General features: G+C 39.8%; 3 protein-coding genes and 2 long non-coding RNA genes across 5 annotated transcripts; 2 read left to right on the top strand and 3 right to left on the bottom strand.

The window, feature by feature from the left end:
- Positions 1-2,699: 2,699 nt before the first annotated feature.
- LOC119772539 (cytochrome c1, heme protein, mitochondrial) lies at positions 2,700-11,957 on the bottom strand. Its single transcript, XM_038268998.1, has 7 exons — positions 11,812-11,957; positions 7,032-7,222; positions 4,670-4,796; positions 4,360-4,517; positions 4,123-4,283; positions 3,939-4,039; positions 2,700-3,280 (listed from the first exon to the last, which is right to left on the bottom strand). Exons 1-7 carry the CDS (start codon positions 11,890-11,892, stop codon positions 3,176-3,178), a joined length of 924 nt encoding a protein of 307 aa, XP_038124926.1. The 5' UTR covers positions 11,893-11,957; the 3' UTR covers positions 2,700-3,175.
- Positions 11,958-27,876: 15,919 nt separating this feature from the next.
- On the bottom strand, positions 27,877-29,586 carry LOC119772535 (nuclear factor 7, ovary-like). Its single transcript, XM_038268995.1, has 2 exons — positions 29,436-29,586; positions 27,877-29,341 (listed from the first exon to the last, which is right to left on the bottom strand). Exon 2 carries the CDS (start codon positions 29,329-29,331, stop codon positions 28,159-28,161), a length of 1,173 nt encoding a protein of 390 aa, XP_038124923.1. The 5' UTR covers positions 29,332-29,341; positions 29,436-29,586; the 3' UTR covers positions 27,877-28,158.
- Positions 29,587-33,307: 3,721 nt separating this feature from the next.
- On the bottom strand, positions 33,308-34,978 carry LOC119772540 (nuclear factor 7, ovary-like). Its single transcript, XM_038268999.1, has 2 exons — positions 34,708-34,978; positions 33,308-34,615 (listed from the first exon to the last, which is right to left on the bottom strand). Exon 2 carries the CDS (start codon positions 34,604-34,606, stop codon positions 33,407-33,409), a length of 1,200 nt encoding a protein of 399 aa, XP_038124927.1. The 5' UTR covers positions 34,607-34,615; positions 34,708-34,978; the 3' UTR covers positions 33,308-33,406.
- On the top strand, positions 34,124-40,473 carry LOC119772541. The gene is made up of 3 exons (XR_005279270.1): positions 34,124-34,255; positions 34,361-34,572; positions 40,101-40,473. It is a non-coding gene; the product is annotated as an uncharacterized LOC119772541 (long non-coding RNA).
- A 26,385-nt stretch (positions 40,474-66,858) lies between these two features.
- On the top strand, positions 66,859-70,589 carry LOC119772538. The gene is made up of 10 exons (XR_005279269.1): positions 66,859-67,046; positions 67,698-67,903; positions 67,981-68,368; positions 68,433-68,539; positions 68,620-68,788; positions 68,861-69,355; positions 69,443-69,834; positions 69,910-70,015; positions 70,078-70,344; positions 70,476-70,589. It is a non-coding gene; the product is annotated as an uncharacterized LOC119772538 (long non-coding RNA).
- Positions 70,590-72,089: the final 1,500 nt, after the last annotated feature.

The following is a 72,089-nucleotide window of genomic DNA, read 5'->3' as shown; positions in this document are numbered from 1 at the left end:
GATATGCATATTATACATAAAACTAACGCTTCAGAAAACTATGGTAGATAAAAAGTGCCAAAATTAAATAAATAAATACAGCATTAAATAAATAATTAAATGTGTCAATAATTAATTAAATGTGGAATTAAATATATAAATGTGTCATTAATTTAATGAAATACATCTTCATTTTATTACAAAATATATATATAATTATTTCAGTGTGCATTTAATTATTTCATGGTCCTGTGTCGCAGTGCATCGAAACCATTAAAAGAATCTGTCAAACTCACCCATCAAAGTTAGGGGGCGGGGTTAACGCGAATCGAGTCTCTGTAATCGATTTGCTTCGCCTTAATGTGCAGGGTGACCAATCAGGTGTTAGATAACCGCCCCCTAACTTTGATGGGTGAGTTTGACAGATTCTTTTAATGGTTTCGATGCACTGCGACACAGGACCATGAAATAATTAAATGCACACTGAAATAATTAGTATATATATTTTTTTAATAAAATGAAGACGCATTTTATTAAATTAATGACACATTTATATATTTAATTCCTTAATGAATTACACATTTAATTAATTGTTTATCACTGTATTTATTTATTTATTTAATTGTGGCACTTTATATTAGTGACGTGGTTTTAATTAATGAATGACACATTTATTTAATCCCACATTTAATTAATTATTGACAAATTTAATTATTTATTTAATGCTGTATTTATTTATTTAATTTTGGCACTTTTTAACCTCCATAGAAACAAACACCATGTATGCAGTCAAACATGGTGATGGTAGAGTCATGGTCAGGGCCTGCTTTTGTTATTTTGTGAATAATTTCATTTTAAATATCCTTTAGCTTTTTATAACAAAAACCTAACATTTGATTTGTAAGAAAATTTGAATCCAACATAAGATCAATAAAAATAATAGAACTTATACAGAAACATCAGGATTCTGAAAAGGATGTTTATTTCCACTGGTTTGGGCTCCTTATGCATGGAACACTGCATCAAGGCAGCGCAGTGTGAAAGAAATCAACCGCTCCCACTGCCCTTAGGTCAATTTATACATCAATCTCATTCTTTAAATGTAAGCGAAAAAATTAAAATAAATAATTAGGGTTGGACTTGCTGTTATCCTCTTGAATCAAATTAAAACAACATTTTTTTTTCAGGTTTCAGTATGACATCACAATTTCTGGAAACAACTAGTGCAACAGGTTTTGTGTTTTCTTTTCAGTATCTGGTTAAAATGTAGGTCATGGAAAAGGCTGGTTGTGCAACAGTTGTTACAGAGGCTTAAAGATATTAAAATAGACTGGAGTTTATTTTTGCAGACGTGCAAAGTTATGGGGAATCTTATGGTACATTTCTGCTCCTGCAGTGACGGCAGGAAGAGGTTAAACCCGTAGAGCCAGGCTGGATGCTTGCTTCCTCACTCATCAATTATGTAAATACACTGCTCAAAAAAATTAAAGGAACTCTTTGAAAACACGTCAGATCTCAATTGGGGTAAAAAAAATCCTGCTGTTTATTCATCCTGATATGGACTGGGTGATGTGTTAGGAACAAAGGATGCCACATCATTTGATGAAAATGATCAACCTACAGAGGGCTGAATTCAAAGTCACCCCAACAAATAAAGTGAAAAAATGATGCTGCAGGCTAGTCAATTTTGCTGAAATTTTACTGCAGCCACATAAAATGGTATTCAGTCATCTGTACGGCCCCCACGTTCATTTTAAAATTCTTTTATTTACTTTTAAAGCCTTGAATGGCCTTGCCCCAATTTACCTCTCTGAGCTGCTGCACCCCTACACTCCCAGCCGATCTCTCAGGTCAGCTGATCAGCTGCTCCTGACAGTGCTTAAAGCAAGGCTTAAGCTCAGGGGATCGAGCGTTTTCTGTTGCAGCTCCAAAACTTTGGAATAGATTGCCGCTGCACATTAGACAGGCCACCTCTCCGTCTCATTTTAAAACTCTTCTTAAAACCCACCTCTTTTCTTTGGCTTTTGACACCATGTAGAGTGTTGATTTTATGTATACACATGCATATTTTTATCCTGTGAGGGCAGTGCTTTTATTTTATTTATTTTATCGTTTTTGTGCAGCACTTTGGAAACCTTGTGTTTACTTAAGTTGTGCTATATAAATAAAGTGGATTGGATATTTGCAGCTGTCTGGCTTGAAGTAATCTTGAGTGCATCTTTCCTGCTTATTTGACTGTGAAAGTCACGTCGGTCACTATAAAGTGAATTGATCTCGTTCCCTAGACATCGATTTTGCAAAGATGTAAAGGAATCGATTAAATCGATTTTTTTTTACCAGCCCTAGTCAGAAAAGATGAGGGGAAAAAATGTGAGTTGCCTCCACCTATAAAAACACCAAAGCAGCTGAAACTGATTAACAACCCTTCTGCTACTGACCTGACCAAATCAATATCTGAGAAGTTCAATTAATTTGATGCTTTACTCTGATTACAAAGTGTTCCTTTCATTTTTTTTTAAGTAGTGTACTAACAGAGGACCCAGATTATGACCCAAGAGCAAAACAAGTCTGTTTAATAAAATAAGGAAAATCTAAAGTAACTCCAAAGCAATGATGCAGTTTAGGAAACAGACACGCTGGAAAGTGGTTCCCATACTCTATCCAATGGTAAACATCACGATTGCTGCTTCTGCAGAACAAAAACCACCAAACAGCAGAAATTCCTTTAGAACAATTTATTTTATACAGTAAAACCAGTTTAGGTTACACTTGCTGAGGAGTACAGCAAAATATAAATTTACACAGACCCAGAATCGCTGCAGAGTTAAGAGGCCGACCCAAACATGAGCCTCAGCATGGAGCATCATTCATCCAGAGATTGCTAATCATCAACCTTATCAGTCTACTGTGACAAAGCAACAAGATGCAAAGATCTCACAGATCGATCAAATGAATGGAGAGGGGTGCGTTCAAGAACGCCACAGATGTCAAACCTCCACCAGGATGCGTTTTACCACAGCTGGTTCTACCTTCCTGTTTTTTTTATATAACTAAAATCAACATTATACATAAACCTTCAGCTCTCCACCCCTCATAACAGTTGTGTTAATACGATGATCCTGGGTCGCTCGCTGTGGAGTTATTGAACGCACCCCTCTCTTCTTCAGGCCTAGGTTGGGGAAATGTTTGTTTTCCTTTACTTGGGAGGCCTGTAGGCGATCTTCCTGCTCTTCAGCACCGACCATCTGTGTCGCTTCATGTAGTAGAGCAGAGGGACGAGGATGGCGGCTCCCATCAGCAGCTAGTCGGAAAAAAAGAGCAAAACGGTCAACAAAGGGCATGAAAAGCAGTTTCCTATGTGTGTTTCATTTGTTTGAGTCCATCCGTCTAACGATGAATAAAAACTGATCTTAAAAGAAGTGAAAATTTATTGAAAAAATCTGCATCTGCTCTTAATTTGAGCAGGAAAAAAAGAAAAGAATGAGAAAAAGGTCATTATATTTTATGCTCTTGAAATTTAATTATTATTTTTATCATTTTAGACATAAGTCATGTCTTTCCATTCAATAATTTTTTCCTTACCTGCTCAAAACTAGAGAAAACACACTTAATTTCAGAAAACATCTTAAGTTACTCTGTTGTTTTTTAAACAATACTTATGGATATAAAGACTCAGACACATTAGAGCCACATAATGAACAGGGAGGATAAACAAAAAACTGATCTAAAAATAAGTACCAATTCCTTAAAATGAGAGAATTCGCTATTAATTTGAGAAGGTAAAAAAAAAGATAGTTTTCATATTTGAAACATAATGTTATTTTACTGCTAAACTGTCTTACTTGCTTAAATTGAGAGAAAAATTCACTCCAAGAAGAATATATTTCTTATATTAAACCTTCTGCAGAGTAATTTCTCTGAACAGTTTTTTATTTTGCTGCTTTAAAAGCGACGCGTACCTTCAGTCCCATCCGTTTACGTTGGTCGTGCTCCGGCTCGGCGGCCCACCTCAGGAAGGTGCAAACATCTTTAGCCACCTGACTCATGGTGGCCGGAGTTCCTATTAGCACAGATAGAAACTGTCAGCATTAAAGACGGGGTAGGATTTCTCCTCTTCTGCAGCGCACCTTCCGTTATCCTTACCGTCTTCATACTCCAGGACCTCGTTGTAAATGGGCGGAGCCATGCCGATAGCCTGACCGGGGAAGTAGGGGTTGTAATAGAGTCCTTCTCTCACTGAGACTCCAGCAGGGGGGTCGCAGTAACCCGTCAACAGGCTGAAGATGTAGTCCTCACCTCCATGTCTGCGGGGCAGGGGGGGCAGAGGTGAGCATCAGGGAGGATTTCAACACGGCGTCCTGTGTGTGTTTCAGGACGTACCTGGCGTTGACGATGTAGCTGAGGTCAGGCGGTAGAGCGCCGTTGTTGGCGACGCGGGCGGCTTCAGGGTTGGGGTACGGCTTTGGGAAGTAGTCTGAAAGCTTTCCTGGTCTGGTGAACATCTCGCCGTTCTCATCAGGACCGTCGACTACCTCAACCTAAACACCCGACAGAAGGAGGTCAGTCTAATCAGCTCCTGCAGCGATGGCAGGAACTGTCAGGTGGTGCCATCTAGTGGCAGAACTTAGTATCAACAGTTGGACGGTATTAATGCAGGTTGCTAGAAGGTGATGTGATCCAGCAGCCTCACCTCCTCAGCGATGGCCTTAACCTCGTCCTCCGTGTGCGAAACGCCAACCAGGTTTCTAAAGGCCAGGTACTCCATACTGTGGCAGGCGGAACACACCTGCTTATACACCTGGTAACCACGGCGAATACTGCAATGCAAGAATGAAAGAAGAGACCAGTGTTCAAATGTGACCATCAAGCATAAACAACATTTAGCAGCTTTCTGTTCCAAAAAAATCCCAAAAATTTCCAACAAAAGCCGTGGCTGGTAATGCACTGCCGACGCAACTTATTTATTGTAAAAGCAAAGGCATAATAATTACTGAAAATGCCTTGCGACTTAAAACAAAAGATGTTAATTTAATGTTTGAAGCTCTAAAAAAGTGGTAAAAAAAATCCTTTTACAAAACCTCCCTAACACAGCAGACATGTGTGTGTTCGTAATTACTCTAATTAATGGGAAGGTCTAACAAATAACACAATCTAAAGCAGGGGTCACCAACGCAATGCCCTCAAGGACCACATGGGGGGCCCTCAGTCTTCTAAATAAATAACAACCCACCAGTGGGCCGAGTTTGAAATTTTATTTTATTCTGTTGCTCTTCTTTTTAATCATTTATAGATATTTCAAAATGACAATGTCTAAATAAACTTAGAAATGAACAGAAACAATAAAAATATGTTGATAATGAACAAAGTTTAGGCTAACGCTAACTAACCCTTGCAGCTCATGGGTCAGTAATGGTCGCCCTTCCTACGTCTCGGTACCCTTGAAGCGGCCCTCAGCCTTAAAAAGGTTGGTGACCCTTAAACTAAACAATTCCAACGATAAAATTAAATCACAAATTTCGGTTCTCAATTTACTTAAATATATTCTATCCACCAAAAGAAGAAAAAGAAATTACAAAAAGTTTGAATAAATAGTCACAAAACCATGAGTGAACCATGGCAGCCTCTAACCCGGCATACATATAGTCAATGGGCAAGACCTCAGGGTTGCGTTTATTCCTTTATTATTATTATTTTTTTTTTTTACAAAAAATAGACTTTAAAGTACCTCAACGGGCACGTATCCCTTTAGTCATGTACAAAAAAACAAAACAGTTTAAGGTAAGATTACCATATGCTTAAAAAACCCCCCACCAAAAAGTAATTCAAATGTTTTTTTTTTGTACAAAACTAAAGGGATAAACGGGCGTTGACTCTGGGTATGCTCGTCTGACAGAACACCCGGTTAACGGTTACCCTCACTGTTGTTCTTTGATTTATATTTGGGAGCAGTTTTCTCAGGAGTTTTTATCGTCTCACAGGTTCCGATTAATGCTTTTCAGTAAGACAGAAATTAAATATTGAAGGTGTCTTGTGATCTTATCTGGCATCTGACAGTGACCGTTATTAAAACAAATCTGAGTCGATCAAAAATGGAATCCTAGGCCGTTTCTCACTGTGTGTTTGTGCGTTCTCGTGTCCTCGGGAAACGTCATCAGCCTCAGCCCTAGCACTGTTCCAATTCACAAGAACAAGCAGACAGAACAGACAAAGTCCCCGGATGTAGTTCTGGCCCCTCCCCATTTACCCAGCATGCATCAGAACAGACTTGTACGTTCTCCAATGTGACAGCTGTCCCAGCATGCACTGCAGCAGCAGCTTCCAGGTTAGCGCTCACAGAGTATTAAGACGAATGATCTCTATTCTGTTGTTGTTGTTCAATAAAAGTACATTTTTAGATCATTTGAGGCGAGAATATTATACTTTAAGCTTCACTATATGGTCCATTTACTGATTTAGTGCATAATTTTAAAAAAAGTTCCAAAGCTGAGAGGATTGCTGCATCCAGTGGACCTCCGAGGCTAACTGCAGCCAGGGCTAACGTTAGCCTGGTTTGATTTGGTAAAAATTATTCTTTAAGGTACTTTTGTCAATCCGTTTCTTGTTTGATTAATCAACAAAATAATCAACAGATTAATCGATTTGCAAAATAATCAATAGCTGCAGCCCTAAATAAATGTTTATTTTTCCTAAAGCTGCTGCCGTTTGTTGACGAGGAATGTTGATGGAAATGAGTCCATTTGGGACTTCAAATCTGTGTCCTAATTTACCAATTTCACTTAAATGCGTTTCACCATTTACTGGACCATAAAAAAGTCCTATTTTGTAGACAACAAATTTTATTCCAGTTACTTTTTATTGGAACTTATTATATTCCAAGGCTTGCAGGTGGAGTGGTTCAGTGTTTGTACTGGGGTCCATTTGGTTAATGCCTCCTTTGGTTCATTGAGCGTTCAGTTCTGTTCTATAGAAGTAATCTTTAGGGGATAAACATTTACAGTTTCCAAGATTCATCTGAGGTTCATTCCTGGTGTAGGTGACGCCGCTCAACCCACCTGGCATGGTCCAGAGAGGACAGAGGCCCCGAGTGGCTCCAGGGGTAGTTGGGAGGATGCAGCTCCAACTCAGAGGCTTTCACAGACTGATGGAGCATCAGAGCGAGCCCGGCGCCGCCAGCTGTGACCACGCCCAGGGTGGTTAGTGCTACTTTTTTCTTCCCCGTCAGGCTGGAGATCGACATGTTGGCCTACAGCAGGGAAAAAAACAAAAAACAAGGGGGGGGATTTATATTTAAACACTTTAATTTAAAACTAATAACCAAATTCAAACTATTCAGTCCATTAGCTGCTATTTTATGGAGGGAGTTTTTGCAATAATGTTGCAAAGAACATATTGAAGAAAAAAAAACAGAACTGTTAATTTATAGTCATATGTTTATATTACTGTTTTTATACGTTTATTTTTATTTATTATTATTATTATATTTGAACTATTTTTCAGGGCTGAACTTTAAAATAAGATGAAATTGTCCAGAGCTTTTTGTTTTACTTGTTTAAACAAAATGACAAATAAAATCTGTCTAAGTCTTTAAATAGGGAGGAAAAAAATATATATAGTTTTGCAAATGTAAGTAACAATAAAAATGCAATCCAAAAATGTTTTATTCGTAAAGCGTTTCAATATTTTTTCTTTTTAATTTAATGTTTTCAAAATATCAGTTTTTTTATATTTTCTCTCCCCCCCCCCCCCCCCCCCCCCCCCCATTTCTACATTTTAGATTCAATAAGAAAAACTAGTTATGTCAAAAAAATGTTTTTTTTCCAAATAGATCTTTTTTAGATTTTCATGAAACGCAATCTTTCCGAATTGTGTTTTAAAGATCCTATTATTTTTACTTCAGGCATAATACAAACAAAAAATGTAAACATATAAAATATGTACATCAAAAATAAATAAATTCTTAAAAATTAAATAAAAAAATTATATAAATTTGAATAAATTGAAAAAAGGACAAATGCCTTTGAAACAAAAAAAATGAATTCTAAAACTTTTATTAAAACATTGTTCAAAGTTTCAATTATGTTTTTTTTCTCCAAATTTTCATTTACAAGATGTTTTCTTTTCCCGCGAAAATAAGGGAACAAAATCCCCTACAAACCATTTTTTAATCTTCAAATGTTAACACAGTTAGAAGAACTGCTTCCATTCGATTTACACCTAATTTGTAACTGAAGATATTTGCAGGGTTTATACAGGAATGACTAACTATTATTTAATGCTCTTAGAAATATTTTTAATGCCATCAACAAGCACCCATGTATGGAAGCAAATCGTTACCATCTTTAAAAGGAAAAAGCATTTTCAGAAATACTTTTTCATTTTATATATGGTAACGATTTGCTTCCAGACCCATGACAAAAATTCCAGAACGGCCAACCAGCATGTAAGGAGGAGCTGAAACACCAGAGCTGTTTCCGATAGACGGATACGGTACAGAGCAGGAGCGTTACGGCTGCTTTCCTCTAAACTCTTAAAAGGTTTTACTTCCAGTAAGGATTTGTTTTCCAATTCAGTCTTCAAACTCTGTCACCACGATACGAAGACAATGAGGCTGTAGAGGATGAAATGCCATAAAGCTGGGAAAATAACATGACTAAGATCATTTTGGTTGTTTTCTAAAAGGATCATCTGTACGCAGGTATAAACAGGAACGTTAAGCAGACCTGACTGCAGAAGTGATTCACATTTTTTGGTAAAAAAAATCTGATTACTAGGGGTGTCCTTATTAATTTATTTTTGATAAGATACAGATGTAGCAAGTTAGAGAATTGGCCGATACACATATAGACCCAATTTATTAATTATATATTACATATGGTGGAATGCTAAAAAGTGATTTAACAAATAATATGGCTAAAACAGAGAAGAAAAGTCAACGACAAAAAGGTATGAAAAACCTGACCTATGTAAAGTAACCAAAGATGCACAGAAACTTTGAACAGAAACAGAAAATATTGGAGATTTTAGATGCTGGCTTTTTTCTTTTTTTTTTTTTTTTTTTAAATCAAACTGATTTTAATATATGATCGGGACATCCTGATTGAATTATTGATTTGATCCCCTGGGAGGGCTGGATGGGGGCGCCCCTCCAATGCACCGTAGGGGGAAACCCTGCTCTCCATGAACGGTGCATTCACTGCTGCTCTTTACTTTGTTATTATTTCTCTATTTTCTTTCTGTATAGAAGCTACTTTTGTCTGGTTACCATATCGCCTGGAAAACGTCATCAGCTATTGCTGCCAACTTTAATACAGCTGGAACAATTAATAATAATAATAATTTAATGAAGTTCTATTTTGTTTACATCAGCATATTGTAAAAACCGATTTAGCTTTTCATGTTATATAAAGATCCCCTAATTACGAGAGAAAACTCAGGTTTTAAGAAAATACTGCTTGTAATTAATCATTAGTTGATCAATAATAAATCACCTTTTTTAATCATTTAATCATATGTTCTCCCTCTATAAGAGAGAAAGTTCCTGTTATTTTATTTTTTTCTCTCTGTTTTACAACCAACCAGTCATTCTGTTTTCTGATTCCTTTCAGCTGTTGCTCCATATTTCTCCATGAAGATGTAAAGCTGCATATTCAGCTAGGAGTCCTTGGATAAGTTTTACTAACAGATATTACAATCTGCTTTTCATTTCATGAGTTAGAAACATGTAGCTGATTTATCCGTCTGTCTAATGGAGGTCACTGAAACTTTTAGTGATGAATAGAATAAATAATCCACTAGAAGCAAAGAAAGGAACTAATGTTTATTTTTTGTCGTCATGTCTCAGTCTAACCAGCAGCAACCTTGAGGGGGAGACGAAAGTTAAAGTCTGGGAATAAAGGCTGCAAACGAAGAGTCTGATCTGTTTCTAAAAAACAAACTAAAGCTGGAGTGACATAAAACAAAACAGTATTAGATTGATCTAAATATGGATTTCTGGAGACGAGTAGAATCTGCTTGTTGTGCAAAGTAATAAAGATGATAAGCAGCTATTTTAATATACAGACCAGAAAAAAAACTAACAAGGGGTTGAGGTCAGACATTTATTTTGAATAACATGAAAAATAATGAATAAAACAGACTAAACTAGCTGATATATTTCTATAGAACTGAGGTAAAGGTGGAAAACAGGATCTAGTTTTAAGCTGTTGCTTAACAAGAGCGATCCAAAGTTACTTATGAAACTGTCCTTCGCTGCCGTTTCTATATCCAGACAGAAAGACGTCACATGGTCACATCCCTGCACCTCACAACACAACACCCCCACCAGCCTCCATCTGCAACCTGTTTTACATTTTAGAAATCACATCTGCTGTATTAGGTTTATAACCTCACAAAGGAATTAATACATCTGAAGAAGTTGTCACTTTTTCTGTCATATCTGTAAAAACCAAGTAAAAAAAAAAATAATAATAAAATTAAGAAACCGCATTCAGGGACATTTAAAAGGCGGAAAAAAGGGAATTTAAATGTTTAATTTAAAAGTGGCATTTTTACGAGTACAAACACAATGCAAGATTATAAAACATGTTGCTACATAAAGCTCATGCAAATGCATCATTAATTTGGGGTTTTAGTGATGGAATGAGACAATGGCCTCCTGATGGATGTTTTCAAAGTAAAAATTAACGATACAAAAAATGTGCTTTTTTTCTAGTTAATTTGCATGTTCATAATCTCCTAAATATAAATTATTGCGACGCAAATTTGTGTTTTAGTCTAGTAAATTTTCTACCCTTTCCTTCTAGATTTGCATGTTTATAATCTCGTAAACTCTCGTTTTTTTTCTTTTATTTCGTACATTTAATACTCGTTTCCTTCTAAATTTGCATTTGTAATGTTTGTAATCTCCTAAATATGCATTTTATTCTTGCAAATTTGTATTTCAGTCTGGTAAATTTTCTACCTTTTCCTTCTACATTTGCTTATTTTTATTTTCGTAAACTTACATGTTTTTTCTTTTAAATTTGTCTATTTATTCTCGTACATTTAATACTTGTTTCCTTCTAAATTTACATGCTTCTAATCTCGTAATCTGTGTGTTTTTGTACATAAATTTGCGTGTTTATTCTCGAAAATATGTCCCTCTAAACTAAAATCTTTAATTCCAAATCTTTTTTCGTCTTTAAATGGCCCCAACATGCCTTCGCATTAAATAACAAACAAATATATGTTTTTATATGTAGGGGATTGGCCAAAATTAAACCCTCTGCAGAAGATCTGAGAAGGAACCGGCTTTTTCTCCACCGGAAGTTGTCAGCAGTGCTAATGCTAACTCGTTAGCTCGCATACTTTCAGGCTCCGTTCCTGAATTGAAAGGACAGATTGTCCCCCATAACCCGAGTGAAACAAACATAACATCATCACCTCTACCCACCTTAACCAGAATATAATTTTATTAATGAATTTCTGATCCAAATTAGTAATTAGAAAGCTGCTGCAGCTGAACTCTGCACGCGCTGTACCTGTCCGATATGACATTTCGCTAACTGGCTGCTTTAGGTAACGGGAAATACAACTGCTTTACGGTTTTTTTCCGACACCAAGCTTTAAATCCAGATAAGAAGTTTTGAACTTAAGGCTGAAAGAGTAGAAGATATAAATGTAAAGTCCTTAATTCCAGCCTGACATAAGAGGGAGACAAGTGACCTTGTCTCTCAGTCCACCGTTAGCCGGTGAGCTAACCCTCGGTTCGCCTCTGGAACATCTATCATCCCTAAATCTATGATCACAAACATCTTCCCAAAGGGTGAAAACTGGACTCATCTATCGATCTACCTTGGAAGTCTTGAGCGTGTTTCCTGCGGTGAGGAGAGCTCTCCCATTCCCGGAGAGCGCCACGACCCGAAGCGCCGCCATCTTCGCAGTTCTCTTTGGAAGCAGCCGCAAGCTCCAGCAGTTAAAAAAACTGAGCGCTTCCGGGAGATTTCTTCAAAATAAGATGAACAAGCGGGACGTAATTTAATGGCTTGACTAATAAACCCATTTAAAATCAGTGGAACCTGAGAGCATGGGCATTTGTAGATCTTTAAAATTGTTAATATTTGTTGTTTATGTATATTATATGTATGTTTAATACAACCATTCCTTATCTGTGCACATTAATTATGTTTTTAATAACAATCCTTTTACTAAAATGCCATCAGAACGCTGATAATATTAAGTGTGTCTCATCCCCCTCTTCAGTGTCCACCATATTGGATCAGTCCATTTGCTGCACATGTTCAGAAAGGTCCAAACAGACAGCAGCAAACCATTTGAAAACAAACCATGCAAAGAGCAGTGTTGCCAACTTAGCGCTTTAGTCGCTATATTTAGCCACTTTTCAGACCCCTCTAGAACTTTGATTTCTAAAAAGCTCCTAGCGCCAAATCTAGAGACTTTTTTCTGCTACAGGAGACTTTGGAGACAACATCTAAAAGCAGCGAACTCTGCTCTCCAGAGCAAGTAGATTGGTAACCCCGCCTCCTGCTCTCCTCTATCTTGTCTGCTGTCATGATTCATGCAGCTATTATTTCATCCAAATGAAAAATGGAGAACAGAGAAGCAGATCATGGCTTGTCTACAGTGAAAAGAAGGACTGGGTTATTTACTTTGGCCTTTTTGGAAACACAGGAAGGAGCAATCAGCTAAGGGAAAATTGGCTTAGTGAGTGACAAAAGGTAAAACAAATAATTTATGTCTATTCTATTAAAATGTCTATATCTGTATAATGGGACTGTTTTATGTGCTGTCTTTTTTACAATGTACGCTGTCCCTGTAAAATGCATAAATAAATATTTTGTGGGAGTTTGGCCTTTTTAAACATTAGTATCTTTGGTACTCAAGAGTATTGATAACTAAAGCTTTAAAAAAATAAATAAATGTAACCCTAAAAAGAACATTTTATTAGCATAAAATCTTGTTAAAATGAAAAAACAAAAAACAAATAAAAAACTTCCATCAAATAAAGTGTTATATTACTTGCATGTACGTATTATGGATATTGATATTGTTACCAACGATAACATTTAGTCAACATATTTTGTAATTTATTTTTTACTGGATTATTAGATATATATATTTTTTATGTGGAACTGTGTCATTCGTCAGATAATAATTTATTTTGAAGAGAACCCAAACCGGAAACACAGAGCAGTGTGACGTTTGATTTAACTTTACGTGAACCTTACAAAACACTTTTACACAACCCTTTTTTTTATTAGGTGTTTTTTCCCTTTGTTGTTTGATAATATTTGCTGAGCTATGAAATATTGGTTTATAACCTAGTTTTTATTTTATAATGTTTTTTCCATTTAATAAAAAGAGTTTAAAGCTGATTTAAACGAGAAATGAAGCGTTTAGTTTAACAATGACCTTATAAAGCCCATCTTCAGTCATGACCTCGGTTATGCAGCTGGGCTCAGACTTTAACTGCAGCAAGATTCCATAATAGGCTCTTACACTGTATAATAATAGAAAAAGAGAATGATTTACTGAAAGGTAAATGTACACAAAGTATTATCTGTATCCACAAAAATTATGCCACGCATTAAAATTGAGTAAAATAACAATACTAAGCTCTTCCATAAGATATTAATATCAGATTGCCTTCTGGACTTTTTGTGGGTTGGAATTAAATAAAATTTTTTAGTTTCACATCCTTCCTTCCCTTTTTATCTGTTATAATTGCTGAATATATATACATACTGCTGTTGTCCTTGTTTTACAGGTAAAATCTGATCTTATTCAGAACTCAAACTTCTGAAAGTATTTTGAATATGAGATTATTACATATTATTCATTTAATGATAAGTGTTTTTAAGGCGACCCGTACTAAAATCACCTCCAAACGATTTGACTCCGATCAGCATACAGTGGGAACATCAGATCCGGGTCGACCTTATAATTTACGTGATACCATTGAACGCAACGTACGGATGTCAACACACTGCGCCAGTGGCGCTTTATCGAACAGGCCAAAAAAACTCTGTTCACACTTGATAAACGTGCTGCAGCTGTGGTGAGAGGGATTCAGAAAGATAAAAGTGTGAAACAATAAAGCAGACTGACTACGGCCTGCCTTCCTTCCATGTTGCTCTCCATTGTTTACTTTCCTAATTTTTGTCTCACTGGTAACATCTTCAACGCTCACCCACCATAGTGTCACCAGACATGCAGCTTTAGGGAGAGAGATTCCACCTATCTTACCAGAGGTGGTCAGACATTTTTTTTTTTGCCGGTGAGAAGGGAGCTATATGCCGACTTCTAGCGGATCGACCAATGTTTGAAAAGCAAGCATTAACCTGTTCATTTCAATGGGAAAGAGGGTTAAAGGAAAAGTCTAATCTTATTTAAAATTCAAACTTCTGAAAGTTCTTTAAATCTGAAATTATTCCATCCTGTTCAATAAATGATCAGTGTTTTTAATTCAGAGTCATTTTCATGTGAATGTGCTTTACTGGAGGCATCCATGTTTGTCAAAGAACACTACTGCCACCTACTGGTTAGTGACGTCACGGTGCGGTATCGGCTGTTGATCAAGTCCCAGTGCTGTATCTGGTGTTTGTCACAACGCGCTATTATCCAAGTCATCTTGAAAACATTCTTCTTCCAAATGTTGGCTACATATTACGGGTTTTTTCTCTTTGGCCAAAAGTTCGATGGCAAATCCTCGGAAAGGTGAAATAACTAATTTTTTTCACTTTTCCCCGATGTATTCCAGCATCCAGCTGCCATGCACGTGGGCATTGTCAGTTTCACTATAGCTCTGGTGAATTTCAATGGTGAAGTCCTCTGGAAATCTTCAATAATTGTTGTTGATTGCAGATGTGTCTAGTAGTTCCCATTGATTTAGCTTGTAAAGCGGGGAGAATGGCGCTAGGCTTACCGCACCGTGACGTCACTGCTGGAAGATGGCAGGAGGGAGGGGTTACTATATTTGGGCAAAAATTGCAGCTCCCAGATTAAGTGATCACAACATAAATATTTTTTTTTTTTTTTCACTGATTAATGCTAAATTCATGAAATCACCGCAAATAATTGTCTTTATTTTATCCCTATAAGAGGGTTTGCTGATTGAACTGCTGACTATGGTGTGATTGGACATCAAAGTCAAGGTCCAAATTATACAGTCTTGATCAGTAGCATATACTAGTTGATTCTGACAGGATTCCAATGGGTCCTTGAAATCCTTAAAAATTAGCGGATTTGAAAAGAAAAGTAGTGTTTCGACCCAGGAGACTTTTCTTAAAACATTCTCCTGTTAATACGGTAGAGCGTCCGGCTCCAGGCTGCGCGTGATCCAAATGAGCCAATGAGCTGTCAGTCTGGGTTGCTGCTGCTGCTACTTTTAGACACAGCAGGCAAACCTGTGGCAAGCCGGGCGATGGGAAAGAAGGAGAAGACCATGAGAAAAAGAGAGCAGAGAAAGTGTGGACTGCTGGAAGAACTGCGGTGAACTGGTGAAAGAAAAGTGAAATGGTGCTCAAAGATGACCCTGCACATTTAGAGGATGTTTGGCTCAACCTGCTGCTGTGAAGCAGGATTCTCCACCATGAACAGAATCAAAAATAAATCTGGATCCAGGCTCAAAATGAGCACCTTGATATGTGCTTGAGAATGGCTTAGTCTCCATTCAAACCCAGGTTTAAAGCCTTGCAGGGCAGCATAAAGCCCACTGCCAACATTAAGACAGAAATAAGAAAGAAAATAACAAACCATCAGTTCAGGGGTTTGAGAGAATATGGGAATCAGGAAATTGTCTATAAACCAAACTGAAAGATTGTTGTTCTCTACTTAAAAATAACATTTAGATTTTAAAATGGACATTTTTTTTCAGATTTTTTAACAATTAATTTACTTTCAGTGTTAAATTCCGTTTAAAGAAACAGATTATAATAAAAAATGTGTCCGGACCTTTACTGCTTGATGATTTTCTGTATTCGGACCCCCTGATTTTGAATTGGTGACCCCTGCTGTATGGAGACTGGATAGATTTTTGCTGTTGAATGTTTACTTGCCACTAGATGGCCTCAGTGAGTCTTTAAAACGCATGTAAGCTTTTGGAAACTGAACCACAATCCAGTTGCTGAGGTTAATCAAAGAGCTTCATCATAGCCTCATCTATCCAGCTGGACAGGTCCATCTATTTTGATAGGATTTTACCAGTTGAACTTAGGCTTTATACATTATATATTAAAATATTTTATATTCTAATTGTATAATATAACATTCATATCAAATATTATTATTATTAGTATGTATAGTTTAATCTGAAAAACTCACACGAAGAGAAAAGACAATTATGAGAATTTTTTTAATACAATAACTTTGTCTTTGCCGCGAGTTTCTTCAATTGAACTTCCGCCTAGGCTCCATAAAATATAAATTAATATTATATATATATCTTTTAATTAAATCTGATTCAGCAACTGCTATGGCATTCAGTTTTTTATGTAATTTGCATTGTAATTAAATGTTTTATTAATTTCATTCCACTGGGGACAAAGCTGCTGTGTTTGGTCCAAATGATCCTTGAAAAGTCCTTGATATTCATGTTAACCAAGGCGTGATAACTGTTTGATTCTGATATTAAAACATTAATCATGTTGTTGGTTAGGAATAACCAAATTTCCTTTGGAAATACTTGGTCTCTCTCTCTCTCTCTCTTTATATATATATATATATATATATTTTTTTTTTAACAAAACAATTATTGCAGTCATGTAAACCTTTATAAAGGTTGAGGTTGTTGTTCAGCTGAGCAGAGCACCATGTTAAGATGAGGACTGACTGAAACAAAGGTGTTATACCAGGTTTCTCCAGAGGATGGCAGCAAACACTGCAAAAAATGGAAATAATAAATAAGACATTTTTTTCTTAAACTAAGTGCATTTTTCTTGAATTTAGGAGGTAAGTGAGACTCATTGCCAATGGAACAAGATAATTTACATTTAAATTAAGAAAATGCAATTGAATTGTCTCATTACGAGTGTATATTATCTAATTCTCTAAGTAAATATACTCATTCCATTGGAAAAATCATTGTGTTTACCTACTAAAATTAAAAGTAAATACACTCAATTTACATTTTTACTTATTTTTAGATTATTTTTGCAGTGTAGTATCATAACAAATACTTGAACAGAAATGGAAATTGATATAAATTGTAATTTCCCCACATTTTTGATTTACTAAGACTCTAATAAACAATAACCAGAGCTTATATTTCTAACTCTACATGCACCAATCATCCTGACCCTTCAGATAAAACCATCTGAGCATTTGTTTGACAATGGGAGGCCTGTGAAAGTAAAGGCTGATGCAGTTTTGAATTATGAGGCCATCCAGTTAGTAAACAGAAGGAATCAATCACTTCCATGCTGGGAAATAGCTAAAACCAATCCTAACATTACAGAGCTGTGGGGTAAAAAAAACAAAAAAAAAACACAAGGATCAGAAAGCTGGGCTGGAGAAAACAGACAGGGATATGGAAGTATGCAGTGAATTATTAAGATGCATTAAAGCACCAAACTGGTCTGAATAAACACAGTAACTATAGATGGATGTTTGCTGTTTACAGCAGGTAAATACTAAAGTATTCATCAGCCTAGAAATCCCTTCCTCATTTCCCTAATGTTTTCTATAAAGCTAAAGAATGAGGAAAAACACGAAACAAAATAAAGGGAGAAGACAAAAAATAAAGACTTGCTTATTATCTCGCTTAACAGGATGCGAGGTTTTGACAGGGGCCAGCAGGGGCCGATGCCTTTGTTAACCCCTTAAGCCCAGAAGGTCTTAGGGGCGAATTCAGCCTGAAATTACATCTGTGAATTAAAACAAGTCCAGCTCCCAAACTATAAATCGGAAAATCAATTGTTTGTAGTTGTGTGACAGAAATACATTGAGGAATATTTTTTTAGGTAGAACCACTATTTTAAATGTCACCAAAAAAAAAAAGTATTCAAATAATTTTTCAGTTTCATATATTTTTTTTCCAAGATGTATTTTTTTTTTCAGGTAAAAAATCTTTATGGCTCCAATTTAGCTCCATAGAATTGCATTCCCTGATAACACTTAAATATATTTAGATTAAATATATAACGAGACAGTAATGCTGCAGCAAAGGTAACATATCTGACATTAATGCATGTTGAATCCAAAGCTATGATCCCAATAACGTTTCACTATTCCAAGAACTAAAAATAAAAATCAACATGCATTATTTAAAGCTTTAACACAAATAAATGCCTTCTACAATTTAATTACGTTTCTTTGAAATAATGAATTAAATGATAAATCTGCTCCTAGTATACCACATTCATTTTATAGTAGTCAGTGTTGTGCATGAACACATTCACTGAATACTATCATGTTTGATGGAAGTTAGTTGAGAATCCAAATCTGGAGATAAGGAGGCAGAGATCAGTTTTTGCAGATTTAATTTAAATTCTGATGGCAACAGAAGCACAAATCCATGAAGAATAAAATAAACCAAAACCAGGAGATGCCAGAGAGAAACAAACATGGGGAGCAAAGCAGTGAAGAGAAACCAGCTCTGAGAGACTGCACAAGAGGACTATAAAAGGTAGACGGAACAAAGACTGGGCTAATCTGCTAACAAAGAGCAGGTGTGGATGGAAGTAACTAGAAGGAGACTGGCACAAGGGGGCAACAGAGAATCACACACACACAAAAAATAAATAAATAAACACAAAATGGCAAGAAAACAAGTACACAAAAATAGAAAAGAAACCAATTAATAATAAAACAGAGAAAGACAATTAAAAATAAATAAATGAAAACTCTAAAAGGAACTAAAAGTCGTAGGGAAATCATATTTAAATGTCAAATCATTCCAAATTTGAAAGAAATGCCTAACCCTTATTAGTTAATCAGATGGAAGAAATTTTCATCTAATAAAACATTAATCGACAATTAATAATAACTTGATTATTTGTTTACATTCCAAATAACAAACCAGAAAGGACCTGCTGGTAAAAAATGATTGTTTAACAAAAGTCCTTTTCCTAGAGAGTTTTTTCCAGCTCCAGGGTCATGACAGAGTTGTTGAAAGTTGTGCAAAGAGGCTTCCACAGCTGTTAAAAGTCACCCACCTGTTCTTTTCATGTCTGCCTATCTGCTCACATCGAAGTAATTAAAGCATCAGCGTCAGAAGCTTGGACCGCTGCTACATTTAGCCGTCAGAGAAAAACTGCTGTCTGTAATTTAAATGCCAGCGTCGCTGAAGTGACTCATGAAGACAGACGTGTGAATGGATGTCTGTGCATCCAAACTGAATTATCAAACGTGTTCCATTCGCAGCAGCGAGCGCACTCAACCATACGCAGTCCCTAATCTCCATGACAGCTAACATGATGATAATTACACAGCTTGTATCCAGGGCCTCCTTTCTAATGATCATCACAGAAAATACCTTCAGCTGTCAGCTCTGATGTGGTGTGATCTACTCCACACAGCTGGGACTCCATCACATCACATCAGGTTTGGTTTTTATTTTACAAAATGTTAACTGGTAAGAAAAAAAAAATTACCTACTGATGAGTTGACTTTAAAACTAAATGCCTGTGCTAAACATTACATAACCAAAAATATTAAATTCACTGCTGTTCTCAGTGTAACAATCCTCATTTTGTCTATCTATAATGATAAGTTCTGACTCTATAGGCTGGATGACGATTAATTAATTATGTATAGATACATTGGTGGATAGACTGGACGACTGAGACACAATAGACGAGGTGAAGGTAATAAAATACTGAAATACATTTTCACCCAAATATAGTAACCCCTCCCTCCTGCCATCTTCCAGCAGTGACGTCACGGTGCGGTAAGCCTAGCGCCATTCTCCCCGCTTTACAAGCTAAATCAATGGGAACTACTAGACACATCTGCAATCAACAACAATTATTGAAGATTTCCAGAGGACTTCACCATTGAAATTCACCAGAGCTATAGTGAAACTGACAATGCCCACGTGCATGGCAGCTGGATGCTGGAATACATCGGGGAAAAGTGAAAAAAAGAGTTATTCCACCTTTCTGATTCCTGATCCTCCACGGACGGGTTGGTCGTTGGATCGCCAACTTGAAGAGGGAGGATTTGCCATCGAACTTCTGGCCAGAGAAAAAACCCGTAATATGTAGCCAACATTTGGAAGAAGAATGTTTTCAAGATGACTTGGATAATAGCGCGTTGTGACAAACACCAGATACAGCACTGGGACTTGATCAACAGCCGATACCGCACCGTGACGTCACTAACCAGTAGGTGGCAGTAGTGTTCTTTGACAAACATGGATGCCTCCAGTAAAGCACATTCACATGAAAATTACTCTGAATTAAAAACACTGATCATTTATTGAACAGGATGGAATAATTTCAGATTTAAAGAACTTTCAGAAGTTTGAGATCTGAATATGACCGAACTTCACTTTTAAGATGACATAAATAGATAAAATGCACTTGAAATAAGACAATGCAATTATTTTTTTGTTATTTTAAATGTAAATTATCTTGTTCCATTGGCAATGTGTCTCACTTTCCTCTTCCAATAAAAAAAGCACTTATTTAAGAGAAAAAGACTTATTTCAATCTTTATTTTTTGCAGTGTGCCTGAGCAGAGGCATGAATCAATCCGGAGTCCAATCTGGGATTATTTACACCAGGGGTGTCAAACTGGTTCCAGAAAGGGCGTGTGGCTGCAGGTTTTCTTTCCAACCAAACAATAGCACACCAGACTCCAGTCATCTCATCAAGGGAGTCCAATCTAAACATGATGACTTGATGAGATGACTGGAGTCTGGTGTGCTATTGTTTGGTTGGAAAGAAAACCTGCAGCCACACGCCCTTTCTGGAACCAGTTTGACACCTGTGATTTACACTCTTTAACGGAGACAAGAATGCAGAATGAACTTTATGAGGTTCTCTTTGTAAAAATAGACACCGGAAAAACTCCTTATCACCTAAATACCAGCGATTTAGTTGTGCTGCATGCTGAAACAGGTCTTTGCCACGTAGCACATTTTTGTTGTTCTGGCAAGATAAGGATGTGATGAAAAGTGGAGGACATTCTGCATTTCTTTTCTTCTCATACACTGTAAACACTTTTTCTCCTACGACCCTCGGCCATTTTCAAAGAACCGCGGTGAGGAATATGAGCTTCAATGACTGTCTGAAACCGTAGCTCACCACAGATCTACGCCTGAAAGTGTGCATGCACAGAAAAAGATGGTTAACGGGTCAAAGACGTAGGACGGCCTTATGTTAACATATCACCAGAATGATTGACAGCTAGGAGGACTACTTATTGAGATGATCCACCCGGAAATAAAAGATCTTCCTCTATACCTTTAATGGAGCCTAGCCTTCTCCACCATCGTAGCTAAAGCCTCATCAGAGCGTCATTCCTCCTGGACTCTTACTGCATTCCCTGTTTCAATTCAACCGGTACGGCAGAAGACCGCCATGTTGAGCCTGGTTCTACCAGAGGTTTCTTCCCAACGGGGAGTTTTTCCTCTCCACTGTCGCTTCATGCTTGCTCATCATGGACATGTTCTGTAAACCTGTGTTATCCAACTGGACTTCCATCTTCCAGGTCCCTGAGTGAAGCTATAGTATCAGCTCATGCAGTCCACTGGATCTCCCCATAAAGCTCAGCAGACCGTCTCTCCAACCAGCAGTCTACAGACTGACCAACTCCATCTATCTCCACTCCACCACCAGGTTCAGGGCTGGGGGGGAAACATCCCTGTTCTTTACTCCTGTTTAAGCACATCAAAGCAAAATTCAGCTCTAATGTTTCCTGCCGAGGTCTGAGCGCCAAAGCCTAAAGTAATTGTATCAATAAAGTTCTTCTAATTATCTTTTCCTTCTGTGTGAGTTTTTCAGATTGCATTGGGTTTATGTTTTATTTTATCATAAAAATATGTTTTAGTTTTAACATTTAAAATATATAAATTAGGCCCTTTATGTAATGAAAAGACAATCTAAACTGAGCTAAACTCAAGTAAAATTGATTAATTTTGAATAAACTGGCATCCCTCTTTGTGATTCCTAAAATGTTCAGGTTTTCCTGGTAAAGTACATAAAAAAATAAACAAAAAACACATAAAAAAAAAGATAAAAAGATCATTTACAAGTATAAAACAACTGCTTTGTTTAATAGAAATCCAAAAGGACTGATATTTCATTCCAAAAACAGAACTGTGGATTGTGATTACAGATCTTCAATATGTTCAAAAGAAATAGTTGTACAATATCAGTATATGTAACAGCTCAGTATGACAGGACTGTTTTGAGCAAACCCCACTCCCACAGACTGCCACTCTGGGTCCCTGAGCAAAGACCCTTAACCCCACACTGCTCCCCGGGTGCTGCACAATGGCAGCCCACTGCCCTCCAAGGGGACGAGTTAAATGCAGAGGGTGTATTTCATTGATCTGTACTCGTGACAATGGAATGACACTAAAAGCTGGGAAACAGGCTTTTCAAGCGCATGCAGTGGCGGTTCTAGACCAAATGTACCAGGGGGCCAGGAGGGGGCCAGCGTGTTTTCATGGGGGCCCAGAAATGCATATTAAGAGAGCTGCATGAAGAGAAATTTCTATTCAATTGGGTTTCATTAAAATCTATGTCTTATTAGGTCAATATTGTCAGGGCTCCAGTCTTTGTGTTTGTTTTTGTGTTTGTCTCCCTTCCACCACCAGGCGGCGCCTGGTTCTGGTCCGCCTCCTCACACACCTGCCGATGGTTTCCTCGTTAACGGAGTGCTCTTAAGCTGCTGACTGCCACTACCTCGACGCCAGAGTGTTGGCCAGTTTTGGGTACTCTAGCCAAGCTGGGTTTTTGCTGAGTAAGACTGAGTTCTTGTCTCCCTGAGTTTTAACTTTGTTTTGTTTTTTTTGTCTTTGCTTCTCGGCAGGAAGTCATCCTGCAAACTGGACCTTTTCGGACCTCCTCTCCCAGGAGGGTTCAACTGAGCCAGGGATTCAATTCAATTCAATTCAATTCAGTTTATTTATATAGCGCCAAATTCACAACACATGTCATCTCAAGGCACTTTACAGTTCAACCAGATCATACAGTCAAATTGATACAAAGTTTTCTATCTAAGGAAAACCAGTTGATTGCATTGACTCATTGTCTGGAATACAATCCCTCACACTAAGCATGCTTGTAGCGACAGTGGAGAGGAAAAACTCCCTTTTAACAGGAAGAAACCTCCAGCAGAACCAGGCTCAGTGTGAGCGGCCATCTGCTGAGGCCGACTGGGGTTCAAGGAGACAGAAGCAGAGATACAAGCAGCTGTAAAAGGCGGCCCCGTCCAGGAAACACACAGCCAGGCAGACGAGCTCCAAGGCAGCTCCCATGTCAGAGGATGAAGAGAGCACATCCACTCAGTCACGGTCAGAGAAACAGGACCACACTGGAAAACAGGCCGATCTCCAACATCTATAAACAAGGGTGTTGATGGAAGCAGCACAGCTGATGTTTCTTTCCTGGATGACGTCACAGCCAAACAGGAACAGACGAGGCAAAGCTACTCTGAGGAAAAGCAGAGAGAGCAGAAGGTTAGAGATTGAACTAACAGATTCTGCAGGGTGGGAGAATAGAGAGAGAATGAAGCAGAATGATGAAATGGGGGTCCCTATGTCCTCCAGCAGTCTAAGCCTATAGCAGCATAACTATAGAGATAGCTCAGGATAACCTGAGCCACCCTAACTATAAGCTTTATCAACAAGGAAAGTTTTAAGCCTAGCCTTAAAAGTAGACAGGGTCTCTGCCTCACGGACTAAAACTGGTAGTTGGTTCCACAGGAGAGGAGCCTGATAACTAAAAGATCTGCCTCCCATTCTACTTTTAGAAATTCTAGGAACCACTAGTAAACCTGCAGATTGAGAGCGAAGTGCTCTGTTAGGAACATAAGGAACAATCAGATCTCTGATATCAGATGGAGCTTGGCCATTTAAGGCTTTATATGTGAGAATGAGGATTTTAAATTCTATTCTTGATTTAACAGGAAGCCAATGAAGAGAAGCCAGGATAGGCGAGATATGATCTCTCTTTTTAATTTTCATCAGAACTCTGGCTGCAGCATTTTGGATCAGCTGAAGGCTTTTAACTACAGTTTGTGGACTTCCTGATAGTAAAGAATTACAATAGTCCAGCCTTGAAGTAACAAATGCATGAATGACAGGAGGAGTAACAAATGATTCAAACAGGAGGTTTGGATCCAGTCTCCTTGAGAGGACGTTGAAATTACTCTCTGAGCAAGGGAATCCTCTTCACTACGACCTGTTCAAGTACAGCAGGAAATCTGAGTGGCAATCAGCATCTCCGTTCGCCTAAACCATCCGAGTTCTGGGTAAACCCTGTTCCGCCCTCAACCGAGTCAGACAAACTCTGGAAAACAGCACACAGATTGGAGTCAAAGATCCTTCACCTCTCTGGAAACGTGAGTCAACAACAAGATCCTCTTCTTCAAATCAACGAATGAAATTTCCCACTGAGCCTGAACTAATAGTCTGTCTTCCCCTCACCTTCCAGTTCTGGCAGAGCAGAGTTCTGAGCAACAGAGCACCGTGCATTATCTCTTCAATAAAACCTGTTAAACTTTTCATCTGTGTCTCTCTGAATTGGTTTCACTGCATGTGGGTCCGAGCTTTAGATAAAATCATGACACATATACATTCATAATTTTGGTATTTTACATATTTTTTACTTAATTTAAGTGATTCAGCTGTAAAAATTAGTATATTAGTAAAAAGTTATTTTTATTCATTTTGAAAAAAACATTTAGCAGATGAAAACCGGGATACTATCTCAATATTACTGAAGCTATCACCTTATTGTTTTTAAATAATTATTAAAGAGAATTTGTAAAGAAAAAGAAATGAAATAGATCCAAATAACCTATCAGTAACCATGTCTGTTCCTATTAGAATTTCTTTGAGTATTATGTGATCAGTACAGGGGCCAGGATATGATCTACAGGGGCACCGGTCCCTGATGGCCCCTGTCTAGAAACGCCCATGAACGCATTTCAATTTTTACCATCAAGAAAAATATATACAATTAGTAACAATATAGATGATCTTACAATTGAATAATATATTACTCATATTTTTCTTATGTGAATGTTGCAGCGTATGCAACTGTTTCTGTTGCATACGCTGATATTGTACAACTATTTCTTTTTGACATATTAAAGATCTGTAATAATACACAGTTCTGTTTTAGACATAAATATCTGTGAAAGGCCTCAGAGTGATTATCCTCTGAGTTTTGTTTGGGTCTGTGAAAACTTCCCAGGAATAAAAAGGAGCAGTCTTCAACATTGTGAGAATAAAACATGAAAGAACATTTTAAACGAGCAAAGAAATTCACATAAAAACAATATATTAGTGTGCAATAAGCAGTGAGTGCACAGTTTACTTTTGTCTGCAGAAAATGTGTAGCTCTAACGACGACGTTCTAATGCGGTTTTGTTTGAAGTTTGTGCATGGCTCCCATGATGAAAGACATTCACACATAATTGCACTGATGTCTCTTATGTGTTTTTTTTTTCTTTTTCTGTTTATTGTTTATGCTTTCCTTCAGTGCACCACATCTCTGCTCTTTCAAGTCCTTTCTTTATAGCATTTTTCCTCCCATCATTTTACAGAATAAACTTCACTGTGAAGAAAATGCCCTTTTATTATAACACTCATCAATAGCTGCTGTGTATCCATTCGTTATTATGATTACAGGCCTGCATCATAATCCTAAATAGCTTGCAGTGCATCCAGGATTTTTGCACAATCATAGTCCTCCTCTCTGTGCTCATCCTGCAAAACCTCCTTTAGTCACATGTCAGCATATGTGTTTATTAGTGGATATAAGTCCCCTCATGGCAGGGTGTTCACGAGCTCGTCGCTAACCCCATAAACATGTCTCTATTTGCCAGAAAATTAGGAAATTGTCTCTGATGCGGGAACCCTGGTGTGTTGCTCTGGCGTAATGGCGTAGCCAGAAAATGAGGGTCATGTTATATTTTTGCTGAAATGTTGTTTTCAGTATTCAGCAGTATAATAATTGGTAAGTGGCTCTGTTTTGGTCTTTCTTTTCTCTTCTCCTCATTTAAATTTTGTTGGGGAGCCACTTTCAGGTGCATTAATGCCAGGAACGGGTAAGGAGAGTAGCAGCTTCATCAGGCGTAGACTCATTCTTCTAAATGTGTGATTTTAGGTTCATGTATTTGTAATTGTAAATGAATGATTTGCACTCATAAATCTTTGATTTGGACTCATAGATTTTGTATTTAGACCTGTAAATTTGTGATTTTTACTCATAAATTTGACATTTGTACTTATAAATCTGTACCAGTTTTAGTCCGTGAGGCAGACACCCTGTCTACTTTTAAGGCTAGGCTTAAAACTTTCCTCTTTGATAACGCTTATAGTTAGGGTGGCTCAGGTTATCCTGAGCTATCGCTGCATTATGCTGCTTTGCGCTTTGACTGCTGGAGGACATAGGGACCCCTTTTTCATCATTCTGCTTCATTCTATCTCTATAGTTATGCTGCTATAGGCTTAGACTGCTGGAGGACATAGGGACCCCTTTTTCATCATTCTGCTTCATTCTATCTCTATTCTCCCACTCTGCAGAATCTGTTAGTTCAATCTCTAACGTTCTGCTCTCTGCTTTTCCTCATAGTAGCTTCCTCTGGTCTGTTCCTGTTTTGCTGTGACTCCATCCTGGAGATCAATATCAGCTGTGCTGCTTCCATCAACACCTTTGTTCTTAGATGTTGGAGCTTGGCCTGTTTTTCAGTGTAGTCCTGTTTCTCTGACTGTGACTTACTGGATGTGTTCTCTTCATCCTCTGACATGGGAGCTGGCTCGGAGCTCGTCTGCCTGGCTGTGTGTTTCCTGGACGGGGCCGCCTATGGAGCTGGTTGACAGCTGCCTTTTGTATCTATGCTTCTTTTTCTATGTCTGCTTGTGTCTCCTTGAACCCCAGTGGGCCTCAGCAGATGGCCGCTCACACCGAGCCTGGTTCTGCTGGAGGTTTCTTCCTGTTCAAAGGGAGTTTTTCCTCTCCACTGTCGCTACAAGCATGCTTAGTGTGAGGGATTGCTGAAGAGTCAATGAGTCGATGCGATCAGCTGGTTTTCCTTAGATAGAAAACTTTGAATCAATCTGACTGGATGATCTGGTTGAATTGTAAAGTGCCTTGAGATGACATGTGTTGTGAATTTGGTGCTATATAAATAAACTGAATTGAAAAAATTTAATTGAATCGTTGTGTTTGATCCTCGGTCCTTTCTTCCAAAGGGAATAAATGTCATCTCCATGTAATGCAAAAAAGAAAAAGCATATCAAGTTTTAACAGAATTTATTCCAATTAAGTATAATAGAACATTTGAAGAAAAAACTTTTTCCAACCAGAACCAGTAGAGCACAATGAAAGATCCCTGCCCTCATACTCATCCTGCTTTATGAAAATAACAGGGCTCAGAAGCTACGCAGAGGTTAATGCTACTTATGAAAAGTAAATAAAATGTTTGATTAGCTTCAGCATTAGCGGACCCAGCAACCCTGGTAGAGAATGTGAAAGTACGCCACCTACCGGAGAGTTTAATTTGTAGTTATCAACTTTAACACAACAGAAATATTTAACATTTGAATTAGCAGTGCAACCATGGTAACGTACATTAGATCAAACAAGGTTTAAAAAAATATATTTAGGCTTTATATATATATATATATATATATATATATTTTTTTTTTTTATATGCACAGATATTCTTCCTCTCATTTATCATGTTTATAACTTAAAGCAATTATGTATATAAGTAAAAAAAAAATCCATAATATAAAGAAAAAAGGGACCATTATATGTCTGTGAACTTATTTACCCTTTAGATAAAAATTGTTTTTTTAAATGTCAGCAGTCTTTTGTTAAGAGAAAACAGGACCAACCACCAGATCCTGATTGTTTGGGTTTAGATCATTTCTGATGCGTCATGCATGTGTTTGCGAATGTGACGGCTGACTGGGTCCATTGTCCCGAAGCATTTACATTCAAAACAACAAAAGGGAACTAAAAAGTAAAAGCTAAAATCCAAAGAAGAAGATGTACACTAATTCTTGTCCAAACATGGCTCTGCAGATACCCCTACTGCCACTATCTTCAGTGGATGAGCGTTCACGGTGTTAAAGTATGGAAAGAGCCGTTCTGTGTAACTGATTGTAAATGTGTGTATGTTTCCTTTTGTGTCCGGATCAATGAATGAGAGTTTTTTCTTGTCACAGTCCAGGTAACATCTGACCTTCTTGAGCTTTTTCTTGACTGTGAGGTCCACCGGACGATTTGTCCCAGAGTCGGCTGTGTATACCCCATCACAAAAAGATATTTTCAGTAGTTTGGTCAGGTCGCTCACCTTGTTCTGGGCAGACACAGCTAATACCCCCACCGACCACACAGGATTGTCGCCCACTTCAACATCCCAGCTGTGAATCTTTGAGTCAAACCCCTCTGAACCCAGGATGGAAGGATAGGACTGAATCCTTTCTGGGTTTTCTGGAAGATTCTGCTTCTTTTCACGTTTCACACTGGTGAGATCTTCAGATACGATGAGGTCTGTGTGAGCAGTGTTTGGGTCTAGAACCACGGGTGAGTAGCTGACAATCTGCTTCATGTTTTTCCAGATGTTGAAGTCCAGGTTTCCCAAGTGCGTGGGTAAATTCATCAGAGCTCCTGGGATCAGTTTTGGATCATCCAGCAGGAGACTCTGTTGAGCTCTTTCCACTACAGTCGTGTAGTTCTGCAAAAACACGACATCTGGAGCCCTGAGCTCTTTCTCTGTAGCTTGGACTGTTTTTGAAAGTGTTTTTATGTCTTTTCCAAGACAGCTGATTTTCTCCTTCATCATTTGAGTCCTCTGCTCCTCTTCCCTCTTCAGAGCTACGATCCTGGCGTCTTCTTCCTCTTGTAAAAACTTGCGAAGCTTCTTAAAGCACTCCCTAATCTGTTTTTCTGCATGCTGAGACTGAGCGTGGATTTGTTTGTCGGTTTTATTGTAATTTCCGTTAATTTGTTCAAAGAATCTCAGCTTGTCCCGCAGGAGGCTGAGGATACCCGTGAGCTCTTCTCTGTGATCCTGAGCAGCCTCGTTTACCGGGGTAAATCTGTGGTTATTGTGCACTTTCGAGTCCCTGCAGATAGTGCACACAGGCTGCTCGTGATCATGGCAGAAGAGTTTTAATTTCTCATCGTGCAGATTACAGACAGGTTCCACCTCTGCTGAAGACATTTCTTTTTCTCTAAGTGAGAAGTGAGACGAACAGAAAAGGGGTTAGATAGTTGAGTTTGCATTTTCTCTACCCTCTCATCCACTCATGCATCGTCTATACTCACGGTATTTACGGTCCTTCTTGTTTTTTCTTTATATTTCTTTGCAGCTCTTCTCTCGTTTCAGGTTCAGATCCTTTGTTTGACATTAACAGTCTTGCTCAGCGTTGGCTTGTCTTCTAAGTGAAAGTATTTTACTGTTTTCAGGCAAGTCCAGTCAGGACCTGGGTGGGGTTATGTCCTGTTGAACTAGTTTTGTAATGTTGCACAGAACAAAAGGTTTGGGTTGTAGAACTACTTGAGCGATCTTATCATTGTCATACACTATTTGTACAGAGCGCAGCCCGGATCTTTGTTATGACCCCCAAGGTAAATCATTGTTCAACTTTGACTTAATATACACAAAACAGGATGAATATTATGACGATATATGAAAACTTTTCTCAAAGATGATACAGTAAATGCCCAAGAACATTCACTTACCCATTAAAATAGTTACATTCAGGTGTCATGGTCTTGGCACTGATGGTTGGCTTTTTCATTTGCTCCTGCTCACCTGTCTAATTCGCCCGGCGGCTGATTAACGGCAATTGTTTCCACCTGGTTCCCCAGCTATTTATGTTGTTTGCCTGCTTTCCATCAGCACCAAAGCTGTTGAAAGAGTAACTCTAGCGATCAAGTGCATCTGTTATGTTGTTCTGACCCTGACCTGTTTTCTGCTTTGAATATTCGAGTTTTTGCCTTGCCTCTGTCTGTTTTGGCTTTTTCCTGTTTTTCCTGGTTACCGATCCTGGACTGTGTCACTGACCTCGGCTTGGATTCCCCTCACGGACACTGTTGCTCCATCAGCGTCGGCTGGCGCAGCTCATCTTCGCTTTGGGTTCTAGAAGCAGCCATGACTGCAAACGGTGGACTGAACTTTCATTCAGGTCATAGACTTTTGCTCCAAGTCATGATCAGCCCGACATTCCTGTCACTGACCTGTGTCTCCTATCTCTGCAGAGTATCCGCCCCGATTACGCCCAATCGCTGCAATCTTTTAGTTTAAAAATAAATTGTCCTAGTCTGTCTGTCAGAATATTGAGTCCTAGTTTCTAAGGTCAGGTGCTTTTGTCACTCTTGGGGGCCTCAAGTGTATAAACTTATCCTGGCAGATGACTTCTAAAAATACTTATACTAAGTGAAAGAAAATGGCTTATTGAATCCAAGCATAGTATATCGGTATTGTCCCGAGAAAGCAACATTTCTTTTTACTAAATGTTTCAAATGCACTTATAATGGTATTATAATAAAGGCCCTTTTTTTCTTTCCACTTTGTTGAAAAGTATTTAGGGAGTAAAATATTATAAAACAGACACAGAGATGGGAATGGAGGAGAGGAAGAAAGAGGGATTCAGAGATAAGGACAGGAAATGGTGCATGAAAATAGAGAAAACAAAGGAAAACAGCAAAGAGTGACAACACAGAAATTATACAGTAACTCCTACAACTCTGCTTCCACACCTTTATGAGATGAGAGGGACACTTAAAAACAGCAAAAAAAGACAACAGATCTCAAGAGCAGCGGGTATCCCTTAGATATCCATGTGTGTGGGAGGGAAAACTTATGACGATTACACAATATTATTCAGGTTGGTATTTATCTGTAGCTGTAACTTAGTAATTAGTATTAGAGTGTATCCCTGAACACCTGGAACCAATCTCCTCTGGTATGTATGCATGGGCATGTTCGTGTATAAAGGATATACAAAGGTTCTTCAGAATTAATGTATGCTCAAAAGTAGGTGTGGGTGGCCCCAGACTCACCCCACAAGTCTAAGGACCGATAAAGGGGGGGGACGGCATCTGAGATTACTCGGACACGAGAAGGGCAGACACTGGGATAGCCACTCCCACCAGAGAAGGGCAGACGAAAGCAACCGTTGACCTCCCAGTGGTGCCTGGTCTCTGAACGACAAGTACCCAACTCTGCACTTAGAGAACCATCAGCATAACAGCAGACACAGGCACCTGTCATTGGCAGGAGGAAGGGTCAGACAGGCCCTGCTCATACTTGGGGCTAGGGCTAGGATGGGGCTAGGATGTTCATTCGGTGGGGGTGGGAGGAAAACACCCAACAAGTAGACAAAGAAAATTCACTTTCATCCATTCACATTCATACAATCTTAATGGAGACACATGGGCAGACACTAAACATATTCTTACACTGCTAATAAATACACTATCCTCCTGGATCTGTGGCCCACAGACCTGACCCCATCCACCCCCCCCCCCCCCCCCCACTTCGCTGACCGGCAAGCACTACAGTTCAACTCAGTTTATTTCTATGCCGCCAATTCACAACACAGATCATCCATGCAGATTCATTCAAAGTTTTCTATTCAACCAGGTTCATTGCATCGACTCCTTGACTCTTCAGCAATCCCTCACACTAAGCATGCTTGTAGCGACAGTGGAGAGGAAAAACTCCCTTTTAACAGGAAGAAACCTCCAGCAGAACCAGCCTCAGTGTGAGCGGTCACCAGCCGAGGCCAACTGAGGTTCAAGGAGACAGAAGCAGAGCTACAAAAGGCAACAGTAAAAGGCAGCCACAAACCCAAGACCACACAGCCAGGCAGACGAGCTCCGAGGCAGCTACCATGTCAGAGGATGAAAGAGAGAACCTCCACAGCTGATATTTCTCTCCAGGATGGAGTCGCAGTAAAACAGCAACAAACCAGATGAAGCTACTATGAGAAAAAGCAGAGAGAGAAGAACGTTAGAGATTGAACTAACAGATTCTGCAGAGTGGGAGAATAGAGATAGAATGAAGCAGAAAAAGGGGTCCCTATGTCCTCCAGCAGTCTAAGCCTATAGCAGCACACTGCAAAAAATATAAATCTCAATAAGTTATTTTTTCTTAAAATAAGTGTGTTTTTTCTTGATTTGAGGAGGTAAGTAAGACACTTTGCCAATGGAACAAGACAATTTCCTTTTAAAATAAGAAAAAACTATTTTATCGTCTTATTTCAAGTAAATATTATCTAACTATCTTATTTTAAGAGTGAAAATACTCATTCCATTGGCAAATCATCTTATTTACCTGCTCAAATTAAGGCTAAATATACTTAATTTAAGCCATTTTTTACTTATTTCTGGATTGTTTTTGCAGTGCATAACTACAGAGGTAGCTCAGGATAACCTGAACCACGTGGTTCAAGTTTGATCAAAAAGGAAAGTTTTAAGCCTACACTTAGATAGTAGACAGGGTTTCTGCCTCACAGACTAAAACTGGTAGTTGGTTCCACAGGAGAGGAGCCTGAGAACTAAAAGATCTGCCTCCCATTCTACTTTTAGAAATTCTAGGAACCACTAGTAAACCTGCAGATTGAGAGCGAAGTGCTCTGTTAGGAACATAAGGAACATTTGGATCTTTTATATGAAAAGGAGGATTTTATATTCTATTCTGGATTTAACAGAGAGCCATTTAAGGTAAGCTAACATAGCAGAAATGTCATTATTACTTATTGCTCCTTTAAGAACACTTCACAAAAAACATTCCAAAATCCCACATTTCTATTTGGGGAACCCCATTAAAATATAACCTGATCTGATTGAAATACAGATAAACACCGCATAAAGGGTGAACATGTAATAAAACTGTAAATATTACAGTAAAACAATAAAATTTAATCTGACATCATGATCTTAACTTTAAAGGTTTTATTGGAACAGGCCACTTATAATAATGTGAAATGTTTTTATTGAATTCTTTAATTTGAAGTGATAATTTTCATTATTTTATCATTTTAAAGTTTTTAACTGAACAATGCAATATGTAAAGATAAAAAAAATGTATGGATTGAATTGGGGCTTCTGTTATTGAAGTATAGGAAAATTATCAGGAGCTTCGGTTTTGTTCAAAATAAATTGTTTGTAAAAGGATAATACCTTCACACCACATGGCTGAGACAACAGAGGTGTCTAATTAAACCTCTGGAGATGGATACATGATGTTCAAGTCTAGTTCAAGTTATGCAAAGGCCATCAAGCCGTGTTCAGACTTTCCATTTCGACACAGAAAGCTTCATCGGTAAAATTTTCATTTTTTCTGCAGGATTAAAAATAGGCAACAACTTTTCAGTGAAGGTGTTCGTAAAGATGTGTATGTAACTGTTTGTATCCAAATCAGAGAAATACAGCTTTCCTCTTTTCCAGTCCAAATTAACTCTGACCCTCCTTAGGTCTCCCTGGATGTTGAGGTAAGTGGACGAACCCATCGGTGACCACGATGTGTATTTTCCTTTGCAGAGATGAATTGCCCACAATCCAGAGGTCACGTTTCCCTTCCTCTGGACAGACTCAGCCATTACACCGAGGCCCCAGTAGGAGCTGTCTCCAACCTCCACATCCCAGCTTTGGGTCCCAGAGTCAAAACCTTCAGAGCTCAACACAGAGTTATAAAAATCAAACCTCTCTGGGTTGTCGGGAAGCTCCATTTTGTCCTCTCGTCTCACGCTGACCAGATCTTCTGACAGGATGAGGGCAGGGTGAGCCGTGTTTGGGTCCAAAACAACTGGAGAGTATGAGATCACGTCCTTCATGTTGCTCCAGACGTTGAAGGCCAGGTTGCCCAGGTGTTTGGCCTGATCTATCAGAGCTCCTGAGGGGAGTTGTGGATCCTCCAGCAGGGGGCAGTGCTGGACCCTTTGCATTGCTGTTCTGTACTTGTGCAGGAATGTGATATCCTCAGCTTCCAGTTCCTCCTCTGTGATTTTGACCGTTTCTGAGAGAGCTTCTATCTCAATGCTGAGAGCTGTCAGCATTTGCTCCATAGCACAGCTCTTCTGCTTCTCTTCCTCCATCAGTTCAGTCAACCTCGCCTCTTCTTCGTCAGCTAGAAACTGGTAGAGTTTCTCAAACCTCTCTACAATCTGTCTCCTGGTCTGCATGACCTGGACTTTGATATGTTCTGCTGCCACCTCAAACTTCTCCTTGTCCGTCTTCCGCAGCTCCAGTTTGTCCTTCAGAGGCATCAGCAGAGTCAACAGTTTCTCCCTGTGATCCTGTGCAGCTTCGTTTATAGGATGGAAACTGTGCCTGAAATGTTGTTTGGAATCCCTGCAGACGACACACACAGGCTGCTGGTGGTCCAGGCAGAACAGCTTGAATGTCTCATTGTGAAGAGTGCACAGAGTGGCGGAGGTTGTCTGATCACTCTCTGGTAAGAAGCTCTCATTCTGGCTCTTCAAAGACATTTCTTCAGGCTGAGAACAACGCAGTACGGTCAGACATGAGTCCACCTTCTTCCTCCGTTAAACTCACCCAAACCAGTTTTAGTGATATTGTCCAAACTCACCTTCAGATTGCGGCGGGAAAGCCTTTAAAGATCTGTCTGTCCACCTGGACTCAGAATTCAGAAAATTAAACTGTTTCCTGGTTTGTTTCAGGTTAAGCTGTTGAGCTCTGTCAGGTGACGTGTCATAAAACGGCTAAATCAGGTCTTGAAGGACACTTCCCTGCAGAGTTCAAAGTTCATGGACTACAAGCTCTGACAGCTTCTGATAATCCGGTTTTATACTTTTATTGGTGTCAATCAGATCATAACAACCTTGTCAGGGAGTGTAAAATGTAATTTACACTAACACAGTCTAGTGTTCAAGTCAGGAAGAGTAAAATGCATCTAATCGTTCGAAAGATTCCCTGTTTGTACATCTTTCCCTCCTCTCGCCTTGTTCTTCTCCTATCTTTTTTACATCTTGCAGTCTTTAAATTCTTCTGGATCGCAGGGAGTTCCAGAGGGACTATAACAGGAGACCTTTGGACCCCCCAACACTCGACCCGTTCCAGTTTGCCTACCGGCGAAACCGCTCCACTGAGGACGCCATCTCCTCTGCTCTTCACCTGAGCCTGGCCCACCTGGAGGAGAAGAACACCCACGTGCGGATGCTGTTCCTGGACTTCAGTTCAGCGTTTAACACCATCATCCCACAGCACCTGGTGGGAAAGCTGGAACATCTGGGCTTCAACACACCCCTTCGAAACTGGCTGCTGGACTTCCTCACCAACAGACCTCAGTCAGTCCGGGTCGGTCAGAACACCTCTGATGTCATCACCCTCAGCACGGGCTCCCCTCAGGGCTGCGTCCTGAGCCCCCTGCTGTTCACCCTGATGACATATGACTGCGTCCCCAGGTTCACCACCAATCACATCGTGAAGTTTGCGGACGACACCACGGTGGTGGGCCTCATCAGGGACGACAACGACCGGGACTACAGAGAGGAGGTGGAGCAGCTGGTGGACTGGTGCAGTGAAAACAGTCTGATCCTGAACGTGGAGAAGACGAAGGAGATCATCGTCGACTTCAGGAAAAACCGCCCCCACCATGCTCCACTGCTCATCAACAGCTCAGCTGTGGAGGTGGTCAGCAGCACAAAGTTCCTGGGGGTGCACATCACGGACAACCTCACCTGGACTGTAAACACTTCATCTCTAGTGAAGAGGGCACAGAAGCGCTTGTACTTTCTGCGGAGGATGAGGAGAGCCCGCCTGCCCCCGCCCATCCTCACAACCTTCTACAGAAGCACCATAGAGAGCGTTCTGACCAGCTGTCTCTCTCTGTGGTGTGGAGGCTGCAGAGCTTCTGACTGGAAGAATGTGAGGAGGGTGGTGAGGACAGCGGAAGGAATCATTGGGGCTCCTCTTCCCTCCATTAAGGACATTTCATCACAGCGCTGTGTGTCCCGAGCCCGTAATATCATCAAAGACCCCTCACACCCCCACCATGGACTGTTCTCCCTGCTGCCCTCTGGAAAGAGGTTCCGCAGCATCCGCTGCAGATCCACCAGGTTGTGCAACAGCTTCTTCCCCACTGCCATCAGACTGTTGAACCTTTGATCCACAATCCGAACTCTGCACCTATTGCACATTATCGGGCATCAAATGCTGCTGAACTTTTAACTTTTAGCCCTTTAAATTGTTCATCTCATTGTATTTTTCAATAACGCATTTTTTGCACAAATGCCATTTTGCACTGAACCACTGCAACTTGCACACTGTCTCTTATCCTCTGCACTGTTCACACTTTGACCACTGCTGCACTTTTTGTATTTTTCTATAACTCGTGCCATTGTGAAATATCAATGCAACGCTCATAAGCTGTATGTAACGCAATTTCGTTCTGTATGCACCCTGTGCATACAAAATGACAAATAAAGAAGTCTAAGTCTAAGTCTAAGTCTAAGTCTATGGATGCCTGCATTTCCATTATAAAACGAAGATCTAAGCGGCAGTACAGATCTGACAGATTTACAGTTCTTTGGATTGTAGAAGTGGATCTTTTCCAGCAGTACCTGATACTGTATAAGAAAGAACACAAACACATTTAGTGTCTGATTTGACAGAGAATTGGATTGTATGAAGTCGTGGCACTTAAATCTCATTGGAATCAACTGGGCTGTTTGGACTGCACACAGTTCTCTGCAATCGTGTCTGTGTAGCTCCAACCGAGGTAGACACCTGGTCTGTGTATGCAGCAACTTTGCAGTAATTTTATGAGTCTAACAGGAAGAGAGACACTGTGGCAAAGTAAAACACACCCGCATTGGGAAAAATACATTGACTAATCTTTGAATAGCAGTTAATTCAATTCAATTCAGTTTATTTATATATCATGTGTGGTCAATTCACATCATGTCATCTCAGGTCACAGTTCACCAGATCATCCAGTCAGATTAATTCAAAGTTTTCTATCTAAGGAAAACCAGTTGATTGCATCGACTCATTGACTCTTCAGCAATCCCTCACACTAAGCATGCTTGTAGCGACAGTGGAGAGGAAAAACTCCCTTTGAACAGGAAGAAACCTCCAGCAGAACCAGGCTCGGTGTGAGCGGCCATCTGCTGAGGCCCACTGGGGTTCAAGGAGACAGAAGCAGACATAGAAAAAGAAGCATAGATACAAAAGGCAACTGTCAACCAGCTCCACAGGCGGCCCCGTCCAGGAAACACACAGCCAGGCAGACGAGCTCCGAGCCAGCTCCCATGTCAGAGGATGAAGAGAGCACATCCAGTTAGTCACAGTCAGAGAAACAGGACTACACTGGAAAACAGGCCAAGCTCCAACATCTAGAAACAAAGGTGTTGATTGCAGCAGTACAGCTTCTTTTGAAACACTCAGTGCATATAGATATTTATATAAAAAGAAAAAATGTCAATAAACAATAAGGATGGAGGCCTCAAGACCAGTCTTAGGCAGTGGGGGCTGGGCAATAGAGGGCGCTAGGGCACCGCCCCACCCACCCAATGATCTCGATTAAGACAAAAAAAAACAAAATAAAAATTAAATTCTTTTTGAAATATATTTCTTTACTACAGTTATGTTTCTTAAATGTGCAAGATAAATTTTTAATCTTTAATCAGGAATAAAGCTGTTTTGTTCCTCGTAGGATTGATGTATTTCCGCTCTGGGGTGCAAATATCTTTGGCCATAGACTCTAGCTAAAGGTTGTACATGCACAGTAGCTCCTTTTCAATGCAAAACGATAGGAGATCTTGGGGTTGCAGCTCTCTAGTGCCCTGAGCTGTCGTCACAGTAGCAGTGTGGCTGATTGACAGGTCACGGAAGTTGGAGACGACTGGAGAGAGAGAGAGAAACGGCACAAGACAAATTAAATTAAGTCAAGTCTCTTAAAGCAAATGTGTCTTAAAGCAATCTCCTATTAATTTCCTATTTACATATATGTATGTAGCTTTATATACATACATAAAAAAAAATAAATAAAAAAAAACTCTTCCTCACCCATCACGGGTGGTCTTCCCTCCTTTTGTTCCTGTACACTATTCAGGCCACTTGGTGATGGTGCTTCATGTAAGTTTTCCGTGCCAGGATCTTACACCCTGCAGTTATGTGCTGGATTGTCTCAGGGCTGAGTTTTATTCATTCAGTCTCAGAGTTCCAAGGCAACAATGTGTCTGGGTGAGGAGTGTTTGGATAAACTGTGTCCTCTATACAGTGTTGTGCCTGAACGCGTTCATTGAACGAAAGTTCATGAACTCGTTCATATTTTGGGCGAACGTGAACTGAACGTACGGCATTACTGCCTGATGAACGTTATTGTGAACTCGTTCATTCTGGTGTCTGTGAACGGCACGCTCTCTCAGTTCAGCTCCGTTCAATAGGTTGCCAGATTTCTATAGAGCCCTCCAGGCGAAACCCCGGCTTAATCACACCGTAAACAGGCCTTAATATGTAGCGGGGAAAACACCCAATCTGGCAACACCAGCTACCAGCGTCGTAGCCTACAGCCGCGTGCGTCATCAAAACAAAATGCAGCGTGGAAGCCACAGCAGCATGGAGGCTACCGTGGAGGCGACAAAGCAGCAGTATGATCACTTAAAACAGTTTTATGACCAGGTGGTCGGTGAGGATGATGGCAACAATCTTACATTTCTCTGCAAACTTTGCCCGCCGGCTTTCAGTAAAAAAATCCGCACTTAAACCTTCCTGGTATAATTTTCCAGGATTCCAGTATTCCTTTTTAGTATGTACTGAAATGGAATTTCAAATGGAAAAAATAATTAAAATAAATAAAAAGAAAACATTTGCACCTTAAAGACTACTTTCCTGTTTTTCTTTTAATCATTCCTCATAAAAAAGACCATTCAAGCAGCACATTTTTCCTGATGTTTTTGAGAATATACTGTAGGGGTGAAAGCTGCAGCTGCTACTAGTGTGAAGTGAATGGACAGCAACAAAGCGTTAAAGTAACAATGGGGAAATGCTGTCCCCTCAATGCTAATGTAAACCCTGGTTGGATAAGGATTCAAAACTGGATATGAAGATGAAATCTGACGCACAGTTTCAGAGTTACAACTGATAAAATAATTGCTGTCTGTGGTTCTACAGTAGGCTATGGTGTAATTGAGCAATATATGAAAAAAAAAAAGAATAGTTCATTTTTTGGAACTGTGAACTTAGTTCAAAATTTTGAATTATGAACTATGAACTGAACTAGTTCATTTTAAAATGTGTGAACTGAACTTTGAACTAGTTCACGTAGAAAGAGAACTTTCCCAACACTGCCTCTATATGTGTTATGAACAGTAGTGAAAAAACCTATTTCTTTTAAGCTTTAGAAGATAAATTAAGTCTTCTCTGCAGGGGTTAAACAAGTTGGCACTTGGTCTGTGCTTTCAGTGTTTATCTTAGCAAGCAGTCTCAACCTTTCAAATCTATCTATCCATCCATCCATTTTCTAACACGCTTATCCCCTGTAGGGTCGCGAGGGGTGCTGGTGCCAGCTGTCTACGGGTCCACCCTGGACAGGTCGCCAGACCATCGCAGACCTTACAAATCTAAACAGGACAATTTGTCTTAGTTTTATACAAAAAGTGCTTTTATATAGTTGTTATAACTTCTAATTATATAGAATGTTAGATTTATTTTTTGTAAAGGTACATTTTAAAGAAAAATAATTAGAAACTGATAAGGATTTTGTTAGGAATCCAGTTTGTGTGGGTTGTGTTTTTGTGTCTTTCTCTCCCTCCACCACCAGGTGGCACCCTGTTCTCGTTGGTCCTCTCACACACCTGCGACTGGTTGACTCATCACTGAGGACTATTTGAGCCATGCACTGTCACTACCTCGGCGCCAGAGTGTTTGCCATTTTTGGGTACTCTAGCCAAGCTGAGACTAACTTAGTCTTAATTTTCGCTGAGCCTAACCTTGTTTTTGTCTTTGCCTTTTTGGCAGGAAGCCTTCCTGCAAGCTGGATGTTTGGCCTTCTCCCCATGGAAGGATTGATTGAGTCTCACACTGAGCAGGGGATTAACCTCCACAAGTTCAGTTCAAGTCCTCCTGGATTCCCAAGTGACACTCCGCTCAATAGCTCCTCAGGGTCAAACCAAGTCTATACCTGTCCGCCTTCCAACGAGTCTCAACCTCTGGAAAAACTCACTCCGACTGGATTCTGGGAAGAAAGTTTTCTCCACTAACGTGAGTCCCGTTTTCTCTGTCTCTACAAGTCGTCGTTCAAAGTTCCCACGGATCCTGAACTAACCACTGATACTTCCCTCTTCCAGTTCCAGTTCAGCAGTTCACTGTGTTTCCTGAATCCTACCCCGCTAGTTTTTTTTTATTCAGTACTAGATCCCTACTGCTGATTATGTACAAAAATTGATTAGGAACAATAAGATCTAAACATGTATTTTTACACTGATGACTCCATCGTTCACAGTTTAGGATCAACTCATGTTCAATATTTGCAGAAAGCTTTTTATGTGGTCACACAGCACGCAGGTTTGCAGCTAAAATGGGTTCTTAGTGCTTAAAAAAACTAAACTAAACAAATGGCAATAAAAAGGCCATCAAGCACTCCCCACTGTGTTCACTCTACAGGGAAACTTTATAGAGGTGGTTCATGTTTATAAATACCTCTGCATCTTGCTTGCTGGCTCCTTCACTTTCTAACCCCAAATATACAACCTTATGAAGAAGCTCAAATTATACTATTTCTTCCCAATCTTGATTTTGTTTTCAGGTGAAGCATTTTGTGTTAATGGTGCAGTGAATGATTTATAACTAAGATCAGACTCACCCTCCTCTTGATAACATTTGAATAAACAGTTTTCTTTGGTTGGTGATTAATAACTCTGCTGGTAACCATAGTCTAATTTACTACATTGGTATAGACAACTGGATTTTTAACAGTTGGTCCAGGGGCCTTAATTGGATGTGAAACACCAAGAATTGTGGTGTGTAAGTGAATTACAGTTATAATCATGCAACTAATAACATTTGATTGGTTTAACCCTTGATTTTCAATGACCTTCTACTAATTAAATACAATTATAATTAACAGTTAATAATAAATTCACAATTTACTGGTAAAATATTACAGCAGGGCCTCATTGTTCATATTTTTCATTTTTTTCCTAATATGAAACCTTTAAGATATCTATGCATCTATAATCATATCAGCCAAGCTAACGTTAGCTTCACTGTTTATATTGAGGAAAGTGGGACTTAAAACAAACTGTAGTTTATAGATGAATTATAGAAAAAATGCTCAGTCCGCTGCCCTCCTGCATCTGGAATTTAATAACACACTGGAAAAAAAATCGAAATCTAGATGAGTCATTTTTTCTTAAATTAAGTGAATTTGTTCTTTAATAGCGGAGGTAAAAGTAACATTTTGCCAATGGAAAAAGACAATTTACACTTAAAATTAGAAAGCACAATTGCATTGTCTTATTTAAAGTTCATATTATCTAATTATCTTATTTTAAGAGAAAAAATACTCCAATATTCCATTGGCAAACTATCTCATTTACCTACTCAGATTAAGGGTAAATACACTTAATTTAAGGAATTTTTTGTACTTATTTCTAGATTGTTTTTCCAGTGCTGAGAGGTTTTCACTTTTTCTCTTTGCTATCAAATGAAAATTTATTGCCCTCTGTTTCATTTGCCCCCACAGACCTGGGAAAGGGAGCTTTCAATGATTCTGTAAAAAGTTTTATAATAATGACTAAAAACATTTGAAACATTGCAACGATTTACTTTAACTTTTGCTGCCTATTGGCTAGAACTCCCTTAAAAAGGAGATTCTTAATCTTAAGGGGACTGTCATGGTTCAATAATGATTAAATAAAATACAAAATAAAACAAAAGTTATCACTGAGATCTTTTTAATCCATCAAAATGCAACACCAACTGGTGAATTCAGTTAGTAGACAAGTGTATAGAGACTAATTTATTATGATTTTATATCATAAAGTAGTTTTAATTGAGCAAATATTCTTTTTTAGTTCATTTTGTGCCGCAAATGTTTTATGTTTTGTGAAAAAAGTCCTAAGTGATATGTCCAATTTTAAGATTCAGCCCTGATCTTGGTCTCTGAAGAACCAGCCTTGACTCCATCACTAATAAATGGTTTACTTTCAGGAGTTCTGGACTACAGAAAACAGATAAAGTGAAATAGAAGCTTAAAAAATACAAAAACAAACATAGAACAACAAGGATGCTTATGAAGGACTATGAGGGATAAGTGTTGATTTATTCTATTAAAAAATAACTTTGGCTAACTTTACAAAACGATTTCCCTGGGCTTACCAATTAATAAACGGTTCTAAAGTTTTTGTTGTGGCTGCATTTTTCTCTTTAAACAAAGACTCCGTTATATTTTGAAGATATTAATATGCTTTACCTGTGTTTTTACTCACAGGATGTGTAGCTCTTTGACAAGGATAGCAAGCTCTGCTTTCTTTACATTCAAGAGAAACAGCTGTTGAAAAAATGTTTGCCTTTTCATCATCTGACCCAGTAAAATGCAGGACATGTTACAGTTTGTGGGATACTGGGGCAGAAGTGAAAAAATGCCATAAAGAGTCCTGTAAAAATCGGGACATCTGGTCACTCTCTGAGGATCCAGTGTGACAGAAAAAAAAAAAAATACTCAGGCTTTTACAGTTGGACAGAGACGGTGTGACCCCGCCTTAAAGGAAAAGTCCGCTTTTTTTAAATTCAAAATAAAAACTTCTGAAAGTACTTTAAATATGAAATTATTCCATCCTGTTCAATAAATGATCAGTGTTTTTAATTCAGAGTAATTTTCATGTGAATGTGCTTCACTGGAGGCATCCATGTTTGTCAAAGAACACTACTGCCACCTACTGGTTTGTGACGTCACGGTGTGGTATCGGCTGTTGATCAAGTCCCAGTGCTGTATCTGGTGTTTGTCACAACGCGCTATTATCCAAGTCATCTTGAAAACATTCTTCTTCCAAATGTTGGCTACATATTACGGGTTTTTTCTCTGGCCAGAAGTTCGATGGCAAATCCTCCCTCTTCAAGTTGGCGATCCAATGACCAACCCGTCCGTGGAGGATCAGGAATCAGAAAGGTGGAATACCGTATTTTCACGACTATAAGGCGCACTTAAACGTCTTTTTTTCCCCTCAAAATGTGCGGTGCGCCTTTTGATGCGGTGCGCCCTATGTGTGTTGTAACTGCAACTTTTGAGACCACCTCATTGAGGAGATGATGAAAGAGTGGCTAAATGTAAGGAGACCAGGTGATTTTTTTCCACTCATCACCATCGCTGTTAATATGTAACTCCATGCGTGCCCATCTCACAGCTGATGTGAAAAACATGGTGAAACAAATTAACGCTGTGCTCGCTGTTCAACCGCTCGACATCGGTGTGAACCGGACCCAGCGGGTGCAGCAGAAGCAGCGAGTTTACATGCAAAGTCAATGGTTGACGCGCGTATAGGTGCAGCAAAAGGTCCCGCAGCGCGTTTTGAGCAGCAGGCGCAGCGCGTCGGGAGCGTTTAAGCATCTGACGCACCGCCAACGTGCTGCTGCTGCTCGAGATGGAGAATTTGAAGTTTTGCTGCTGGACGCGCCGCATCAACCAATCAGAGAAGCTGATCTGGGAGCTGACAGCGAGACAGGCACAGCGCTCTGATGACATTAACGCAAATGAAAAAGGCTGGATGGATGAGGAGATGATGAAAGCGTGGCTGAGGCAGGTGTATGTGAGGAGACCAGGTGCTTTTTTCCACGCATCACCATCGCTGCGTGCCCATCTCATAGCCGATTTGAAAAAAAAGGTGAATCAAATGAACGCTGTGCTCGCTGTTATCCCGGGGGGTCTGACAAAGGAACTTCAACCGCTCGACATCGGTGTGAAGCGGCCGTTCAAAGTAAGGCTGCGAGCGGCGTGGGAGCGATGGATGACAGACGGAGACCACAGTTTCAGGATAAGTGGAAGGCAGCGCCGGGCAAGTTACGCCACCGTTTGCGGATGGATTGTAGATGCTTGGACTAACATGTCTGCTGGCTCTGTTGTTCAAGCTTTCGCAAAAGCCGGCATTATTTCTGAGGAGCCGCGCTGCACAGAAAGTGACTCTGACAGCGAAGAAGGGGAAATTGGTATGTCTGATTTAGCGCAGCTGTTTAATTCAGAAACAGAGGATGAGGACTTTGATGGCTTTGATTAATACTTTGTAATAAATACATGAATAAAGCACAATCATACTCAGTTTTGCTCCCGCTCTATTTTTCTACCTGAAAACTTAATTCAACAGCAGCCTCTGGGCCGGGTCTCCTCCTCTTCACCGCGGTGGCTGGCAGGTGTTTTTTCATCTAAATAATCTAAATCTTGCAGCTATATTTGCTGTGATCAGTGGGAATAAAGTAGTTTTAATATGTTTTTAAGTGAGAAAGTCCACCTGAAAACTTAATAATTGCAGTCAGTTCATCCAGATTATCTATTTCTGTCGGAGGCGCTCAGACCCCCACATACCAGCGGTGCACCGACAGTAGAAATCCTTTCATCAGCAGCCTCTAGGCCGGGTAGCCTCCGGGTTCACCGCGGCTGCTGGCAGGTGTTTTTCATCTAAATAATTTAAACTGCAGGCACCAGGATACCGGTAATAAAAGCGAACATATTCTGTCGGCAGGTTTCAGGATTTTAAGTTAATTTAGGAGTGATCACAGCGCTGTGTCATCTGAGATGTGTCTGTCTCACGGCCAGCTGCCAGGTTTGATTAATACTTTGTAATGAATACATGAATAAAGCACAATCATACTCAGTTTTGCCCCCGCTGTATTTTTAAATACGCAGTAGAGGTATTTAAAGGTAGTAGAGGACATGTACCTGTATATAAAAAACGCGCCCTATAGTCCGGTGCGCCTTATGTGTGTGTTAAATACAGAAATGGGACACATAACTGAGACTGCGCCTTTTAGTACGGTGCGCCTTATGGTCGTGAAAATACGGTAACTCTTTTTTTTCCACTTTTCCCCGATGTATTCCAGCATCCAGCTGCCATGCACGTGGGCATTGTCAGTTTCACTATAGCTCTGGTGAATTTCAATGGTGAAGTCCTCTGGAAATCTTCAATAATTGTTGTTGATTGCAGATGTGTCTAGTAGTTCCCATTGATTTAGCTTGTAAAGCGGGGAGAATGGCGCTAGGCTTACCGCACCGTGACGTCACTGCTGGAAGATGGCAGGAGGGAGGGGTTACTATATTTGGGCAAAAATGGCCGCTCCCAGACTCAGTGATCACAACGAAAAATATTTGTTTAATTTTTCTTCCTGATCAACACTAAATTCAATAAATCAATGCAAACGTATTAGTTTTAGTTATAAATAATGATCCATTGATTATTCCTATTTGACCGGACTTTTCCTTTAATCCTCATTAACTCCCCTATCAGGGTCTGTAAGCCATAGATAAGCTGAAAGCTGCCCATTCTGGACACTCCGGGCAGATCATTTTCTCCTCACCATCTTTTACTTTGATTGAGGATTGTTGTTCTGAACAAATCATGTCTTAGGTCTCATTGCTGTCTGTCAACATGAAAAAATGAGCAGCAACAGCTGGGTTTCATCTAAAGAAATCAAGCCAAGTCAATCTGTCCCTTCTATAATCCTCTCAGGGTCAGAGGTACCATCTTCAGAGGTCAATTATCGATAGGTTACACCATCGACAGGAGAGAGAGAGAGAGAGAGGTGAAACGGAGGCCAGAAAACAACTTTAGAAAAGCTAAGGAAGTGATTGTGAATGAGAAGAGATCCGACAGACAGACGAGAAGTGACACAAAGAATAAAAGAGTTAGGATAGAGGAGAAAAAAAGAAGTAGGTTAGTGAAGACAGGAGGGCAGACAAACTGCCAAGAACATTTAGATCTAGCACTAACACCCCCCCTCCCAAACACACACCTACAAACAAAACTCAGATTTGCTGCTGTCTTCAACTTTTTTTCTTTTATTAGTTAATGTGTATTTTGGGAGCCTATTAGTTTTGTACCGTTTGTGACAAAGTATAAAATAGGACTTTGTAATCCCTCCATGTAGATCGACATTATTCCAGTAGGTTCAGACAGTTTTTAAAGGAAAAGTCCGCTCATATTCAGAATTCAAAATTCTGAAAGTACTTAAATAAGTAAAATTATTCCTTACTGTTCAATAAATGATCAGTGTTTTTAATTCAGAGTAATGTTCATGTGAATGTGCTTTACTGGAGGCATCCATGTTTGTCAAAGAACACTACTGCCACCTACTGGTTAGTGACGTCACGGTGCGGTATCGGCTGTTGATCAAGTCCCAGTGCTGTATCTGGTGTTTGTCACAACGCGCTATTATCCAAGTCATCTTGAAAACATTCTTCTTCCAAATGTTGGCTACATATTACGGGTTTTTTCTCTGGCCAGAAGTTCGATGGCAAATCCTCCCTCTTCAAGTTAGCGATCCAACGATCAACCCGTCCGTGGAGGATCAGGAATCAGGAAGGTGGAATAACTCTTTTTTTCACTTTTACCCGATGTATTCCAGCATCCAGCTGCCATGCACGTGGGCATTGTCAGTTTCACTACAGGTGCTGGTCATAAAATTAGAATATCATGAATAAGTAGATTGATTTCAGTAATTCCATTTAAAAAGTGAAACTTGTATATTATATTCATACATTACATACAAACTCATATATTTCAGATGTTTATTTTGTTTAATTTTGATGATTACAAATGACAACAAATGAAAATCTCAAATTCATCATATCAGAAAATTAGAATATTGTGAAAAGGTTCAAAATTGATGGCCCCTGGTGCCACACTCTAATCAGCTAATTAACTCAAACCACCTGCAAAAGCCTTTAAATGGTCTTTCAGTCTAGTTCTATAGGCTACACAATCATGGGGAAGACTGCTGACTTGACAGTTGTCCAAAAGACGACCATCGACACCTTGCACAAGGAGGGCAAGACACAAAAGGTCATCGCTAAAGAGGCTGGCTGTTCACAGAGCTCAGTGTCCAAGCACATTAATAGAGAGGCGAAGGGAAGGAAAAGATGTGGTCGAAAAAAGTGTACAAGCAAGAGAGATAACCGCACCCTGGAGAGGATTGTGAAACAAAACCCCTTCAAAAATGTGGGGGAGATTCACAAAGAGTGGACTGCAGCTGGAGTGAGTGCTTCAAGAACCACCACACACAGACGTATGAAAGACATGGGTTTCTGCTGTCGCATTCCTTGTGTCAAGCCACTCTTGAACCACAGACAGCGTCAGAAGCGTCTAAAGAGAAACAGGACTGGACTGCTGGTGAGTGGTCCAAAGTCATGTTCTCTGATGAAAGTAAATTTTGCATTTCCTTTGGAAATCAAGGTCCCAGAGTCTGGAGGAAAAGAAGAGAGGCACTTCATCCACGTTGCTTGAAGTCCAGTGTAAAGTTTCCACAGTCAGTGATGGTTTGGGGTGCCATGTCATCTGCTGGTGTTGGTCCATTGTGTATTCTGAGGTCCAGGGTCAACGCAGCCACATACCAGGAAGTTTTAGAGCACTTCATGCTTCCTGCAGCTGACCAACTTTTTGGAGATGCAGATTTCATTTTCCAACAGGACTTGGCACCTGCACACAGTGCCAAAGCTACCAGTACCTGGTTGAAGGACCATGGTATCCCTGTTCTTAATTGGCCAGCAAACTCTCCTGACCTTAACCCCATAGAAAATCTATGGGGTATTGTGAAGAAGAAGATGCAATACACCAGACCCAACAATTCAGAAGAGCTAAAAGCCACTATTAGAGCAACCTGGGCTATCATAACACCTGAGCAGTGCCACAGACTGATCGACTCCATGCCACGCCGCATTGCTGCAGTAATACAGGCCAAAGGAGGCCCAATTAAATACTGAGTGCTGTACATGCTCATACTTTTCATGTTCATACTTTTCAGTTGGCCAACATTTCTATAAATCCTTTGTTTTTATTGGTCTTCAGTAATATTCTAATTTTCTGATATGATGAATTTGAGATTTTCATTTGTTGTCATTTGTAATCATCAAAATTAAACAAAATAAACATCTGAAATATATGAGTTTGTATGTAATGTATGAATATAATATACAAGTTTCACTTTTTAAATGGAATTACTGAAATCAATCTACTTTTTCATGATATTCTAATTTTATGACCAGCACCTGTATAGCTCTGGTGAATTTCAATGGTGAAGTCCTCTGGAAATCTTCAATAATTGTTGTTGATTGCAGATGTGTCTAGTAGTTCCCATTGATTTAGCTTGTAAAGCGGGGAGAATGGCGCTAGGCTTACCGCACCGTGACGTCACTGCTGGAAGATGGCAGGAGGGAGGGGTTACTATATTTGGGCAAAAATGGCCGCTCCCAGACCCAGTAATGGCGACGAAAATTTTATTTTATTCGACTGATTAAGGCTAAATAACTTAAATCACCGCAAGTATATTAGTTTTAGGTATAAATAATGATCCATTGATTATTCCTTGCTGATCGGACTTTTCGTTTTAAAAAATCTACCAAAGACATAAATCCCAAAAAAAATAAAAATTATAGTAATATAATTATGAGACTGTTCAGGAGAAAGGGATTAAAAAAAGAAATTATTGATCATTTGAATAATGACTCAAATGAAAATTGTTAAGCATTTCATTTTATTATAGCCTTGTAACCATTGTAAGGCCACCATGAGCTCAAGCTGACTTGAGTTCCGGTAGATTCCTTAAGCCGGGCGTACACTGTACAATTTTTTAACCCTTTTCTGGCCGACTTTCCAGTCGTACTAGAAGCTTTTGATCAGCCTGACTTTCAGCCTGATGGTGCGTGGTGTAGTGTACAGGGTGTAACGAGGGGCAATCAGCCTCTCACGACCACCTCCCAATTAGAAATCATAAGGTCCGGAGAAAATAAAACACGTTTGATTTTTAGTTGGCCGTCGTAAGGCGGTCGTGGGCTAATCTCTCAGTGCGCAAACAAGGATTCTTCTTCTTCTTCTTCCTCTCAGATGAAAACCCAGCAGCATGGCGGGGGGGCAATGAGTGAAATGGAGTTCTTTCTGTCAAACTGACAGACCGTAGTAGCCATGTTTGCTCAGCCATGTCTTTGTCAAAATATGTCGTCTCCTTTTCTTTTTAGGGCTTTCAGCACAAAATCGCACAAATAGCCAAGGCAGCGCGTTTCACTCTAGTGAGCTTCATATTCCTCTTCTACTCGTTTGGCTTCTGGATCGACGAGTCCGAGTAGCGCCATCACACTGCGGAGCTGAGTCCCACCTGGTTTTTAGACGTACAGTGTGAGCAGGTAGATCGCATCAGAGCATCGGTTTGCACAGGGTGAGAACAAATATCATGAGCTCTGAACTCACACTGTACGACGAGTTGTAGCTGTGCAACGATTGAAAAAAATCGCACAGTGAATGGAAACTGGAGGTGGTGGATAGTTGTAGCAGATTGGTCCTCTGAGTGCATGCAAAGCTCACTTAACAAAAGGTGCCCATAAATAGGAAACATTTCTGGTTAATTTACTCCCTCTGACAGGAAGCTTATCCTGTTAGTTTAAAAGTTGCAACATCCCACAGATCAGGGCTTTTTTTAGATTTTGGACTGCATGCGTTTTGTGTCAGTCTGTAAAAACATCCGCACTGATATCTGTGCTATTTGCTCTACCTTGTTTAAAGTATTAAAATATATTTCTATATGTGATTTGTATATTGTATTAGTGTGCTTTTAATTGTCCACTGTAATTATGTCTATTTAAAAAACTTTTGCCTGACTTTTCTCCACTCCCATTGTTAAAGCTGGTTGCCTATTGTCCTTTGCTGGTTTTCTTTCTTCTCTTCTTTTCTCTCTGTATTATTCACCCTTTAAACTATCTATCCATGAAACAATTCAATTAAATTAAATTCAGTTTATTTATATAGCGCCAAATTCACAACACATGTCATCTCAAGGCACTTTACAGTTCAACCAGATCATACAGTCAAATCGATACAAAGTTTTCTATCTAAGGAAAACCAGTTGATTGCATTGACTCAAATACAATCCCTCACACTAAGCATGCTTGTAGCGACAGTGGAGAGGAAAAACTCCCTTTTAACAGGAAGATACCTCTAGTAGAACCAGGCTCAGTGTGAGCGGCCATCTGCCGAGGCCGACTGGGGTTCAAGGAGACAGAAGCAGAGACATAAAAAGCAGCTGTAAAAGGCGGCCCCGTCCAGAAACACACAGCCAGGCAGACGAGCTCCGAGCCAGCTCCCATGCCAGAGGATGAAGAGAGCACATCCACTCAGTCACGGTCAGAGAAACAGGACCACACTGGAAAACAGGGCGATCTCCAACATCTATAAACAAGGGTGTTGATGGCAGCAGCACAGCTGATGTTTCTTTCCAGGATGACGTCACAGCCAAACAGGAACAGATTAGGCGAAGCTACTCTGAGGAAAAGCAGAGAGAGCAGAAGGTTAGAGATTGAACTAATAGATTCTGCAGAATAGGAGAACAGAGATAGAATGAAGCAGAATGATGAAAAAGGGGTCCCTATGTCCTCCAGCAGTCTAAGCCTATAGCAGCATAACTATAGAGATAGCTCAGGATAACCTGAGCCACCCTAACTATAAGCTTTATCAAAAAGGAAAGTTTTAAGCCTAGTCTTAAAAGTAGACAGGGTGTCTGCCTCACAGACTAAAACTGGTAGTTGGTTCCACAGGAGAGGAGCCTGATAACTAAAAGATCTGCCTCCCATTCTACTTTTAGAAATTCTAGGAACCACTAGTAAACCTGCAGATTGAGAGCGAAGTGCTCTGTTAGGAACATAAGGAACAATCAGATCTCTGATATCAGATGGAGCTTGGCCATTTAAGGCTTTATATGCGAGAAGGAGGATTTTAAATTCTATTCTGGATTTAACAGGAAGCCAATGAAGAGAAGCCAGGATAGGAGAGATATGATCTCTCTTTTTCATTTCCATCAGAACTCTGGCTGCAGCATTTTGGATCAGCTGAAGGCTTTTAACTACAGTTTGTGGACTTCCTGATAGTAAAGAATTACAATAGTCCAGCCTTGAAGTAACAAATGCATGGACTAGTTTCTCAGCATCACCCCTGGACAGGAGATTTCTCAATTTTGCAATGTTCCTCAGATGAAAGAAGGAAATTCTAGAAACCTCTTTGATATGGGATTTAAATGACAGATCCTGATCAAAAAAAACACCAAGATTTTTTACTTTATTATCTGAAATCAGTTTAATCCCATCCAAATGAAGTGACTGGCTAATCAGCTTCTTTTTCAGAGACTCTGGTCCAAAGACTATAACTTCTGTTTTGTCTGCATTCAGAAGCAGAAAGTTAAGAGTCATCCAGATTTTTATGTCTTCAAGACATGCCTGTAATCTATGTAATGGGTTAGCTTCATCTGGATTTATAGACAGATATAGCTGGGTATCATCAGCATAACAGTGGAAATTAATCCCATGCTGTCTAATAATTCTACCAATTGGGAGCATGTATAAAGTAAAGAGAATTGGTCCTAGCACTGATCCCTGTGGTACTCCACAGGTAACCTTTGAGCATTGTTTCATTTATTATTAAATCTTTATTTCTTTTATTATACCTCTTGCTCGAACCCTGTGCTTCCTCCAGCGCCTCTGCACCCTGATTCAGGTGAATCTGGCCTCTAACAACAAAATGCTATCCTTCCGGATCCTGGATTCCAATCAGTTCTCAGATCAAACTTCTCTCGTTCCTCCCTGGTGGTTCTCATATATCCAATCAATAAGTCCTCTTATAGTGATTCATCTCAAGGTTGTGGCTTCCAGATTCTCCTTAGATGTGTCCTCGCCCAATCCAGACCCAGTTCCCTTACACTGATCTCATTCAATAAACTTTTTAAGTTGTTTCTGTCTCATGAGTGTCATTTGAGTCAAAGCTCTTGGAAAAAAAACAAACATGATAGCCACTGTAAAGGACTTCCAAAATGTAAGTATACAATAAAATAATGACTCGATTTAATAAAGAAATTATGGTAAAAGTTTCATATAAAGATATTTACTTCACAGCAGGCTCGGACTGGGAACGACTTTTAGCCCTGGCATTATTCCATCAACAGCGGCCCAATGTATGGACCCCCCCCACCCCAAGAAACGCGTGTGTCTCAAATGGGAAACACAATACAAATACACATTGTGGATTAGCCGATCAAGACTTCCATAATGCGGTTTTACTGGCTTTGGTTATTAACACAGACACGTCAGTGACTCACCACACTCACCACATCAGCAAGGTTGCCAGATGTCACTGACTCACGTTTTCCAGACCAAAAAATTTTCATAAACCACCTGGATATATGAAATCTCGCCCACTTTGAACCAAAGTCTATTGATCTCTTAGGCCTTAAATCTAAAGAAAAACATTTTTTAACCAAAGATGGCCATCCTGAACTGCCAGATTGGGAAACATCCCAACCTGGCAACAATGCATGTAACACAAGAAACTTTAGGCTTTAGATGCAAAACCTCATCATGCACCGCAACGTATTTTTGCAAAATACTCGAACATAAATTTGTCAAATATAAGAGGAATATTGTAGTTTGGTTTAAAGAAAGGATTTTAGTTTTATTACAATTTAGTTTGTTGCAAGGATTTTACAGTTTAAAGAAATAGAAAATTGCACTATATGCAAACTATCACAAGGATGTGCATGACAAGGAAGGGCTGTATTTACTGCATGCACCAATTAGGTTGGTAAAATTGTATCACATATTGAACTTCAGTTATTTACCGTCACGGGTAGGAGCTTTGGCCGGAGAGTAAGTGCTGGGGCTAGTATGATTTAAGGAAATTGAAATTAAGAGGGGTGCACAGATTACCAGTCCCAGCCTGCTTTGCATCATAGCCATAGAACTACAGATGAAAACTAGCCTTTAGCTAGTTCTGGCATTTTTAGTCCTGTCATGTGTTTTATTAAACTTTACCGTCCCCTTTGCAATAAATAAAACTAATCAATTTAAAATTTAAATGATTCAAAATCTTCCAAATTTGCCCAAGTTTGACCTCAGAATGCTCATTACAGCTTTACTGGGTTAGCCTGTAAGGAGAGCACAAGAAAAGAAAAGCAAAGCTTTAATAGAGAACATGTGTTTATCTAATAATGTTTATTTATAAGAAAGTAAGCCTGCAATTTCTTTTTTTAGGTCAGAAAGTATAAGAGGCTTTTGTTTTTTCTCTTGCGTTTGTTTTTAATTTATTCAATGTCTTTTGTTAGTTCTTGGACTTCTTACAGATGTTGCATGGATTCAACTTTCAGCCAAGCTAAAATATGTTTATATATATATATTTATTCAAAGATGTGAATTTATCGCTGTTTATCAACCTTTTATTTATAAAGTACTTTAACACATAATGGTGGATTAAATTTCATCCTATTAAATCGAAAGGAAATAGACAAAAAAATCAGCAGTGGTGCCTCAGGAATTTAGGTCATTCTTCCTCTTTCTTGTTGTGTGTGTTTTCTTTTAATTTGTTAAATTATAGGGACCAGTTTACCAACATGTACTGCTTTGTGAGGACCAGCAGCTCTTTATGGGCTCCCATAAGGAGCAGTGTTGTTGTTGGGTCAGAGGTTCAGTTTAAGTGTGAACTGAGTTTGGGGTTGGGTCAGCATTAGGTCAATGGGAAGTCCTTGAAAAGACAGAAAGACATACACTCACCGGCCACTTTATTAGGTACCCCATGCTAGTAACGGGTTGGACCCCCTTTTGCCTTCAGAACTGCCTCAATTCTTCGTGGCATAGATTCAACAAGGTGCTGGAAGCATTCTTCAGGGAGTTTGGTCCATATTGACATGATGGCATCACACAGTTGCTGCAGATTTGTCGGCTGCACATCCATGATGCAAATCTCCCATTCCACCACATCCCAAAGATGCTCTATTGGATTGAGATCTGGTGACTGTGGAGGCCATTTGAGTACAGTGAACTCATTGTCATGTTCAAGAAACCAGTCTGAGATGATTCCAGCTTTATGACATGGCGCATTATCCTGCTGAAAGTAGCCATCAGAAGTTGGGTACATTGTGGTCATAAAGGGATGGACATGGTCAGCAACAATACTCAGGTAGACTGTGGCGTTGCAACGATGCTCAATTGGTACCAAGGGGCCCAAAGAGTGCCAAGAAAATATTCCCCACACCATGACACCACCACCACCAGCCTGAACCGTTGATACAAGGCAGGATGGATCCATGCTTTCATGTTGTAGACACCAAATTCTGACCCTACCATCCGAATGTCGCAGCAGAAATCGAGACTCATCAGACCAGGCAACGTTTTTCCAATCTTCTATTGTCCAATTTCGATGAGCTTGTGCAAATTGTAGCCTCAGTTTCCTGTTCTTAGCTGAAAGGAGTGGCACCCGGTGTGGTCTTCTGCTGCTGTAGCCCATCTGCCTCAAAGTTCGACGTACTGTGCGTTCAGAGATGCTCTTCTGCCCACCTTGGTTGTAACGGCTGGTTATTTGAGTCACTGTTGCCCTTCTATCAGCTCGAACTAGTCTGGCCATTCTCCTCTGACTTCTGGCATCAACAAGGCATTTCCGCCCACAGAACTGCCGCTCACTGGATGTTTTTTCTTTTTAGGACCATTCTCTGTAAACCCTAGAGATGGTTGTGCGTGAAAATCCCAGTAGATCAGCAGTTTCTGAAATACTCAGACCAGCCCTTCTGGCACCAACAATCATGCCACGTTCAAAGTCATTCAAATCACCTTTCTTCGCCATACTGATGCTCGGTTTGAACTGCAGGAGATTGTCCTGACCATGTCTACATGCCTAAATGCACTGAGTTGCCGCCATGTGATTGGCTGCTTAGAAATTAAGTGTTAACGACCAGTTGGACAGGTGTACCTAATAAAGTGGCCGGTGAGTGTATTGCTTGTGTCTCTGTGTGTTTTTAAAGTAGGGAGCAGGTGATCGATATTGAGCTGACTATGCAGTCAGACCACTGGAGCTCAACATAATTACTCACCGGTTATTTCCTGTCTGTCTATTAAGGAAATCACCACACTTAACACATCCTGCAGCCATATCCTCTGATGTCTGTTTGCATTTCCTTCATCAGCTCCAGTTCCCTCTCTGTGACTGTTTAATATCCAGAGAGCCTAAATGTATTTAGATAAAAAAATCACAATTGAACAAATTCAGCCAACATCATTTTTGGGCTCTTTGGGACTTTGATCTCATTTTAAACCTTCATGCTTCTATGGATGCTGACGCCTCTGGAACAATTTCAGATCTACACTGAGGATTGCACAGTCATATTAAGCGGGGCATAAGCTACGTTTACATGGACACAACTAATCGGATTGAAGGCCTGATCAGATCAAAAATGTTTCATGTAAACATCTCAGACTGAAGATTCTAATCCGATTCGGTCCGATCGGATCTAAATTTAATTCCGAAAGAGAGAGGTGGTTTTTGCCGATCGCCATTCCGATTGCCGTCCATGTAAACACCCATTCGGATCTTAAGAGTAAAATAATCTTCACTGCGCATGTGTGCGACGTCAGCGTGACGTTTTTCCGCCTTGTCAACAACAGGAAACCACCGGTTGCTCTTGTTGTGAACAACATGGCGGGAGGAATCTAGGAACGCCGACTTATACACTCAAGTTCATTTAAAGCTGCAGGAAGCAGGAATTTATCCTCCTCCTCTTCCTCTTTTCTCTCTCCACAGCCCACTCGCTCTCCCACGCCGGTTCAATCGCTCATTCTCTACATTTTCTCTCGGACATTTCGCTGCCAAGCGCTTTTTTCCTCCTCTCTCCTTTTTTCTTTCCGCTCGCTCCGAGCGCATCGTTTGTCAGGCCTCCCAAAAACCAGACGCAGACAGAACTGCCAAGTTTGGCAGGAAGTTCTGCGCATGCTTAAAAGATTTAATCTGATCCAACGCTTGGTACATGTATACACACGTCATGATCAGATCATTTCATTTAGTGTCCATGTAAACGGAGATTTTGAATTTCCGATCAACCAAGATTTGGATCGGATCGGGGAAATTTTGCTCATGTAAACGTAGCTATAGACTGTAGGATTTTTTCAATGTTGCACGCAGCAAGAGCTCACCCTGCGGTTTTGTGGTACAGTGTGAGTTCACAGCTCACAATGTTTGTTCTCACCCTGCGATCTGATGCGATCTACCTGCTCACACTGTACGTCTAAAAACCAGGTGGGACTCAGCTCCACAGGGAGATGGCGCTACTCTGACTCGTCTATCCGGAAGCCAAACTAGTAGAAGAGGAATATGAAGCTCACTAGAGTGAAACGCGCTGCCTTGGCAATTAGTGCAATTTTGTGCTAATAAATAATAATAATACATTTTATTTAACAGCGCTTTTCTTGACACTCAAGGTCACTTTACAAAAAAAAAATACAAAAGATAAATAAAAAGAAAGATGCGAATACAAAATACAGATACAGGAACATAAAAATAATTATGGATAGGGAAAAGAGCAGTGTATTCACAGATAAGCGAGCTGGAACAGATGGGTTTTGAGTCTGGCTTTGAATAAGGGGAGAGAGTCAATACTGCGGAGGTCGGGAGGAATCCAGAGCTAACTTAATTTACTTAGGTAGGTAAATCAATTAATTTAAGTCATTTTTAGTCATTTAATTTGCTGAAAGCCCTAAAAAGAAAAGGTGACAAAAGAAGGTTTGGACAAAGACATGGCTGAGCAGACGTGGCTACTACGGTCTGTCAATTTTACAGAAAGAACTCCATTTCACTAATTGCACCCCCGCCATGCTTCTGTGTTTTATTCTGAGAGGAAGAAGAAGAAGAACAATCCTTGTTTGCACACTGAGCGATTTGCCCACGACTACCTTACAACGGCCAACTTAAAAATCAAATGTGTTTTATTTTCTCCGGACCTTATGATTTCTAATTGGGAGCTGGTCGTGAGAGGCTGATCGCCCCTCGTTACCCCCTGTACACTACACCATGCACCATCAGGCCTAAAGTCGGACCGATTGAAAAATTCCCCCACAACTGGAGAATCGGCCCCAAAAAGGGCAAAAAACATACAGTATATGCCCGGCTTTGTCTGACATTTTGTTAAAGTATACGCCAGCAGCACCCTATTTAAGGTCAGTTGCCATACACTTCAATACCAAGAAGTATGTAATTAAATAGTTTTTTTGTACATGACTAAAGTGATACACGCCCGTTGAGGTAGTTTAAAGTGTATTTTTCATACAAAACTAAAGGTATTGACTATGGGTATGCTGGTCTAACCGGGTATGCTCATCTGACAGAACACCAGCATTCAGCAGACATATAAAACAGGTTCAACATCCAACACTGAGAAACCAACGCTGAATGAAGGTTTCATTTTCATCGAAAGATGTCGCTAATATATCAATCGAATAATTGATGTTGGTTCAGTGGAAATTGACTGACAATTTTTTCCGATGGAGTTAAATAAACTTTGGTTTGTACCCTTGCTGATAGAAATGATGTGACCTTAGTGTCCTCAATGGTGTTTACGGCCCTGGATGGATAGATAATAACACGCAAACAAAGCGTTTTGCAACAGAAACATAGCTTGCACAAACTAGCATGAACCTTGCACAAATGTCACACCCATCCATTTTCACGCTTATCCCAAGCGGGTTCACAAGGGGTGCTGGTGGCTATCTCAAGCTGTCTACGGGCGAGAGAACAGGGCAGGGCAACACGGAGACAAACAGGGCAACCATTCACACCTAAGGAGAAGTTAGAGAAGCCAATTAACCTAATAGTCATGTTTTTGGACTGTAGGAGGAAACTCAGGGAGAACTTGCAAACTCCATACAGAACCAATCGAACCTGGAACCTTCTTCTGACAAGGCGGAATTTCTGTTTGATTTGAAAATAGTCAGTGAGGGCAACTTCACTTAGGTGCTGGGTACATCTGATCTGCGTTATTCACACCACACTTGACACCTTTATGAATTTAGGTCCTCAACTAAAATAGAAACACAAAAATCTGTTGGTTCAACTTTATCTGAACATCACAAACCTGACAAAATGGGCAGATAGCCTGTCTACTTTTAAGGCTAGGCTTAAAACTTTCCTTTTGATAAATCTTATAGTAAGAGTGGCTCAGGTTATCCTGAGCTATCTCTATAGTTATGCTGCTATAGGCTTAGACTGCTGGAGGACATAGGGACCCCTTTTTCATCATTCTGCTTTATTCTCTCTCTATTCTCCCACTCTGCAGAATCTGTTAGTTCAATCTCTAACGTTCTGCTCTCTCTGCTTTTTCTCATAGTAGCTTCATCTGGTCTGTTCCTGTTTGGCTGTGACTCCATCCTGGAGAGAAATATCAGCTGTGCTGCTGCCATCAACACCTTTGTTTATAGATGTTGGAGATCGGCCTGTTTTTCAGTGTAGTCCTGTTTTTCTGACTGTGACTAACTGGATGTGCTCTCTTCATCCTCTGACATGGCTGTGTGTTTCCTGGACGGGACCGCCTTTTACAGTTGCCTTTTGTATCTATGCTTCTTTCTCTATGTCTGCTTCTGTCTCCTTGAACCGCAGTGGGCCTCAGCAGATGGCCGCTCACACTGAGCCTGGTTCTGCTGGAGGTTTCTTCCTGTTAAAAGGGAGTTTTTCCTCTCCACTGTCGCTACAAGCATGCTTAGTGTGAGGGATTGCTGAAGAGTCAATGAGTCGATGCAATCAGCTGGTTTTCCTTAGATAGAAAAGTTTGAATCAATCTGACTGGATGATCTGGTGAACTGGAAAATTGCCTTGAGATGACATGTGTTGTGAATTGGCGCTATAGAAATAAACTGAATTGAATTGAACAGTGTTTATCTAACACAAATCACCAACATTTGAGCTGTAGGCCTATTACAAAGCAGCCAAATCAAACATTGTATCATTTTAGCATTTATGTCCGACATCTCTCCCATTTCACCAGGTAGCTGTAAACTACTAACGGATTATTAATGCAGATAATTCTGTCATAACTATGCCAGCCTTTTACACAGTGAGTAATTAGCCAGCTCCCTTCCTTATCTAACGCCCATGCGAGGTGTCTGTGTGTGTTAATATAGTGAAGCCTGAGGATGTTGAATGGTCCTGAGAGAGTGCTCCATCACTGCCTCTACAGGCAATTAGCACCAGTGCTGATGGCAGGACAGTGACTGATAGCGGCACAAAGGGGATTAAATGAGTTACACAAATATTCTCACCTATAGCACACATATACACACACGTGTCACACATACAAACACACACAAGCATCCAGCAGTACTTCATCATTCACTCCATTAGCATCGCAGTTAGCAATTAGCATCATTACTAATGACAGCAAACTGACAGAGGAGGTGTACACACACCCAAACTCACACTGACACCAGCTACTTCATTATTTTCTTTGCTAGCAATTAGGACAGGCAGTGTTAAAAGTAAACAGCGACCCCCCCCAGCAGAATTTTAATACTGAGCAGGCAGAGGCTTCAACTTTGTGCATTAACAAGCAGCTCTATGTGAAACAAAGACTGACTGGAGTCGTGTTTCATGTACATCTTCACTTTTCATAATCGTTCAAAATTCATTTCAGCCGAATGGATAACGATGTTAAAGATAAGCAGGTATTTAAAATCTTTGTACAGCTATAAAAAGTCAGAAAAACCTAACTTAGACAGACTTTATTGTCAGTTTGTACACACAGGGCCGGATCTATCAAAGGTTTGCGTGTATAAAAACGTGAGCTATTTCACTGCGCACGCTAAAAAATGTACAAACTGATCTATCAACAGCGTGCTAAAAGGATTTGGTCTTTAAAACGTGCTAAATAGCGCCTCTTATCCATTTAGTACTTTTTCTGCAATGAATATGCAATATGGGGCGTTTACACGCAAAAGTGCGTCTTGTGAGAGGAGAACATGTAAATGTATTAATTTAGCACTTGCAAAGTGATTTATTAAACCTGAAAGCAATTTTGCTAACAGTATCTGACTCTATATTTAACATGTTTCAAAAGAAGGTGCAAATGGTCTGTATGCGTAATTGCGCACATATGGCAGCGGTTATTGTCGCAAGAAGGAGACATTGAAATGAAGCAAGGAGACGCAGAGAACGCATTTTTTCACTCCGTGTGAATATTTTTGGAATGAATGAGGAAACGATCATCAAAACATATCGTTTATCCAGCATTGCCATTTTGGAGCTGTTGGGGGAACTCCGAATGGATTTGGAGCCAGCCACAAGGAGGACCCACGCAATACCAGATATCACAAAACTCCTTGCAACATTGCACTTTTTTGCATCTTGGATTTCCCAATCTCGTTTTTCAGAATTGCTGTCCGACGTTTTAAATGCCATGTCGCCCTGACGCCCTACCGGAGAACCCCGACCTCTGCGCCTGTGGAGCAACATGCCAATGCTGCGGGGATGCGTACGCGCAGTAATCTCATCCACAGTCACTTCTTGTGAGCCATTTGGTATGTGCATTTTTCTACAGGCCAATACAAAACACCAGTTTTTTTTTTTTTTTTACTGCAGTGAAGTAGAAATTCAGCCACATACCACCTTAGGGAATAAAGGTTGCCAAAGTGTATATATATATATATATATATATATATATTATTTTTTTTTATTTTTTTTTGGAGGGGGTGGGGGTGTCACTGTAAGATTTAAATTTCTTAGTGCACTAGTTTGCACAAACAACAAACTACTTTGCCGCAAACCACAAAACGCGCAAAACCATCATTTAAATAGGGCGTCTCCAACAGTTTTGCACCTGCCACCAGTTACGCAATCGCTCTTGTTAAATCACCCACAAACCATGGTTCAGCCCCTCGCGCAAAATTCCAGTTTGCGAGCGCAAATTACTGCACGCAAAATTTGATCTTGATAAATCCGGCCCACAGGGTGTATATAAATGGAAATGTTGTTCAGTACAGCTCTCAAGACATTTCCATTTCTTAAAGAGCAGCAGTAATAAAGTGTAAACATTGTGATCAAATGTGAACATAAGACTGAGATATGATTGATTTACAGTTTTTCCAACTTTTAGCTTTTCTTTTTTTGTTTTATTCAACAGTTCATCAGTGTGATGGCGGTGGGGAAGAAGCTGGCGTGTGATGGCGGTGGGGAAGAAGCTGGCGTGTGATGGCGTTCTGTAATATTAGACCGTATAAGAAGCAAATTAGTTTTTTTTATCATAAGTTACTTTATATTTAGTTCCTCTGTAAAATGTTCCTCTCCAAGACACTGGGTTGAATTTGAAAATATTTGTATGAAATCTTTTTCTTAATACCTCAGTTTTTGCTTTAATTTTGTGCACCATATTATTTGCTCTTTTGCTTGTGGTCAAATTGTGCTCCAGTAATCAGAGCCACATGCAGACATGAAGGCGGGAGTTGAGGTTTGAATAAAAAGGTAAAGATCTGCAGCATTGAATAAGATAAGATGCTGTAATTCTCATTAAACATGCAGGGTAAATGCAACAGAACTGGACTCGCCGCCACTAATGGCCAACCTGACTAGCTTGTCTTAGACTTAGACAACTTTTATTGTCATTTTGTATGCACAGAGGGTATACAAAATGAAATTTAATTTTGTACAGCTTTTAGACAGTTACTGAGCAGCAGCACAGCAGTAAGATAGACATTTCCATTCCATAAAGTGCAGCAGTGATCAAATGTAAACAGTGTGGGAGAAAAAACATGGTGCAAAAATATGCATTGATATGGAAGTTCAGAGCATTAAATATATATGGTGCAATTATGCAGTATTTTGGTTTGGTGTTAGTTTGATGCAGAGTCTTTGACTTGATTTAGAGTTTCAACAGTTCATCAGTGTGATGGCGGTGGGGAAGAAGCTACAGCAGAACTTGCTGGTCCTGCATTGAATGCTGTGAAGCCTCTTCCCAGAGGGCAGCAGGGAGAACAGTCCATGGTGGGGGGGTGAGGGGTCATTGATGATGTTAGGGAATTAGGACACGCAGCGCTGGGATGAAATGTCTTTAATGGAGGAAGAGGAGTCCCCATGATCCTCTCTACTGTTCTCACCTTCTTCCAGTCTGAGGCGCTGCAGCCTCCACACCACACAGTGAGACAGCTGGTCAGAACGCTCTCTATGGGGCTTCTGTAGTAGTGTTAATTTTAGCAGCCATTTTTAAATTTAGTTTTAGTTTCAGTCCAGTTTCAGCATCGCTTGTTAGTTTTTATCACATTTAGTCGGCATCATCCCATTTTTATTTAGTCTAGTTTTAGTCGACTATAAGTCAGAGCATTTTAGTCTTTATTTTAGTCCAAGAAAACATAATTTTATTTGTTTAGTTTTAGTCAACAAAAACCGTCAACATTTTAGTCTAGTTTTAGTCAGGACATAATTTTAACCTTTTACTTTTTTGTCAGCAGATAATATTTAACATTTCCTAAAATTATTTCACATGTCAACATTTTCTCTCATCTTTTTGATAAAAAACAAAACAAAACACAATTTTAAGGAACACATGCAGACATGGAAGATGTTCTGACAATATTTGCATATTTATTTTGAACATTGTTAAGGTTCAAAGACACAAACACAAATGCTTGCATTAAAACAAATAAAATACACCTGACAAAGGAAACAAATAAATAAAATAAAGTGTCTTATGAACTTAACACAAGTGCTGGCTGTTTAAAACTAGTTCACATAGAATAATAAAATAAATAGATTTGAGATCAATGTTGTGAAAAAAAAAAAACTCCAACTGGTACAACAAAAGTGCTTTCCTGCCAGCTAGTTCACATGGTATATAAAGGTACAGTATTTATGGTGAAACAAGGCATAGCTTGCTGGTCCTGAGAGTCAGCTTTGTATTTGGTGTGAGAAATTAAGGAAGCTTGTATAGCTGGCCTGTCATTGTTTCTGGGTGGTTGTTGGTGGTGGTGTATCTTTAATCTGGAACAGAAATAATACAATGTCAGGATATATGCACAGCATAACAGGAATTCCAAGTGTATAAGGAGCATATAGGTCTGTTTTTTTCCCTTAACAAAAACTAAGTTTCTGTAAAAACTACATTTGACAATCCATTTCAGTCTCATACAAACAACCTAACTATCATTTTATGCAGGAATAAATTGCAGACATTTTTATGTGTGCATGCATTTTGGTTGTATTAATATTAATTAATATTGATTTTTGAATCCCAATCCCTGCAGTGGTTCCCCTAGCAATGGCTATTTTGTGTATGAAAATCTAGGTTAAAGTTGTTCTGAATAGTTTCAGTTGGTTTTAGCATTTAGCATACATGTGTAGCTGCCGAGGTGTTTTGTGTTAACTATAGTTCACTTGCAGCTCCTAGATTACCTAAAACGTCTGTCTGCTTTAATCAAACTTGCAATTTAACTGAAACTATAGTTACCCGGTGTGACAGATCAACTGGGGAGGAGATCAACTGGTTAGAATCTATGCGTACTGCAGATGTTAAATGAAGCTTAGGTGGCCGTGTAAATGCCTGATGAAAAAGATTCCAAACGTAACAAAACTGCTCACCAAACTCAACCAGATATATCAAACGAATGAATTCCTGCTTCTTTCCGATTCGAACAATGTGGCAAATAACGTATATCCACAGAAACCCACACGAAGAACAGCGTCTTTCACAAGACCAGATTAAGTTGTGAAACAAATTACTCGCATACATGCATACATAAATCTAAATGCTGGCATACGGCTATTGCAGAAATGCTACGTGAAATTGGACTGTCCCTTCGTTTAGTGACAAATGTCCCGAAAAAAGATATATAAACAAAAGTCTTTGTCATAATGAAGTGGAATGTCGACTGCTCACCATCTGCTCAAAATCAACACCTACAGCTTGGAGGAGAAAGTCCGCCCACTATGTAAATTCCTGAAGGTAAATATAAATCCAAGTGGGCTTGTAATTCAAAAAGTAACGCATGTGTAAGCACAGGGCCGTGGAGAGACCACTAAAGGGGCAGGTGCTCAAAAAAAAAAGGGCACATCTTATCGCATTTTAGGACAGAATATTAACAAAGTCACATAGCTTTCAGAGTTTAATGAACAATGATAAATTACAAAATTGGGAGACATACAATCAAAGCTAAGGGAAATCTCTACATAGAACATAGAACTATGCATATGTAACATATTTTATTAGTAATTTCTTTCTGCAGGTCTATTTTGTTATAGGAAAGTATTACAATATTCAAACCTGCAATTTAGCCAAAGATGTAAATCAGAGCTGGACCACCAGACATATTTTGTCTTTACAGAATTAAACTGTTAAAAATGCATATAAGGGCAAAATGCAACCTTTTAGTGTACTGTAATCTATAAAAAAGAATGTCTGCCTGGTTTGCTGTACTGACAGTGGAGATGGAGACGGTCCATTCAGAAAAGCAGAGCTGCTGCATCAAACTTTAACGTGGAACTGCAGAAAAAAAAGAACAAAAGCAAACATTTTATTAATGCATGTCACCATGAGAAAAGCCTACTCTGTTTGTGTCTTAGTGTATTTTGTAAGTACCTATATACATTTTCTTCAATCTTTCCTCTTTGTTTTTTCTTGTCAGTTTCTCTTTTCTTTTTTTCTTCATTGACTCATCTTTTCTGTGTTGAGTGAAGGTCAATGTCTTATTTATTTCAGTCTCTTGCCTTTCTTTTCTCCCCAAACTAAATCCAAGATTATGATCCAAAAACTTATTTTCCGTCATGGTGATTTTACTGTTTAAAAACAAATTTCCAACTTTTAAGCATTTTTGCTATTTTTGTTCTCTTTTGTTCACAGCAGCAGTTTTCTGTTAGCCATGTCTTTAAAAATGTTAATAACCTCACTGTGAATGATTGGCACATCCTTCTCGATTGCCAACAAAAGAAGGTCTGACAACCGATCCTCCTTGCATAAGCTGCGCAGTTTTGTTTTCACCAGCTTCATACATTATATCTATCATATATCTATCATGGTAGTTCTGGATGAGTTCTCCTTTAAGATACATTTACCTAACGCTAGAATAAATGAAATGTACATCATGCAGCAAAGGAAATTAGAAAATCAGACATATATCCATTATGGAGATGATAGGTTTTTGACGGGCGATGTGCCCCTATTGCATAAGTAATACTGAAGAATGTCCTACTATCATTAACGACACAGGGAAGCTTTTTAGTTATCTTGCTTTGCTAGCAAAGTCATTAGCTAGCAGCTAGCTCATAGCACAAGAACAACAGCCTAATGTCTGTATGATAAAAATACTGAATCGATAGATAAGAACAGCTGTTCCTCATCTGGCTCTCTCCTCCCGCTCAGTAGTTCTTCAGAGAAAGGCGCGCCGCGTCCTATACTTTCCTCCGTTTAAACCGCTACTCTTTGCTAAAGTAGAGAAATTATACAACGTTCAAAGTTTTCCGTTGTCTGACAAGTAGGAAGCCTACTCCAGTATTTTCACCAAAAATTATGTTTTTTAATTCACAAAAAAACTGTTCTGTAATCATTACAGAACAGTTTTTTGTGAATTAAAAAACATAATTTTCAATGTAAAAGACTAAAAGCACAGAGCAAACAGTGTTTTAGATCAAACAATACTGCATCATCCATGGGGCTCATTTGGTTTCACTTATATGTCTATTCAGGTTGACATTGGAGAGGCGGTGCAGACTGAAGAAATAGCCATCCGTCCGATCATGGTTGATCTTGCTTAGGGCCAAATGAGCAGCGGCCACAGTGTAATGTGGAATATTCGCTACCTTTAGCTCCGCAGTTAGCCGCCTTATCTGACTGTGCGAGAGGCAAGTGCGTCGTCACCGGCAAAAGGTCAAAGGTAACAACGTGACCGGAGGGCTTACTGTATTGTTTTTCTTGCCAAAAAAAAAAAGATAATAATAATAATTTCAGTACATGTGTCAAATAAAAAAAATTTAGAAAAAAAAAAAAAAAAAAAAGGGACCAAAAGGGCACATTGGGATCATGGAGCAAAAGGGGCAGGGGCTCAAGCCCCCTTAGCCCCCTCCTCTGCACGTGCCTGTGTAAGCACCATGTCAAGAAAAGATTGGATAACTGATTGCATTGAGTTAATGTTGTCAAATAAATGCCTGTTATTGCTTTTATTCTCCCATTGACAATATCCCTACATAGTTTCTTAATGTGATGTTGTGAATAATGTATTGATATATTGATTTAATAAAAATTGTCTTTATTTCAAATTGTCTTTCATTCTTCTTTACAGTATTAAAAATATATGTGCATTTCATTGAATGTGACTGCAAGAAGTAAATATAATATTCAGACAATCAATCTGATGATAGACACAGGCTACTGTACCAGTAAGTCAATAAAGCAGAGGGTAAGTAATTAAAATGAGAAATATAAAAACGTTAGAGCACATACTATGTCCAATGTAAGTATCTCATTATGAATGAACACAGTTGTAACACCTAAATTAACTGGGCTATTTAAATTAAAGTATGACATTAGGCTGAACATGTCAATACATTATTAAAAGGAAAAGAGCCATGCCAATTGGAATTAACAAGGATCTGAAACAGCTTAGGGTATTCATCAGTAAAAATTTCAAACAGCTGTGACCGTTACATTAAAGCCTATCCACAGGTGTATTACATCAGGCTAGGACCTTTATAAAGCCATTGTAAAAAGAAATAATCCTCGTTGGGCTTGGAAGACGGGTGTAGTCTTAAGATAGAAAAAAACACACATTTTGAACATAGCGGTAGTAGGAGCAATTGTCTGGACCAGTTCTTGAATTTGAAATGGATCCCAGGAAACTCCAGGAAATCCTGGACCTTAAAATTCATAACAGGTACCCAGAAGGGGCAACCAGCAAACAGCGGTACATCATCAGACGACGATCATCTACCTTTGTTTTGCAAGGTAAGTGCTTTATTAGAAGCCAGTAAGTATAATTCCGTCATCTAAACATGATGGATATATTGTCCTAATGCAGTGGTGTTAAACTGCAGAGCAAATCCAACATACTCAAATCAACACTGTCAGACCCTTGAAGTTTCTATATGGTCCACACCAGCAAGTGTTATTTGGACTGTTTTTGGAGAGTTCCAATGTAACTCTTATTTAGTGTTAAATAATAAATTTTTCGGGAGATGAGAATTTAACACTTAAGACTCAGACCAGCTACCTGTTAGAATTGGAAGATCAACTGTTTGGGTGTCAAATCAACTCTAGGAGTTCCGAGTTGGTAGACAAAGTTTTTTTTTTTTTTTTTTTAACCTTTTATCAACTTATTATGTTGCCCTTTTTTTTTTTTTATTTGCTGTGTGGTTCCAGAAAGGGCTGCAGGTTCTTTCCAACCATCCAATAGCACTCCAGACTCCATCCATATCAAGCAAGTTCAATGTGAACATGATGACTGGAGTCTGTTGTGCTACTGATTGGTTGGAAAGGGAACCTGCAGCCACACAGCCCTTTCTGGAACCAGTTTTATACCCCTGTCCTGATGTCATGAAGCTTAATCTACTTGTATGCAGATAACTGTCTAATTAAACGTATGTATGAACATCTTAGATGGGGAACTGCATTACATATGCAGGAGGAAATCCAATAAAGAGGAACATCTGGCGAAGCTTGTTACAACAGCCGAGGAGGCAAACAGCATCTTCATAGAATTTCATGCCAGTGAATTAGGTGGACACTGTGGGTGGGAAAGAACCCACTGTTCCATTGCCAGCCACTATTACTGGCCTGGTATAGAAAGGGACATCCAACAATGGGTGAGTATTTGGCTATGTGTTTCATTCTATCCATTAAGGTCTTTTAGTTCAGTGTCGACTTTCTCAATTTTCTTTAGGTTGCTCAGTGTCCTCAATGCCAAAAGAAAAGGGCAACGATCAAAGAAAAGTCTGAATACAGTCCCATAGAGGTAGGAAGAATCAGAACTGAGGCAGATGTGAAATGTGTATGTACTTGAAGTGAAGAATATACAATTTATCTCCTAAACAGGTGACCAAGCCATTGGAACTGGTGGGCATGGATCTAGTGGGGAAACTCACAGCAACTAATGGTGGTAATCAGTACATTTGTGTAATCACTGATTATTTCACCAAATGGGCAGAGGCCTACCCACTAAAAACAAAATCAGCAGCTGAGGTCACCAGTTGTATACTTGATTTTATTTTTACAAATTTGGTGCACCTCAAAGGCTGCTTACAGACCAGGGCACAGAATTTCTCAACAAGGTAAGTACTGAGAAATAATTTCACAATAAGTGGAGACAGTAGTGCTGACTTCTCATTCTCTTAGGTGAACTATGGTTTGTGTGAGAAATTAAATATCAAAAGAAGTTTGTGCTCGCCATATCACCCACAAACCAATGGGCTAGTGGAGAACCTAAATGGGACAATTCAAAGGTTGTTTTTCAAACCTATCAAACATCTTGGTAATGTGGAGCCTTACCAAAACTGTGACTAATGGAATACTAACCCTCAAGGTCCTTGAACAAATTGGTTGCAGACCATCCCCAGAGATGGGATGAGGTGCTGCAACCAACAATGTTTGCCCTGCGGACCAAACGACATTTTACCACCAAACATTCCCCATATTATTTGATGTTTGGCAGGGAGGCCAGGTATCCGTCACAGATACCAACACAATATGAGGTAAGGTGTGCACACATCTTCCCTGTTGGGGCCAATACTATGTCACAACACATTTTCTATGCTTGCTTACAGATCACTGATCAAAAGGTGGAGAGGCTAATTTCACAGGAGGTTGTGAGCCGAGGCCTTTCTGATCAGGAAAAAACATACCGGGAAGTGTCCGCAAATATTCAAAGGAGTCATGAAAAGGTTAGGCAGAGGAAAAGGCAACGGGGTGAGGAGGACAACTTTAAGGTGGGTGACAAAGTTCTTCTAAAGAACATCAGGCAGGAGCAAAGGAAGGGGGGGGAATGGAGGCTGACATGTTGGATCCCCTGATGATCACCAAAATAGAGGGCAAGAGTGCAGACCTTGTATCGGAAAAGGGGAAAGCAAAGATCAAAATTAATGTCGATCATTTAAAACCGTATATAGTTCAGAAGCAAAGGATACCCTCAAAAATGAGGGTATTTGAAAGGTATTTGGGCAGGTCGTCATCGCAGTAAAATCTGGAGTCGGATTGGGCCATATAAACTATTCTCCGACAACATCATGGACCTGGCACCGGGGAAGGAGTTGGAGAGTGAGGTAGTTAATTTTATTTGTTTTTTATGGTCCTTAATGTAGTTTGGACACCTGTTACGTGGTAACTTTTAAAGATTTGGATCTTTGCAGGTGATCAATGCATACCTGTCGTTACTGGGTCGGCAGACTGGGGCATTGATAATAGATTCTTATCTCATGACCTCAGAGTGGCAGGGGGCTGTGAAAGGTCGTAAGAAGGCAAGTATCATTGCATAGACCAAAGAATGGTGGATTCAGAGTTTGTTAAAGTATTTCTTTTCCAGGTGCCTTTGATGTCGTACAATGTAGTGGCAGGGGCAGTTTGTCACAACAACCACTGGATGCCTATTGTGAGTACCAAATGAGTTATCAAATGTTGTACCAGATCTTTCTGACCCACTTTATACTGGACAGGTTATTTACTCAATGGAAAAGAGGGTCGTTTTTGTCGACCCCTTTGGGGCAACTGAAGCGCAAATCAATAGGTGCCAGTAGATGACCAGGTATGTCATTGAGAGAGGTGACAAATGTACTATCACAATACATGCTTATCTGACTGTTTGAATGTCATAATGCAGAGCATTTGTACGCAAACAATGCCTGGCCATTGGGAGATGGGAATGCTCCACAGTGCCTCACCCAAGGCAGCAGGACAGTACATCATGTGGCGTTCTTGTGTGCGCAGTAAGCAGACATTGTACAATGTGGCCCAGCGAGGCCAAAAACTGATGACTGCAAATCTTCAGATTGCAGAATGTATATTAAGGGGTCGAGAAGCTGCCTTCCCTGTCCATGCTGAGGGTGTGTCCAAACTGAGGCTGGAAATGGCAACGGCTCTGCTGGCAAAGATGGGTAAACTACTGCAGCCACTGTGTACTTATAATGAATCCATATAATGAATCCGTACTTATAAGGAATCCATCCTTGCCCTAATACTTATGTTTGCAGATGACCTTTCGGATTTGTGTTGGGCATGTGGGGAGTTCAGCTCTGGAGCTGCCACAGATGACTGGGTAAGTCGGTGTGTTGAACACGACAGCTTATTTTGAATGCCTCAGGTACACCTTTTTGCTAATGTAATGCTTCACCTAAACCCATAATTTATTTCCTAACCGGAGTCAAATTATCTGTATCGTGTCTTCAGATTGAATGCAATAGCTGCTCTAGATGGTATCACTGCGCCTGTGTAGGATATCCATCCACAGTGGGAGAGTATCACTGCCAGGCCTGTGAGGAATAATCCATCCGCAAATTTGCAAAGGTCTGTTTTGTCTTTTAGCTTTTGGGGTTGGAGGGCTTGACAGCCACCTCCAGATGCTGACTTTATGCAAATTTTTAATTTCCCTCTTGTTATCTTACCGACGGAACTTCTCCACTGAGGACTCCATCTCCTCTGCTCTTCACCTTAACCTGGTACACCTGGAGAACGGCCATGTTTTGATGCCGATTCTGGACTTCAGCTCGGCTTTTCAAACAATCATTCTACAGCACCTAATGGGATTACTGGAACAGCTGGGCTTCACTACAACCCTCTGCAATTGGCAGCTAGACTTCCTCACTGACTTCCCTCAGTCAGTCCAGATCGGACAAGACACCTCTCTTATCAGTCTAAGCACAGGCTCCCCTCTGCTGTTCACCCTGATACACGACTGCGTCCCCAGGTTCACCACCAATTACATGGTGAAGCTTGCACCTTTAATTTTTTTGCACTGCATTGTTCCAAATATGCCCTCTGAACCATAAAGTTAAACTGATCAAATTGTGATCACTGCTGCACTTTAGAAATGGTGATTTTCATTGCACTGTAAGTTGCTCTTTCACAGGTAATGCTGTATGCATCCAGATTTGTTTTGTCCAAAAATAAAGTTTGTCTAAATGAAACTGAGTGAATTTCAGTTGTCCGTGTCCTCTCAATGATTTCAAGCCTGATTTCAACCCTTTCCAGCTAGAGTTCAAAGCGTATCTGACAGTAGCTTTGCCTTTGACCACCCATTCACCTCTATATTATATCTCCATTTGAGAGCACACATGGATCTACTGACAGCTAATTTGAAACAGTTCCAGAATATTTTAGCATAATTTTGATTTCCAGACTGTTGGGATCTGGAGCTGTACCACCTTCTTCCAGCAGAGTGCGCCGTGGATCCTCCTGAGCTGAGCCTTCCAACACACCTGTGGCGCATCTTGTCATTAGAAGACCAGCGCTATATAACCTGCCTTCAGACCTTGCTTCAACGCCGCAGTGTTGATCTAGTTTGGAATCCTGTCTCTCCCTGAGGGTCTGGATGAGCTTAACCTGCCGAGCCTGCCCTCGTGAGCCAAACCTGAAGACTCTTCTGTGGATTCCCCTGCAGCTCTTGGCTAAGAGCTGGAAACTCAAATCAAGGTCTGCCCTCAAAGTCAGAAGTAAGACACTGAAGCAATTATTGGACTCTGCTGAACAAACAGTCTCTGGACCCAACAGTTTCCTCTCTCAAAGAGAAACCCGAACTCCTTCAAGGTATTCCTCAGAAATATCTAAGACTCATAACTCATCAGTCCGTTTGCTAACTGAACTGTCATCCCTGCAGACTCCAGTGAACCTGACCAGTTCCAGTGCAATTTTCATGTGCTTGTGTTTCAATAAACCTTGTTAAACTTTTATCCAGCCTCCGTGTGTGTTCTGCATATTGGGCTTACTCTGTAACCCATCATGACACAGACTGTATATTTATTTTTATCCTAATATGTCCTGCTGATTGTGTGAAAAGAAATTTAT

Source organism: Cyprinodon tularosa, unplaced genomic scaffold (genome assembly GCF_016077235.1).
Source record: "Cyprinodon tularosa strain WSP-4 unplaced genomic scaffold, ASM1607723v1 ctg714, whole genome shotgun sequence".
NCBI lineage: Eukaryota > Metazoa > Chordata > Actinopteri > Cyprinodontiformes > Cyprinodontidae > Cyprinodon > Cyprinodon tularosa.
The sequence above is the reverse complement of the archived record's forward strand: the minus strand, read 5'-3'. Positions and strand labels throughout refer to the sequence as shown.

Excerpts from the sequence above, each read along its gene's own strand:
- LOC119772539 (XM_038268998.1), bottom strand. The coding sequence starts at position 11,892 with ATGGCGGCGCTTCGGGTCGTGGCGCTCTCCGGGAATGGGAGAGCTCTC. Across the intron at positions 7,223-11,811 it reads ACACGCTCAAGACTTCCAAG|GCCAACATGTCGATCTCCAG; the intron begins GTAGATCGATAG and ends TCCCTGCTGTAG. Across the intron at positions 3,281-3,938 it reads GTAAACGGATGGGACTGAAG|CTGCTGATGGGAGCCGCCAT; the intron begins GTACGCGTCGCT and ends TTTTCCGACTAG.
- LOC119772535 (XM_038268995.1), bottom strand. The coding sequence starts at position 29,331 with ATGTCTTCAGCAGAGGTGGAACCTGTCTGTAATCTGCACGATGAGAAA.
- LOC119772540 (XM_038268999.1), bottom strand. The coding sequence starts at position 34,606 with ATGTCTTTGAAGAGCCAGAATGAGAGCTTCTTACCAGAGAGTGATCAG.